Genomic DNA, 72,089 nt, shown 5'->3' on the forward strand with positions numbered 1-72,089 from the left:
AATTTTGGAATAGTTTCTTTTGCTACTACCTGAAATAGGTTGGTCTCCCTGAGAAGCAGATAGCGAGGTAGATTTTTGCAGGTAGGGAGATAATAGTGATATGACTTTCAGTATCTACAGCGGTGGAGGAAAGCACTCAGCGGGTGGACAGCGAAGCAGCAACAGTAAATGAATCAGTTGTTCCTACGTGGAAAAGGAAGCAGGGTTGGATCTTGAGATTTCTTAGAGATTAAGCAAATGGGTTTGGCGCATTGTTGTACCCGAAAATCCAAGGGATGGACAAAAATTGGAATAGGGAGCCCTCTTCTGATAAGGTTACATTTCAGAAAGAAGTCAAGACACTGTTACCCTGTAAAGTAGAGAGATGCTGTCATTCTTGTCCAGGACTATGTACATACACTGTAAGACAAGAACATCATTATGGTTTTCTTCCTAAATTCTTGAATTTGACATTATTTTTCATTTTACAACCTGAATCTTTTAGATGATGAAGTTGATCATTTGTTCAATTTACCGACCACTGAATATTGAAGTAATTTTTCAGTAGGCACAGAGGTTCAAGTTTATTTTCCTCGAGTATGAAATCACTCATGATGTGAAACCAGTGTGGAGCTTCTGCTGCTAACTTAGGGCTCTGGCCCCCTGGGAAATGTTGAACATAATTGCAATTATGTATAGATACTTGTAATTTGTGATGTGAAACCCAATGCTCAAGAAGAGGAATGTACTGATTATGTGTCTCATTGCATGACAAAGTGCCAGACAAAAGTAACATTAGGAAGGGTCTATTTTAGCTCGGATTTAAGGATGCACTTCATCATGGCCTGGTCTTGGAGCATCTGGTCACATTGCATCCACAGTGAACAAGCAGCGAGAGATGAAGGCTGGTACTCAGTCTGACCTTCTCATTTTTATTTACTCTATAATTCCTACCATTGGGATGGTCCTGCACATATTTAGCATGAGTTTTTTATGTCACCTAACCAAATCTAAATAATTGCTAAGAAATAAAGCCTCAGATTTGTTTCCATGGTGATTCTAAATCCCATCAAATTGACAAACAAAATTACATGTAACAAATTGTGTATGGTTTTTTAGGTCAGCAAAAATGACTCAAACTGTTTTTATTTATTTATGTTTCTAGTGTTCCTTCCTATTATATAGTCAGTTTCCTCCAAGAAGCTCTGTTTTTACACCACATGGTCTGAGTCCCTCAAACCCCTTTGTAGTCTTTCAGATATGGGATTCAATTATAACCCAAATCTAGACAATCATACTAACTGGCTCTTTTTGTCAAGGTTAATATCCCAGTTAGCTCTAATTGTCAGCGTGACATAGCCTAGAGGCATCTGAGAAGGGAGTCTAAGTTGAAGGACTGACCAGGTCAGATTGGCCTGAAGGCATATCTGTGAAGAATTGTCTTGGTCTGAGATTGCTGTAGTGAGCTCAGCCCACTGTAGGTAGTACTATCCCTTGGGTAGGTGGTTCTGGGCCGTAAAAGAAACCTAGTCAAGCATTAATCTGAGAGCAAATTGATAGGCCATGTTCCTCTATTGTTTCAGCCCCAGTTTCTGCTGAAGTTCCTGCCCTGAGTTACCACAATGTGACCTGGAAGTGAATGTCAAATAAACCCCTCGTCCATCTTGCTTTTGGTCAGAGTGCTTTGTCACAACTACACGAAGAAAACTGGAGCAGTTAGTTCATATTCTACACAGCAAATCAGTACTCTTCCCTGTAACTGTTGTTTGAGCTCTGAATGGCAGGCATTATTTTTACTGAATCAGGCAAAGCTGACCTGGGATGTCATAAATGTAGGGATATGAGTGGTCTTCATCCATGTGTCATGCTGGTACTACATGCCACAAAGGGGAGATCAACGGAGAACTAAAGTTTGAGCTGGGAGCAAAAGCATTTGAACATGTTACACATGAAATCACTCCTAAGTTTTATGAATATTCAGTTCAAGCACATTTTAAATGGTTTGTATAACTGTTTTTTTTAACTAGTCCTGAAAAGATCATCAATAGATCTCTGTTCACATGTATTTGCGGGTCTATGTGCACTTGAGTATGCATGTATATGGAGAAAAGAAGCTGATATCGGGGTCAAGTTATCTTTCCCATTGATTGACATAAGTTCTCACCCTGAACCTAGAGCTCACCTATTTGGCTACACTGGCTGGTTACTGAACTCTAAGACCCCTCCTGTCTTCCTCTCCAGTACTGGGCTTGCAAGTTTGTGCTACTATATCTGTATTTGTTGCTGGCTTGTTTGTCTGTTATTTTAACATAGGTCCTGAGGGGTAAACTAGGTCCTTATGCTTGAGTAGAAAGCACTTTACTGACTGAGCCATCTTCCAGCACTAGTAGGTGTTTTCTCTTCAGTCAATAACTTTATATCTGCTGTTGTTAGGTTAATTGTCCTTGGCATGTCCCCAGATTAACTGATCTCTCAGTTCTTGAAGTCCTTTCTGATTGGATGTGTTAATATCCACCTACTCTCCCTTTCTTGCTCTACAAGAATAAGAACAATCACAAGTTGGCTATACATTCACAGGGAAGTCACTTCATACAAACACACACACACACATACACACACACACACACACACGACTGTCTGTGTCTCTCTGTGTATGTGTCTGTGTGTGTGGGAGGGAAGCATGTGTGTGTTTTCATGCACTTGTACACAAGTGTGAATGCATGTAAACCGTGACACATTGAAGGAGCTCAGGACAGTTTGCAGTAGTCCAGACACTATATGGCTTCTGGAGATTGAATTCAGCTTCAGACTTAGTGGCAAGCACCTTTACCTGTTGAGTCATCTTGCCAGCTACTATTTTACTTTATTATATTTTTATTTCCCCATCCACAAAATAAAAATTGGAGGCAAAGTTACCCCTAAAGCACACCCCTCAACTGGAAATCTTGTGATTTTTATCAGGAGAGGAAACAGGGATGAGAAATTGCAGCCAGAAATGGCACAGTCTTCAGCATATGCGTGCTGCAAAGGCAAATGCATTCAGGCAAGATGATCTTTAATTTCCCCCTTTCCTCTTGGGTAAGGTCGTGATGCTCCACAGTAAGTGAGCCTTTATTTTCCAGAGAGAAAGGAGACCTTTTTCTTAAGAAGCAGCAAGCGTTCAATAATGCCTTGTTATTGTTGCCTGGATTCCAATTACTGGGAAAGCATCCTCCACCCTCCTGCTCTTCGCATTTTGACGTGCCGTCTCCTCTCAGTGGAACCAATTGCCTTAATGCCACCACGAAGCTACAGTTACCCTCGACTCATTGCCAAAAAGTGTAATCATAAAAGTGTTAAGTACACATATTCATTTTCCTCTCCTTCAACCAAGCAAGTGTACCTCATCAGTGCTCAGCGCTGAAGTGATGATTTGGTCTCTGCTGTGGAAGCCTTAATGGAAAAATTAGACATACAACACACTCCTGAGAAGCGAGAGCAAAACATCTGATCTCAGTACTTGGGAAAAGCTAATAGGCATCCTTTGTTTTTTGTTTTTGTTTTTGTTTTTGTTTTTTCATCCAGCACTGAAATTCTCTTTACTACTGAGGAAGTTGAGAAGAACACATCAGAAAAGGAAGGGGATTATTATTCAGATATTCTGACTAAAACCACAAAATATTTCAATTTGGTCACACATTTTATCTTATATTTAAAAATAATTTTGTCTCTTTATTTATTCTAAGCAATATTAAATCTGACTCCAAGCTATTTGTCAAAGTTAAAGAGTAACCAATTCCTTGTGTGTTGGAGAACTCTCACCTTCTCAGGGATCACTTCAGAATCCCGAAAGGCAGCCGTGTTCTGCAGCTTTCAGCCCAGGCTCTCTCGTCTTCTCCCCACAGTGGTCAGCAGTAGATCTGTCTAAATTAGAAGTTTCTCTAGGTAAGTAGCATTGTTATTTCTGTATCAAACTTGCACAGTGCAATTATGAATAAAGTTGGGAGATATACAGGCTTAAGTAGCCTTGCTCTATGAATGCTGACCTCTTCTCCAGGGTATAGAATAGAGAGTTGGACAAACGACCCTCTCACCTGTGGGCTCCCTCTCCTTAGAGCAGTTTTGAAAGTCTTGATATCAATTATCTATATCTATGCATAAATCTGTGTATCTCTATATGTATATATTATACATGATTATATATTTATATATTCATATATATATATGTTCATCAATCTACACAGCTCATTAAATATCTCTATATATGTATGAATCATCTTTATCATCTATCTATCTTATTATCTATTTTCAATCAATCAATCTATCTTATTATGTATTATCTATCTCCATTTATCATCTTTGTCTCTGTCTTTCATACCTCTCTCATCTCCATTTATTTACGTAACTTTGTCCATACTTAAGCTTTTAAGATTTCCGTCGCTGGAGTTTGATAGCAAAGAGCAGGGATGGCCCAGTTGGGAAACTACTGATTTGAGGCAAAATGTAAAGATCCATAACACCTTCAAAAAAGGCCTGGCATTCTGTAAGAAAAAAAAAAAAAACAGTTACCTGATACCATCTCATGCTGGTTAATGCAGTATAGCAGGCAAGGAATAAGGGCCCTTCACAGAGAACAGATTCTCACACCTTCTCTGTTCAGTTGTTAACTGAATTAACTTCTCTGGGTTAATTACTTACTCAGATTCTTTATGCATAGGCCCTTATTTTTAAACAAATACTGTATTAGCAACTAACTTACACGTTGCTGTGAAGGGCTAAATGAGTTATCATTTGAAGGGACTGAGAAAGGTGCCAGCTGTCGTGCTCTGTAGTAATGCTTCGTATTTATTAGTCATATTCTAACCTATCTTCAGAACTCAGCTCATTGTCTTGTGGAGAATCTAGGAATGTGGTCTTCAGATTCAGAGGCTCCAATCTTGACTCTGTCAACTGCTGGGCCATGAAGGAAGCCACATAACCTTTTTTCAGCTTTAGTGTCCTCATCTGAGGGACAGGATGGTGGATTGCAGGTGTTATACGGAACAAAGTCTCTGAATTCCTTAGGAAACTCTAAGCAGGTCTTAATCTTGATCAACAGAGTAAGGTCCGCTCCCTTCTCTCACTTCCTGCAGTTGATTCTATTATCACACTCTGGCCAATGAAAACCTTGTTTTATCATTTTTTCTGAATCTCTGATCACTCATTTTCCTTATGTCAAGGTACATGAATTTCTTCTCTAGGTACTGGAACAAAACATTCAACAAAAGAAACTTAAAGAATCAAGAAGTTTTATGTTAGCCCACAGTCTGAGTGTGCAGTCCATTGTGGGTGGAGAACTTGTGGCAGCAGGAGAGGGAACTGTCTGATCACACTGTGTCCACAGTCAAAAAGCGGAGAGGTGATTGCTGCTGGCCAGCTGCTGGAAAAGGAGCAGCGGGCTGCGTTCTGCCACCCAGATCCCCGGCTAGTTTACACCTGAAATAATTACACGGGAACTATATTCTTTTAAACACTGCCTGGCCCGTTATCTGTAGCCTCTTATTAGCTAACTCTCACATATTGATTTACCCCATTTCTAATAATCTGTATCTCACCACGAGGTCGTGGCTTACCAGGAAAGATTCAGCATGTCTGGCCTGGCAGCTTCATGGCTCTCTGCCTCTGCCACTTTCTCCCAGCGTTCTGTTCTGTCTACTTTGCCTATCTAAGCTGCTGTCCTATCAAAAGCCAAGGCAGTCTCTTTATTAACCAATGAAAATAACACATAGACAGATGACCCTCCTACATCAAGCTGCCTGTTTCCTTTTTATTTAATCTGGGTCTCCAGTCCATGGAATGAAACCACTCTCAGTTAGGGTGGAACTTCCCACTTCAGGTAGCACAGTCTAGAAACTTAACTGGATGTTTGTTTCCATGGTGATTCTAAATCTCATCAAGTTAATAATCAAGATTAGCCATCACACAAGGCTAGACACAAGGTAGACATATGACTGTGTACAAAACCTTGTTGAATTTAGTTAACTCAGAAACTGCTCTAGATTACCCTTCAAATAGCTTCCCCTATCATTAGAAGAAGTACACCATCTGTAGGCCAGATCTGGCTGCTGGACTCAGCCCCCGGCTACATTCATTTTTCATGAAATGAAGCCTCCCTAGGACATAGTACTTGCCATGATGCTCTGTTTCTAGCCAAGTGGCCAGGCTGTCTGAATAGAAGCAGATGCACTGTTCTTGGCCTAGAGGCATCATTAGAAAGGCCTCCAGGTTGCCTGGGAGGATGCATCTGGTGGTGCTGTTGGGCCAAATTTAACACATGGGCCCGTTAGCAATATTAATGACTGTCCTCAACTGGGCTCAGCCAAATGTCATTTCTATTCAGAGGTCTTCCAACTCACTCTGTGTGGCCAGGGTGAGTGGGACAAGTGAGTGATACACTCTTGATAGGTAAATTTACATGCTGTGATGGCACACAAGGGGCCCAGCTTACATCCATTGGGTTAAAATCTATCTATAAATCTATTTGTCGTATATTTATTTATCATTTATCCATATGTCATCTATCTGTATATATCCATCTATCAATCCACACGATAAATTATGTATCTATGCATCTATCAACATATTTTTGTGTCATCTATCTATCTATCTATCTATCTATCTATCTATCTATCTATCTATCATGTCTATCTATAATCTATCTGTCTGTCTGTCTGCCTGTCCTTCTTTTTATCATGCATTGTCTATCAGTTATCTTTTAAAAAGATGTTGTCATTTTTATCACTCTATCTATAAATTACTCCTATATATTTATCAATCTATCACCTGTCATCTACCTGTCTATCATCTATCTGTCTATCAGATTTAAGCCAGTTTTCAGCTGCCAAAGGTTTACAGTAGATGTGCTGTGTGCCTTGCCTTGGTCTAGCCACTTTGTAGACCACCATAGCGGAGAAGAACTGCTTCATCTGGTTCACAGGTTTAACAACACGATTTAATACATTGTTACTGAAGAGTGTGTTGAGTAACTATTTCTTCTAGTTAAGATAGTAGGGGGCCACCTCAGAAAACTCTGAAAGCCAAAGGAACTTAGGAAGTGGAGGAAGCTCAGGGAGCTACAGGAGTCACAAGATCCTCTGCTACTTTTGGGGCTCATTTAGTATGTCCACCTACAGGTTTTGCATGGAATTCCAGGGATGCAGCTCCGATGAGTTGCCTGTCATGCTGAGGTGGGCGTTCTGGAGATGCTATGCCTTTGTACCTGCACTCTTGTAAGTAACTCCAGCAAGCTCATCGGTTCACTACATAGTCTATATATACTAATAGAGTAAAATTCATATAGAATTTATAGAATTAAATAGAGTTTATATAGACCATGTGTATATTAATAGATTAGAAAGACGTTTGTTCATATTTCCCTAGGAAAAGTCACACAGCAGAGTAATTATGTCTTAACATTGACCTGTCAGTGGTCAGAGATGACCAGAAAGAGTTGTATGACATTTCCCAGATGAGGGCAGGTTGCAAAAGCTAAGTCCGTTTCTGATTTGACTCTTAACAGCCCACTGACACAAACACTCACAAACATCTGTATCCAGTGGATTTGGAACCCACTTCCTGGTTCAGTACTTCTCAGAATATCTACCACTCCATTTTGAATAGAAAAAGTATGTTTTCCAAACATGCTATTGTTTAGAGGTTGTGATGTTACTCAGGCTGTTGGTACATACTGGGTTCTGGTCCTCATCTTTCATCTTTCTGCATGCATAAAAGAACTGTAATTTATTCCCCATTTGACATGATGGCTAACCTTGTGTCTAGCATTGACAACTGACATTTTATTAGAAATGTATTGTGTGACCTCTAGATGGAAGCTTGAAAGCCAGTGTTTGATTCCCTATGATTCCTTCTCCTATTTCACACGGTAAGCTTCATTAGCCCGAAAGACTGCTCCAGGCTGATCTGTGCCAGCATTTGTGTGATGGAGAAATGCTTGCTTCATGGAGGATCTTATTGAATCTCAGGGGCTGCTTGTCACAGAGGCACAAACTGACCCATTCTGTCTGAATTTGGAAATGTAGTATGGATATCAGTTATGATAAGAACTAGCTTAATGAGGGACAAAATAAGTGGGTACTGACCCCCGTGTTTGAGGGAGTCTCAGAATCCACAATCACAAATGCTCCATCATTTCCCCTTCTGCTCCTCTTTAAAAGCATGCCCTGTCATATTGCAAATGGATCTCCTCCAGGTGCTCATTAGGTGGCCTCACTGGCTGCGCTTACCAGCAGTGTGTTTTTCTAGCCCAGTGGTTCTCATTCCCTGCTTTTGTTCAAGCCCAGTGGCCTCCTGCTCCAGTCATGAGCAATATGACTCAGCCTCTTTCCTCCCTCAGCTCTCTATGTGAAGATGTGGACGGGGCAACTGAAAATTTCCTTCATGAATTGTATTTAAATTTTCACCTGTTTTTGCTTATTACTAATAAAGTGGCAAATTCCATATATAATTGTTTTACTGCCTTTTCATGTGTATGTGCATGTATGTGTGTGTTCTCATGAGTGAGTGCAGGTGTATGCATGCCAGGGTATGAGTGTGGATGTCTGAAGACAACTTTGGGTGTGGCCCTCACTTTCTGCTTTGTTTGAAGGGTCTTTCTTGCTGTTCACCTCTGCGTGCAACAGGTTAACTGACCTTGAGCTTCCAGGAATTCTCCTGTCTTTGCTTGACAGCATGCCACAAAGAGTATACTACCATGCTGGACTTTTATGTTCATACCGGGAACTGTAACTTAGGTTCCCTTGCTTAATTAGCAAATACCTTATCCTCTGAAACATCTGCCTAGACCCTATATGTAATTCTTTTAAACACAGCTATTTACATCTGATAATTCTCATGGTGTCTCAGGAAGAACAGGGGAATATTTTGGCCTTTTGGACTTGATTAGGTGAGAGACATTTGGGATTAATCTTATTTCTGTTCCCTGGCTTAAGCACTTGCAAACTTAGCCATGCAAGTGTCCTGGAAAGAGGTTAAATATACAGTATTCAAATAGGGAATAAATCACCCTAAGAGACTACAGTACAGACTGTAACGAGCCCCTATCCAGTCTTCAAGAGTACATACGAGACTTCACTCTGCAGTTGTGAGACATAAAGTGGAAAAAGGAGAGGGACAGAAGGGGTGTGAGCATTCAACAGTTAAAGGAGTTTGAGACCTGGTTAAAGAGAAGTCATAGTGTGGTACAAAGAAAAGGAGGCTTGACTTGGTATCAGATGAGGATAAAGGTAAGCCGTGTCCACAGGCGTCCTTGTGCTATGGAGGATGAAGACTGTCTACATTCATCCAACTTTTCTATTTATCCTGGAAATTTAGAAAGAGAGAGACATGTCCTAGTAAACGTCACTCTTGCCATTCAGGGAATTTGTGTGAATCCCCATGCAGGTCCATGATGGTAAAGTTTGATAGCAAATTTCCCTCATCAGCTCATGTGTTGGAGCACTTGGCCCCCAACTGCTGGAACTGTTTCAGAAAGCTGGCGAACCTTTAAGAGGTGTCACCTTGTGGGAGGAAATGAGTCACTGGTGGTAGAGCATGTGGATAGAGTCCAGCCCCATCCTTGTGAATGTACTGCTTCCTGTCTACAGACATAATGTGAACAGCCGCCTCAAGCCCTGCGGCTGTGTTCTTTCCTGTGCTCGGCTATACTATTATACTGCTATTACACTGGGAGTCAACATAAACCCTTCCTCCTGTGAAGTTCTTCTGGTTAGGGATTTGGTCACAACAAGAAGCAACCTGTAGAGTCCTACCCTAACTTTGTGTATATAGCCTCTCATTTTTCTATTTACATCACACCACTATTCTCATTTCCTTTCTGTCATTGTGACAAACACTCTGATAAAAAGTAACACAGGAGAGGAAAGGGTTTATTTGGTTTCCTCGTCCATGTTACTGCTCATCACTGTGGCAAAGTTAATGCAGTAACTCAGACAGCTACTCACATCATATCAACATTCGGGAGCAGAGAGAAGGGAATGCACCCTTGAAACCACTTGCTTGTTTGCAGATAATTTTCTTCACTCTTACTCATCCCAGGGCCAGCTGCCCATGCAATGGTACTGCCCACCACGGGCTGAGGCTGCCTGCAGTAAGTAACAATCAAGACAATGTCCTTGCAGGGATTCCGACACTCTCTCCAGGTGATTCTAGGTTGTGTCAAGTTGACAGGTAAAGCTAAAGAGTACAGCTTCTAAGTGTGAAGGTAATATTACCATTTATTCCCCTAAGATTTGGTATAAATATATAATACAGTGATTATATATATATATATATATATATATATATATATATATATATATATATATTACATCATTCAAATCATCTATCACCCCCTCCTTGCTTAGGAATGGAAAAATTTATCACTGAACATTTGCTCCAAACTGACAAAATTCATTCTAAACAGCAAATATATTTTCATTTTTCATATTTATCTATGCTTGCTAATTAACTAGTCCTGTATCAACTGCACAGGGATTCTGATTGTTTTGATGATGTATTCAAACAAATTAACAGGAAACAAATGTGTGTTTGGGCCAAGTTTGCCAAGTTTCAAAACACGTCTGCATTGTGTAAGTCTGGGGGAGATTGGACCGGCTCTGTGAAAGGGGCCTAGTGGGAACCGCACAGTGTTGTATGCTGAGGCCTCGCTTCAAGTGCCAGTTTCCAGATTCATCCATGCTGAAGCTGTTTTGCCTCACATGACAATCCCATTGTCACAAAACACAAAAATGAGTTGGAGAAATCTGGATTTTATTGTTGTTAAAGCATTGACTGCCGCACAATTGTTTGCAAATGAAGATTCTGATTTTCTGGACTTTGTCCATTCTCAAATTAATTAGCCCTTTATGATAACCATAGCTGGCACATCTTGTATTTCAACAGACGGCAAGGACACATTTCTGCTAACACCCACGTTGGGATGGTATCTGCAGATCACATCCTTTTCCAAGAGGCTGGGCACCAGTTTGGGCAGTCTGCCATATAAACACACAAAGAAGGAAAATAAATCTCCCTCCCAACTCAGCACACAGCAAAAACTGGAAGCTGAGAATCGACCATGGAGGCAGGATTTACTTCATAGTACCCCACAACAGCTCTACGAAGTAGACCTTACAGACAGATCTCTATTAATCCCAGTTCACCCTGGTCTATATGGTGAGATCCAGGCCAACCAGGCTATGTAAGTAAATCTTTACATACACCCCACCCAAAGAAAGAGCAGGAAGAAGAGGTAGAAATGGACAAGCAAACTGCAAGGTTTGGGCATGAGGCAATTCAGGCATGTTCACCTGCAATAATAACCTCTACTGCCATTGTTGCTGTAAAGGAGAAGGTGCCAGAACTTCCCACCAAAAGCCTGACGATGACCCTTTCGCTCTTGCTGAAACTCTCTAGCAGAGTACCCCAGGTGTCTGAACCCCAGGAGTATGATAAGCACTCTAATTACCAGTTCCTGTCATGTTTACAGACCCAGGCGTCTGGTCTATGCGTGACCCTATGCGTGAAATGCCAAATATGCCCCTCCTACCCACTCCTCCCATCTTCTAACTCACGTAAAGCAAAATTATTTACTCTCTTCTTCAAAGAGGTCTCAGAGGACCTCACGCTACCTGCTTGCCATGGGCAGTACCTGTTAGTGGTCAGGCTATCACCAAATCTCAGGTGGTAGGTAGGGGATGGGGATGTTTGCATTTGGAGGAAAAGAGTAACCTGATTCTCCTGGATTTGGCTAGGCCAGGCCGGCAAGCCAGTCAGTTCCTGGATCTGCCTGTCTCCATCCCTTCTCCATCCCACAGGGCTTCCACACTTGACCTCTTGCATTATTTCTTGGGACTTGACCTCAGGCCCTGATGCTGTCCAGCTGCATTTTTACTCACTGAGCCATCTCCCCAGGCTCATCTCTCTCAATGGCGCCCTCCCACAGAAAAAATGCTTTTTCTCCCTCCCATTTTCACCATCATACAGCTACTACTTTTATCCCCATTTACAAACCAATCACTCCTGTATACAGTGTAAGATTAATATGCCCCCTTTATGTGTATTAGTTCAGTTGTCCTCTGACTCAATAAAAGTAAAGAAAGAAGCGGTTAGTCTTACAAACGAATCTCTTATGGAGAAAACAGAAAGGTTTTGTTTTTTGCAAGTGAAGTTGGCTTCTGCGTGGCTCTGATGCACCAGACGGGGGTGGGGTTGTTTTATTTTAATGTGTACCTATTCAGGTTTCCCAGTACATCACCATACATTACATCCCCAACCTTCCCTCCCACCGCAATTTAATTTGCAAAATGAAAAGATGCATGCTTCATCTGTGGGTGAGTGGATCTGTTTAATTGGCAAGTTGTCATGATTTTTAGTAATGATGGTTTTTTAACTATGTGAAAAAAAGACAAATGGTATATTATAGGAGCATCATTTGTCATTTGTGTAGTGACAGCCTCTGAATTCTAAGTGCTGTGTGCAGTAATGCATCTGTTATTCTCTGTGACAAATAGGACAATCAAAACCTCTCATAGATTACACTGGTTTTTTTTTCTTCCTGACAGGTTTATTTATTCTTTCTTCTGTGTTGAAGAAACCCACGCTTACTCATCGGCCTCAAGGCAGAGACAGGACAGAGCACAAGTCACACCTTGCTCTGAAAGCAGCTGTAACCATGAAGAGAGCATGGGTGTCTCTGCCAAAAGCTAGGGGACGACGTGAGAGTCGAACCTGCTATTGAGGCGAAAGCAGCTCTTCAGTAGCTGCTTTATTCTTCTCATTGTCTCAGAGAGAAGGTGGTTGTTGGAGGACGGTGCCCTGAGATTGGGTTTCAGATAGGGTTGCTAAATCGTCTACAGACACACTCTTTCATCTGGGTTAGTGAGATTAATTGAGCCAAATGAGGTGTGTGTGTGTGTGTGTGTGTCTGTCTGTCTGTCTGTCTGTCTGTCTGTGTCAATGTGTGAATGAAACACATTGATAGGCCTTATTTATTTATGAAAGTATCAAAATGAGTAAAGTGCTAGATTATAATAGTCACACAATTGCTTCTGATTGCAATGAAGGACACTTTAATTTACTATGTCCTGCATGTACCTTTAAAAAGGGAACTGGGATGATGGCTCCAAGGATAAAGTGCTTGACACTTTAACATTAGGATCTGAGTTCATAGCCCCATGATATGACACTGGGAGCCACAGCACTAGTCTGTAACTCAGGGCTGAATAGGACGGAGACGGGTAGATCCCTGCAGCTTGCTGCTGGTCACTCCAGCCTAAGGAGTGAGCTCAAGTTTCAGTGAGAGTGGAGAGTGACAGAGAGAAAAATGCTTAAACTCTGACCTCTGGCTTTTATATTAACTATCTGGACATACCTGCACATACTCCTCCCACAAACACACATACACACACACACTCACACTTGCACACATCACACAGACACCTTCATACACCACACACACACACACACACACACACAAACGAACAAACAAAGAAGCACAATACAAACAGCTTTAACACGAACGTTCTGCTGGAACAGAAGGGAAGCATGAAGAAGCGGTCTCTGGAAGAGGCCTGTCTGACTCATTCTCTATTACACTCTTCATTGTTCTCCCTTCTTTTCAGGAAATCTGGCACAAGGGTGAGCGTCTCCTTTAGTGACCTGGAATCACTAAAGTATTCTATCTTGTCTGTGAAAACCTCCTGGGATTTAACACAGGACAGCTCCATTCAAGACAAGAGAAAGACTGCAAGCAGCCCATCTAAAGACTGGCCACAGAAGAGAGATCACATATCTTAGTTGTGAGAATCTCAAGGAGGGGAAGTAGGCCAAAAGGTTTACTGTTAAGTTAAACATGAAATTAAACTTCTGCCATGGATAAACTTTCCATATGATGAACTGGCTTGGTGTTGGGATGGCTGTTCTTCAATGTCACCTTGATTTAATCTGGAATCAAGTAAGCAATGTGGGACTGTGGGGCATTTCCAAGGAGGAGTGACTATTTTCCATATTTTGACATGATTTACTTTTCCAGACATTATTATATTTTAAGGTATCCAGTTTCCATTTTCAAAGAGATAAATAATGCCTTAGAGAATTAAGAGACTAGATAGACTAATAGATTATTAATGAACTTGCAGCTTAGTAGAAAGGTAATGAATAGTTTATTCTGTGAAAGACCATGTTCAGGGCAGAAGCCTAGTGTGGGGCCTGTCTCAGCCCCTGATCATGAACAAAACCTTCCCTGAAGTCTAATTCCTTCTGGATACCAGAAAATACGGAGTGGAGCCACTGTCAAAGAGTACCTAGTCTCAGGGGAAGGGTGCTTTTAAGTCTGTCTTGCCGTATTTATACCCAAGTGTCAAAGGAAAACTAGTATAACATGCGGATTAATTTAGTTATATGCTTCAGGTAAAACATAACCTCCAGGAAGAACTCTGGCTGTTAAGATCTATCAAAGTGTCAGCATGGTGACCACACCTTTCCATCTGCCTGTAACATGACAAATGAACCCCTAAGATCAGGATACTTGCTTCAAATAGATGGGCCAGGCATGAAATAATCACAGGTTTGCTCCTTCTTTGAACTCTGCAACTAGGAATGCACAAAGGAAAGGTATTTTAATATGTGAAAATAGTAGCTTGCCCAGCAAGAAGAAGATAAATATATGGTGTAGGAAAAGACCTGTGTCTAGGTAGAGGCTGCTGTGACAGGTTGTGAAAAGGAGCTGCTGAGGGTTCTGTGTGCAGTCAAAATGTATGAAGGACCCGAGCAACGAGGGCCTGGGGCTTAGGGAAAGACAATGGGAGATGATAGAACTGTCAGGTGACAATCAAAGAGAGTGACAGATGTGGCATAGAGCTGGCCTGAGACTGAGAGAAGGCATGTGTTGTGCATGGGAGATGCAGAGAACTGGAGTTGCCTGAACACTTTTTAGCCTAGTAGATCATGAGTGAGAGAGTCCTGGACATTGTGCTACAGGATTTGATCCACTGTTGGAATTTTGCATTGCTTTGATCCAGCTATGACTGTGCTGTGGTTCTTCCTTTTTGGAACAAGAAAGTTTGGACTTTATTTTGGATTTTCAGGAGCCCACAGTTAAGATACTTTTGGATAATTTAAAAAGATTAAAAGTTTAAAGACTTTGAACTGGTTTTTGAAAAAAAGATTGTGGTACTTTAAAAATTACAGTCTATTTTGTATTGTATGACATCTTGGGGATCTAGGACTGTTATGGTTTAATGGTAATGTGTCTGTGTGTCAGTTTGACAAGGGATCAGTTGTGCTTAGGTTATTGTCAACTAGACATAAATTAGAATCACGAGGGAAGAGAGAATCTCAGCTAAAGGACTGTCCTCCCCAGACTGGCATGTGGTTATGTCTACAGGGCATTTCCTAGGTTAATAATTTAGGTGGAGAGACTCAGCCTAGTGTGGGCAGTGCCCATTCTGGGCAGATGGTCCTGGGATGAATAAGAAAGCAGACAGAGATTTTGGGGACAGCCATGGCTCTTACATACTACCCACAATTCCTTTTTCTTTCCCTCTTCTCCAGTATGGCATGATGTCCAAAGGAAAGAAGGTCAAGGGGAAGAAGGTCGTTCATGACTCTCCCATCGTGAAAAAATAGGAGGCCAAAAATGTGGTGAATTATCTGTTTGTTAAAAGGCATAACAACTTCAACACTGGACAGGACATCCAGTCCAAAAGGGACCTCACTTGCTTTGCCAAATGGTTCCACCCTATAGGGCTTCAGTGGCAAAGGGCCATCTTCTATAAGTGGCTCCAAGTACCCTCTTCCATTTACCAGTTCCCCCAGGTCCTGGACTAAGAAACAGTTACCCAGATGCCCAAGCTTGCCCACAAGTACAGGCCAGAGACACAGCTGCCCGCCCATGCTGAGAAAAGGGCCACTAGCAAAGGGGGCATCCTCACTAAGAGATCACCTAACTATCGAGCAGGGCCCAGTATGGTCACTACCCAGGGGAGAACAAGTAGGCTCAGCTGGTAGTAATCACCCACACGGTAGACCCCATTGAGCGAGTGTTCTTCCTGCACACTCTTTGTCACAAGCTGAGGTTGCCCTATTGCATCATCAAAAGGAAGGCCGGGCTGGGCAGCTGTCCACAGGAAGACATGCGCCACTCCTGCCTTCACTCAGGTTAACTAGGAAGACAAAGGTGCTCTGGCTAAGCTTGTGGAAGCAATCAGGACCAATTGCAACAACAGATACAAAGAGATCCACGTCAGTGAGAGGCAATGTCCTGGGTCAAAAATCTTTGACTTGTCTTGACAAGCTGGACAAGGCAAAGAACTTGTCACTGATCTGGGTTAAAGGTACACTTGTAAGTTTTCTGTACATGAATATAATTGTAAAATTGCCCCACCTCCAAAAAAAAGAAAGAAAGAAAACAAAATGAAAAGGAAGGAGGGAAAGAAGGAAGGAAGGAAGGAAGGAGGGAGGGAGGGAGGGAGGGAGGGAGGGAGGGAGGGAGGGAGGGAGGGAAGGCAGGAAGGAAGCAGGTTGAAGAAGCTGAGGAGCAAGCCAGTAGTTTTCCTCCATGGCCTGACTCTGCTCTTTCTTGAATTCTTGCCCTAACTTCCCTCAGTGCTGGGTTCTGATTGAGCCGTATAAACCAAATACACCTTCTCCCCTAGTAGTTTGGTTGGTGTTTTATCGCAGCAGCAGACAGCAAGGTGTGACACCTTTCTCTGGCAGTGAGCTGAGATGCTGAAGCCGAGCCCTACCCATCATCCTCCTCTCTGCAATTCTCAAGCATCATTCATTCCCTCTGTGCTTTTCCAGGTTCATCCTCTCCTTGGAATCAACTTGATTTTTGTTATCTTGAGAAGTGTTTCCCATAGGCTCAGGTATTCGAACACTCGGTACCTGGTTGGTAGCACTGCACGGGGAGGCTATGGAACCTTTAGGAGGTGGAGCCCTGCTGCTGGGGTAAGTTAGTCACCGAGGGCAGAGTTGGGACCTTCTAGCCTCTCCTCAGTTCCACTTTGCTCTCTGCTTTGTGTTTGCGGCTGACAATGTGGTCTTCAGCTGCCTGCTCCACCCACCGCACTTGCCGCTTGCTGCTGTGTCCCTCAGCCATGGCGGACTCTTACTCCTTTGGAGCAGTAAGCTTTAAATAATGGTTTCCATGAATGACTTTGGTCATGATGTTTTATCACAACATAATAATAATAAAGAGTAACTAACAGATCCATTGCCAGCTAACACAGAGGTGAGGCCTAGCTTGTCTTCTAACCCAGAAGTGTTCCTGTGCTTTCTATAGTATTTATTCTATCCATCCTCTATCCCCTTTCTCCAGCGTTTTAGATTTTTAGTTATGCGCATGCATGTGTGTGAGGGTAAGTGCATAGGAGTATGGGTGCCTGAAGGGTCAAGAAGATGGCATCCACACCCTGGAACTGGTGTTGCAGGAGGTTGTCAGCTGCCTAACATGTGTGGGTGAATGGACCCACATCCTCTGGAAGAGTCCTACATGTACTAAACTGCTGAACTGCCTCTCCAGCTCTGGATTCCTTTCTGCATGTCAATTTTAGCAGTTAAGATATCTTGATTTTTATATGCTGATCAATGTCTAAAAGCTTCTTGGTTTGACATCTATTAATTTCTAATTCTTTAAAAATATTTTTAATCACTGAAATATGATCTATAGGACTGATTTTTTAAAATTATTTTCTGTCTTTGTGTTCCTAGGTCTTCATATGTCTGTCTCTGTCTTTCTTTTTTAGTGTCTTATGAATTGGTAATCTCTCTCTCTCTCTCTCTCTCTCTCTCTCTCCACCCCCCCCCACTTCATCCCTCTCCCATCCTCCCTCTCTCTGTCTCCCTTCTGTTCCACCCCTCCCTTTGCCCCCCCCAATTTTTCTCCTGTTACTGTTTCTGGTGTCTTTTTTTTTCCATTCAAAAATTTCCCTTCCTCCCCTCCTCCCATTCATCTCCTGCTCCCTCCCTAGCCCTCTAGTCTTAGACGGTAGGGTACCCTGCCCTGTAGGAAGTCCAAGCCCCCACCCACATCCAGGTCTAGGAAGGTGTGCATCCAAACAGACTAGGGTCCCATAAAGCCAGTACATGCAGTAGAAACAAGTCCCAGTGCCATTATCAATGACTTCTCAGTCAGCCCCCATTGTCAGCAACATTCAGAGTTTGATCACATGCTCATTCAGTCCCAGTTCAGCTGAACTGGTGAGCTCTCATTAGATCAGGCACACTGTCTCAGTGGGTGGACCAACTCCTTGCGGTCCTGACTTCCTTGCTCATGTTCTCCCTCCTTCTGCTCTTCAAATGGACCTTGGGAGCTCAGTCCAGTGCTCTGATGTGGGTCTCTGTCTCTATCTCCATCCATCACGGGATGAAAGTTCTATGGTGATATTCAAAATATTCACTTTTCAGCTATGGATTTATCCTGTCTCTTACTAGGTATTGTAGTCACATTGTTTTGTTCTCTAATTTAAGGATTAATGATATCTTTCTTAATTTATTTTCTAATTTCTTTAAGTTTTTGCTTCAGGTTTATCAAGTTTCTTGAGACAAACACTTCTTCACTTATTCATTTAGATGCTTTCTGACAAACATGTTTAGTCTCACTGTTTCCCCTCTAAGTATGCATTCTAATGTTATAAGATTCAATGTCTATTGAGTCATCAAATACTCCGTACTGTTTACTTGATTTCACCCTTAGCTCTGTGATTAAGTAGCACCATGCTTTGACATTTTATAAACTTGAGAATGTTTAATGACATCTTCATTTTTTTTAATTAGGGAAGTTATAAATTATTTTAAAACTTCATCAATTTGGAAATATTTGTAATTCTATTATATATTCATTTAAAACTTTATTAGATTGTGGTCAAAGATAAGACTCATTCTGTTAAGAACATTGAGACACCCTCAGCAGTGTAGTCCACGGTTTCATAGACCTTGGCTAAAAATGACTGTTTTCATTGAAAATAGATTTTTTTCAAAGAACTTACTCTGAATACAGTTTCCCTCCCACACTCTTCCCAGATTATCCCCACCTCCCCACCCACTCAGATCTACACTCTTTCTTGTTCTCTTTCATTAGAAAACAATCAGCTGCCCAGGTCCCGAGTTCAGTTCCCGGCCACCGCAAGTAGTTCCATACCGTTTGTCAGCACCCTCTGCCGGCCTGCAGAATGACCCAGAGGCTTCCACTATCCATCGTAGATCCATGTAGAGTAGTAGGGAAAAAAAAAGAAAAAGAAAACAAACAGGAATCAATAACTAATAATAATAATGAACAAACATGAATAAGGCAGAACAAATAAACAGAAAAGTCAAAGAAAAAGCAGAAGAAACACATGCAGATTTATAGACATACATATTTGAATACACAGAAATTCCATAAAGACTACAAATCAGAAAACATATTAGCAAAAGACCCATGGAGGAAAGCAAACAAACAAACAAAACAAAGCATTATGAGTCCTCCCTCCCCCACCAAATAAAAACCTCCAGAAGGTAATATTGAGTTAGTTTTGTGTTGACCATCTATTGCTGAGTTTGTGGCCTGCAACTAAGTGTGCTTTGTATACACAGTGAGACGCCACTGGAGAAAACTAGTGTTTCCTTTGTGGACAGTCACCAATGGAGATCGGTTGGAGTCAGCGTCTAGGTTAGGAATGGGGAATTCTGTCCCCTTCCCTTCTCAGTGCTGGGACCCTGTCTAGCTTAGGCTCTGTAGACCATGTGCATGCCGTTACCGAGTTCACATGTGTGCTGGCTCTGTTATGTCTAGAGGGCCTTGTTTCCTTGGCATCTCCCAACCTCTGTAGCGCTTCCAATCTTTCTCTCTCCTAGCCTGCAAAGTCCCCTGAGCCCTGAGTGTCCCCAGGTCTCTATTCTCTGCCCTTGGGGATCTCTGTCTTTGTTCCAATCTCTTACAGGCTCCTAGTGACATTCTGCTATATGCATCGATCAGAGTCTTCCTCAGCCTTCACCAGAAAAATACAGCTTTAATAAATAGCACAAAAACTATAAACATATTCACTAGATTGTTCTACATAAATCATGTGTTCTGGTGTAATGTTGAGGACAAGATATTTTGTGATTTGTAGTATTGCATGTGTGGAAATTCCCACTGCTTCTATGAATTACATTACAGAATTTAGGTCTACGTGATGACACAGCACAGAGTCAGGTTATTACATCTGCTTGCTGTTGATTTTCCCTTAGTCAATTCTCTTTATTATCCTTCTTTTTCATTGTATTCTTTTTCAGTGCTGAGGGTTGAATCTAGGGTCTCATACATTAGGAGCACGATCTCATGATCTACCACTGAACAGTTATCTAAGCCCCATCAAGTTTCATTTAAAAACCATTTTCTCATAATCTGTATTAGATGTCAGTATTTTACCATTTCTGTTCACATTTTCCCCATTTCTTTGCTTTGGAATTATACCATTGATTCTAATATGTTAAAATGTAAGAAAATGTCTACCTTCTAACCAGTTAATTCATTTAATATTATGTCAAATAAAAATATACTTGCTTCTGCCATTTCCTACATACGTGATAACCACATTTTCTCTTTTACATCATTTCTTTTCTAGTCGTTATTTTGTAATTAATAGATTTTTATTTTTCTTATAAAAAGTACTAACCCCAACAAAACTCTAGTTTGCTGAGTTGGACTTTGTTCCTCTGTAAGTTTCTTTCCTAGGGTGAGAAGGCATTTGTTTTCATTTCCCCAGGAATAGTGTCACACAACAACATCACAACATGTTACTGCCAGTATTAATATTATGTTTTTTGAAATATAAGAAAACTCAGTTTTATCTGAACGATGAAAAGGAAGTTAGCTGTATCTGTGAGCAGGCTTTAGTTATCACACGCACAAGGCCCCATTTCCATCTCTATGGACAGACTTATGCTCAGACATTATAGTGACACAGCAGCTTTAACACTTCATCACTGGAGGCATTTGGAAATATGTCTGTCTCACAAATACTCAAAGAAATCTCAGCATTATAGGTCCCATGCCTATATAATATTTCTAGCTATAGTCTGAACATCGTAGGTTACTTACTTACACAGATCAATCAGTGTGGCCAGGGATGGATAAATGTTTCTTAATTCTCAAACACCACGTGTGAGTTTTACCAGTTTCAAAAGAAGTCCCAAGAACTGGGAATTTGGAAATGGTATGATGCTAGGTTGTGGTCAGCTGGTACTTGACAGCAGGATCAGAAGTTCAAAGTCTTCCTTGGCTAGCTTCATAGTGAACTTGAGGCCAGCCTGGGCTGTAACCCTGTCTCAGAATAAGTAAAATGGGAGAAACACACACAAAAATAAAACCATCAAAATCATTGAAGTGGTGTGTGTAGTTTTAAAATTGGGACCTATAGGCAGGGTTTTGAACAATTCCTTTATACTAGCTTAAGATAGCCAGGTACCTTCTAGCTTCGATGAATAACTATGTTAGAAACCTTGTCAATGTTAAAGCTTAGAATCTTGTGAGAGACATAAACTGTCAGTCATTTTTTGAAAATATGAAATATCTAAAATAAGCTATATAAGTCCTAAGAAAACTGGTAGAAAAATATATATAACTATATATAACTTAAGCAATTTCAATACTCAGGAAGGTTCCAGATACTTTTCACATGTATTTACAAATGGATGTTCATCAAAAACAAAACAAACAAAATAAGAAACAGGAAAATGTTCCAAAGAATAGAAAGTTAGAAAAAAATTCATAGTTCCACTACTCAAACAAAAGCACAATTGTATTTATATTAATAAATAAATATAAAAAAAACACAAATGAGACATTTACACACATGGAGAACAAGTTACTCTAAGAAATAGTTTTAAGACTTTAGACATGAGAAATAACATTTTCAAAAGAACAACTGAGTAGCAGTTGGCTACTTCTCAGCAAGCGGTATACAAATGTCTGGTGGCTTGTGATTTCTTCTGCAGCACATATGATCTCGGAAGACTAATGAATATATGTTGTTAATCATCCATGTATCTACTATTACCTGTCTGTCTACACATTCATCCATCTACCTATTCCTCCATGTGTCTATTCATTATATATCACCTATCTATCTGTCTGTTTATCTATAAATACTCAATATTTTAGTTACTTTTTGGTTTTCTGATAAAACAACATGACCAAAAGCAACTTATGGAAGAGTTTAAATTAACTTGTGTTTACAGAGGAAGTGTCCATAATGAAGGGAGAGCCATGGCAGCAAGCGGCTGGAGCAGGAAGATAGAAGACCATATCGCCAAATACTAACAGACCACAAACAAAAAACTGGAAGTGAAGTGAGACTATAAACTTTCAAAGCCTGCTCCCAGTTCTGTACTTCCTCCAACAAGGCTCCACTTCTTAAAGTTTACATGACCTCCAAACATCATTGCCAACTGGGAACCAAGTGTTTAAATATGTTAGCTAATAGTGGACAATTCAAATGAACAGAATATGGTATAAATGCAAGAGAGAGCTTGTAGAAGGTGAACTTTTTTATATTTCTAGACAGGGTGAACCAGTTGTTTCCACTGTTTTTCTTAATTCAGTTAAGTGTTCTTTTCTTTTTTCTTCTATCCAAAAATATCCAAAATCTCTTAACTGGTTTGGTCATGAGACCTCAGCCCGCATGAACTGATTTGGAAGCAAATACGATCTGAACAGATGTGAGGCTATATATTGACTCCAGCACAGTCACTGTGAATATTCATGTACTCCCTCAAGAAGAGTCATTGTGTTTCATCTTTCGATGCGGTCTTACACTAAGGACTTGGTGCTTCATACACTCATTACCTTTTCTTAAAACTGTAAAGTCTTGGGCTAAGAAGATGCATGAGTTGGCTAAGTGCTTCCTGAACAAACATGAGGAACAAAAATAAGACAAACAAAACCCACTGTAAAAAGCTGTGCATGGTTTGGACCTGCAGTGCCAGAACTGGGATGTTGACATAGGTATATCTTTGGGACTCCCTAGATAGATAGTCTAGCCAAATCGGTAAGCTTCCAAGTCAGCAAGATACCTTATTTAAAAAAATAAGGTGGGTGGATGAGGAGATGGCCCAGGGGCTAAGTGTTCTTGATGAGTAAACATGTAAATTCCCAGGACCCACTTAAAAATAGTTAGCATAGTTCAGTTGACTGAATACCCAACTGAAACCCCAGAACTGGGGAGAGGCAGAGCCAGGAATATCACTGAGGTTTGCTGGCTGCCAGTCTAGTTCCAGGTTCGATCAGAGGTCCTTCCTGAAGGACTCGAAACTGAGAATAATTTAACAGGACAATCAATGTCCTCCTCTACCCTGATCATACAGACTTGGGCACAGACATCACATAAACACACACTTGTGCACATATACTACATATGTGCAGATGTGCAATGCATAATCAAAGATGTGTATTCACATAATATTGAGAGCAATTGAAGACATCTAACATGTATGCACACAATTGCATGTGCATTTGCACATAGGTTCTCTCTCTCTCTCTCTCTCTCTCTCATACACACACACACACACACACACACACACACACACGTGTCCTGAGTTCTAAAATCAGCCAACTTTAAGGTTCAAATCAGAGAATGTAGCACACTAGTCTGCTTTGGCCTTGTCTCAGGCCATCAAGATTTTAGGACAAGAACTTCTATCTGCTCAACCATCTTGCAGGTTTGTCATTTTGTGTTGTCTTTTGTATTAGTTCTGAGCTCTGATTAGCAATTGTCCCAGTTATATCCTCCTGACTAACTTTTTAGAAGTAATGCTAATATTCATTTATTTGAGACCTATCCTTTACCAAATGCTAACTATTTGACAGATATTTTGTATTATGCTTCTTGAGCTAAATAGGCTGAATTATCTTTATCTTTTCCTGATTATGATATTTGGTTGATACTAGTCTGAATTAACTGTGCTTTTTCCCATTACCAAAGGCCATTATATTACTTTGAAATTTTATTTCAAACTCTAAATGATAACATATTGATTTGCTTCAATTTCAGTGAATGATTACTGATCTTCTGGAGTCGTAGTATCCATTATCACTACCTACAAAATTAGCAGGGAGAGGTTCTTGCCCTGAAATCCTGAAGGCCTGAGATGAGGCCAGACTAGTGCAGTCTACAGTCTCTGATGTGAACCTTGAACTTTGGTTGATTTTGGAACTCAGAATTGTGTGTGTGTGCTTGTATATATGTGTGTGTGTGTAACAGGTTACTCCTAGGCAGTAACCAGGATGGCTGGGAGGCAGGAACTCTCCTCCCAAACTAAGTCAGAAAAGTAAAGTATTGCCAAGAGACAGAAGCATCGGATTAACATATGAAAGCAGCTATTCAAACTTTTCTGCTGAGTCTTGGAGAATTTGAATGAGAAAATTCCTTGATCTCCAGATGGGGTGCAGGAGAGTGCTGTGTAAATTACCTGCAAAGGCTCACCATTCTCCTGGCTGAATAGTATTATAGCTTCCCATCTTTCCCAGTTCTAGGACCACGATCACACTTCAAAGTGCCTTTTTCTTCATAGCAAACTATCTTTAATTTTTATCGCTTTCCATGTGGCCCTAGTCTAAGTCATTGTTATGGGACCAAAGAGTCTAGAAACCTCATTGGGTGCTTTTCAAATCCCAGTCCACTCCCCCAATAGCAAGGCTGTATATACACTTGTATATGTTACCTCTTAGCTTCATATCTGTTAGAAGGTATGCTCACATTTACCTTAGGTTTCAAATGGATGGGTTGAAATGTAAATGTCCACAGAGTATTATTTTTAAATTTCTGATTTAGAATCTACCATTAAGAAGTTAATGACATTTCTCAGTCATAGTAGTAACAATGAGGAAACTGAGTCTAGGAAAAATTAGGGAACCTATCAGAGGTCATACATTTGGTAGTCAAAGAAGAAAATAAGTAGGAAGCAAGTGTTCAGTTCATAGTTTGGCTCTCTAGTTATTTCATTCTGAGTTTATTTGAACACCTGCATTTCCATTTAAATCTTTCCAAGATTGTATGAAATGAATCACACCACATTCTGAAAATGTATTTTTACTTTTTAACTATATGTATCTGAATATGGATATGCACATGTGTATAGGCACCCTGAAGGCCAGAAAAGGGTTTCAGCTGCCTCTGGAGCTGGAGGTATAGGTGTCTGTGAAGATGCTCAACATGGGTGCAGTAAACCGATTTTGTGTCCTCAGCAAAAGCAACATGTTCTCTTCAACACTGAGCTATCTCTCTCTCCAGCTTCATGTGTAGCTGGAGACTTCTCCTTCATTTCCTGATTGCCCAGACCTGAAATAATTACACAGAAACTATATTATTTAGAACAGTTTGGTCAATAGCTTAGACATAATTCTAACTCTTACATCTGAATTCACCATTTTTTTTTAAATCAATCTCTGTGTTGTCATGAGGCTGTGACCTACCAATGAGGTTCTGGCTGGTGGCTGGCATCTCTCTCCTTCGGCAGTTACATGGCGTCTCTTCTACTCTGCCTACTTTGTCTACATATCTGTTTGTATTTCCCACATGACTTTACTAAGCCACTGGCCAAAACAGCTTCTTTAATAGTAATAAAACATATTCATAGCATACAGTTGGGAATCCCATATCACCTGTGTCACATTCTGAAACTAGTGACAAGCATGACTATCTGGTATCTAGTTTGCTTTCATGTGTCTTCCTGTGAAAACACTCTAATGTTCAGTCACTTTTGAATGGGTTCATGGCTATGTATTTTCTTCTTCTTCTTTATTTTAATGTGAAAAGAATCAAAGTTTAATTACATAATCTATTGGCTAGGAGGCCGGAGGGGGGAAAAAAAACAAAATGAAAAAAAACACTCCTGGTGTCCCCCCCCTCCGCCCCGATCAGTTGGTCGTAGTTTAACAGTTAGTTATCCTATGCTGAAACCTTGACAGGAAAAGAAATATTCTAAAGAGAGAATATTGTACTCTGCCTGTTTTTCCCTAGTCAGGTTAGTGTATTTAACAGGAATGCAGGAATGGCAGCTGAGGTCAACCTCCAAAGATACAGCAGCTTCTGTTCTACATTTATCAAAGGAATGGACCTAAGAACATAGAACTCTGCCAGGCTCAGATTTAGATGTTGTGTTTAGAGTGTGTGTGTGTTGTGGAATAACCTTTTTGTACACTGTGAAGAAGTGTCACTTGGATTAGTTTAGCAAAGAGCTAAACAGTCAGCAGCTAGGCAGAATTTTCTGGCCAGAGAGAATGCTGAGAAGAGGGGACTGAAAGGAAGCAGCTTGGGCAGTACAGAGTAAAGTTAATAAAGACAAAAAATAGATTGATTAAATAGGTTAATTTAAGTTGTAAAAGTTAGTTGGTAACAAGCCTAAGCTATTGGTTGAGCTTTCATAATTAACAATAATTATGAAAGTCCCCATATAATGAGATTAGTATGCTGGTGGTCCAGATGAAAGTGTTCAACTACAGGGAAGGGTTGCATTCTGAAAAAATAAGCAATCAAAATCAGAGCCTCTTCAAAATCAGATGGTCTTCAAGCCCTCATTTTTTTTTTGAGCCTGGAATTGAATTAAAAAGCAAACACAACAATAACAACAGCAACAAAACTTCCCCTAATAGAGAGTAGAAGCAACCTGGTGACCAGGCCTCCCTTTCTTGCCAGAGAAATAACAATTAGCCTAGAAAGGAAGAATGGAAGAGCAAGAGGATGGGGAAGAGTGTTATGAAATGTTTTCTTGTGGGTAGGAGATTACACTTATACAACTGTGGTTATGTGCACACAACTGAGGCTCTAGAAGTTCAACATGGATTGAACGAAGAAGCTCCGAAGACTCCAGCTATGGCTGAGAAACTATTGCTGGTTGCTCGGGAAGGGAAGATCATCCATCTTTGGAAATGTCACCGTTGGCCGGCTGCATATGTTCTAGTGGATGACCCTAAATTCATGCACATGTGGATAGCAATATTTGAACTCAGTAGGTTGTGTACATAGAAAATAAAATACATAATTGTGTCATAGGAACTTAGGAACATGCTGTGGTATCTGAGAGAAATGGAGGGAGAAATGGGGAGTAGTTATGACTGCATTTATTTTACTATATACAAGTATGAAATTCTCAATAATAATATATATACATATATGTACACACACACCACTTAGCTTGATTCACTATTAAAATGTATTTTAAATATATTTTAAATATATTCTATCCTTCATTTTATAACTTTCTAAGATGGCCACAAGCAGGGTTTAATCCAAGTATCAATAAACCCATTTGCTTTCATAAATTTATGTTTCCCAGTGTCTTTTGGGATACAAGGAAACCAAGGCGGTGTGTTTAGGGACTTAAGTGCCCTGTAGTCCTTTGACAGGAGGGACGTGGCAGCTGGGGAGCGGGTGGGCAGTAAGAAGGGGGTTGCTTGTTCTGGTGCATACATCTTCACAGGCTGCTCTGGTTCAGTGGGAGCTAAGCTCTGTGCAGGGGATTGTATGCTCCAGATGCCAGTGACTGAAGGAAATGGCTTCTGTTCCATCTTAAACTCTGATTCTAAACCACGGGTGTCATTAGCAGAGTGTGTAGAGACTTTCCCTGGAGGAAAGCGTAAGAGCTCTGTAGGGCTTGGGGTGCACTCAGTGGTCAGGGTGCCTCCCTAGAATGTGTGAAGGCAGAGTTCCATCTCCAGCAGCAAGTGGACCAGGCCTGGTGGGACACGCTTGTGCTTCTATTGCGAGGGAGGCAGAGAGAAGGATGAGAAATTTAAGGTCATCCTCTGCTACCAAAGGGGTTCGAGGTTCAAGAGGTTCAAGGTCATCTCTAAAACTCAAGCAAAATAGTAAAAAGATTGCTATTTAAGAAATTTTCATCTAGGTATGTCTAGGCCTCAGCCAATTTCAAATTTAGCCACTGTGTTTTAATACTATTGTAGTATTGGGTTTTTTAATATTTTAATTTTTATTTCTTCATATGGTGTTTTTGGTGCATGTATGTCTGTGTGAGGGGGTCAGGTTCTCTGGAACTGGAATTACGGATAGTTATAGCTGCCATGTAAGTGTTTCAAATAGAATCCAGGTTTTCTGGAAGAACAGTCAGTGCTCTTAACAACTGAGCTATCTCTCCAGCCCCACAGTTCTTACTTGGTAATCACTCTGATCAATACAATGCCTATTTTTCTGATTAAGTCATTTCCTGCTTTGGTTACTCAGAAGCAATACTTACAGGATCTATTTTGATACACCATCCATTTTTCACCAAAGTCAAAGTCTGAGCTTGATTATTTGTGTTTAATTTTGTTTCTTGTGCTTGACAGTGAGGATCTGGAAATCCTGTGTTTGCTTTGAATTGCTATTAACAAGTATAGTATCGGTATAGAAAGGGCTTGGGGTTAAGCTTGCCATAAATTATGTTTTGTCTGAGTTTGTTTCATTTGGCTAGATATAAATAAATCTTTGATCCTTTGAAATAAACTGAAATGAGCTTGTTTTTCCAATTGTAGACACTTTTTTTTTGTGGTTTGAGTGTGAATTATCTCTTTGGCTTGTATGCTTGAATCTTTGGGCCCCAAGTAGTGGTGCTGGTTTGAAAGGCTGTAGAATCTCTTGGGGGTAGAGTTTTCCTGGAGGAAGTGATGGGTGTGTGTGTGTGTGTGTGTGTGTGTGTGTGTGTGTGTGTCCTGGGTGTGGCTATAATGTGAGTAGCTGCTGTATGTTCATGCTGCAATGCCCCCCCCACACACAATGGGATAAATTCCCTGAGACTGTGATCCATGATAGGTAATCCCTTTCTTCTTTAATTTGTTCCTTGTCAGTTAATTTTCACAGCAACAAGAAAAAAATACTGAATTTACTGGCCGACTTTTTCCCAATAATTTACATTTCTGCTTCTCTGTCTCTTAACTAGAAGAGACAATGGAGTAATGCTAAGATTGAATAAGAATATTATATAGTGCAGAACCTAAAACACATCAACAACTGGGTAATAGTAACCATTATTATCCTTGTGGGTATGCTCAAGATTATTTTTAAAGGTTATTTTATTAATTTTTAATGTTTGTGTGTGGGTCAGTACACTTAAATGCTGTGCTCGCAGAGGCCAGAAAAGGGCATCAGAGCTAGAGTTCTTGGTGGTTGTAAAGTGCCAGAGATCAAAGCTGGGAACAGAACTCAGACCCTCTGAGAAAGCAGCAGCTACTCCTAACCACTGAGCCATCCCTCCAGCCACACGCATGATTCTTCTGTTTAACATACTTTTCTGTAATCATTGATACAAAGACAGATTTGTTGGTGTTTCATAGATTTTCTCTTAGACTTCTTGCTTCTGTCGCCTCACTATCTTTTCATTCTCAAACTATACCATCACCCTCTCCTTCTCAAATGACTCCATCACCCTCTCATTCTAAAACTATACCGTTACCCTCTCCTTCTCAAACTACAACATCACCCTCTTCTCCTTCCCCCGCCCTTTTATTGCTTCACTCTTCCATGATGGTTGCTAGATTGATGGTCTAGTCAATAGCAATTCTTCAGGATATTTTTCTTATAAAATGCAGAGGATATCTTTGGTATACACTGTTTAGAAACACACAACTTATAGATGAGTAAAGACAGTTTTTCAATATCTGAACATGAGTGGAGTCTATTTTTCTGCACATTGGCCTTTGGACAACTAACCTGTTGGGAACACTAGCTATTAGATGGTTTGTATTCTGCAACATGACCAGAGGTAATGACTCAAATTCAATAGAGGTCACAAGTTATGAGAAGCTATGGTTCCTTGGCAGCTGCTCACTCAATATTAAGCTGCTTTTGTGAATCTCTCCTTTACTCTTGTGGCAAGATGCCACAAAGCATGGGGGGAAAAATAAAACAAAAACATCCTCTGTCTTCACACCTGCCACCTTGCTATCTGCCCTAATTGGAAGTCACAAAGAAAGGGATGTAAATGAACTGAGCAATCACCCTGAGCTCTTCTGGGTCGGCGGTAGGGTACATTGGCGTACCTATTGAGCTGGCTTTGCTGAGTGCCAGGACCATAAATTACCCCAGAGGAAATCCGTTCATTATTCATGACTTAAATGTTCCTGTTGCAAATGGTGATCTATGTCATGTACTGTTGCATTACGGATTCAATTATTCTTTTGTTATGCAAAATCCCTGATCTGTGGCAAGAGATGGGACAAGCCCTTTGAAGCTGGCAGTCTGGAAGGCGGTCCAGGAACCCTTTGTTCCTGATGCCACTCCTTGAGAATTTTATGGAATGCCCTTTAGGGAAGATGTCAGTCAAGGACAACAATGAATGAACACATTGTAAACATTAAGCAGCCTTTCACCAGTTGTAATTTGGCCATCTTTAACTTACCTTAATTAGCTGATGGCACTACATACATTTTGAAGTAAATTCAGAGCTATAAGCGAGAACAAAGCCTGCTTCTTAGCATCTACTACAGTTCTACCCATTTTCTATTGATTTTATATCTATATATTTACAGGGCACTGATGTCAACTGGGCATAAACCAATAGTTATGGTGTTTCTTAGCTATGAAAACATAATGGGAGCCTCAAGAAGAAGAATCTGACAAAATCGCCCTTCATAAGAGTATTATTTAGGACAGTTACAGGCTCATGAGCACAGGAAACGATGATGAATCCTGACATGGCAGAGCATTAGGGTGCTGCAGGCTCAATGCCATTGGCAACCAGGACATCAAACTGTAGGACGACAGAGCAGTGGGGTCTTGAAGGGATCAGAACTTTTGATTCCATAGGGCAAAGGGAGTTTCTGATTTATATAGATTTTCAGGAATAGGGCAAGCTCCATTCTATGCTACAAATTATAAGACCTAAATAAAACTAAAGTTATAATTCAAGGATGTCTTTAAGTTGCTCACATTTGTAAGGGGAAGGAAGACTCAGAGCTGTAGTCTGTTTTATCAATCTTCTGTCCAGGGAGAGAGAGCAGGCGTGTATTGGTGGGACATGTCTCAAAGGTAGAGAAAGGCAGCTAGAGGCTCGTGATGTAACATTTTTCAGGGTTTTTTTTCTAACATGAAGGAAATATCTTGAGGTTGATGGTCAACTTGACCAAAGTTGCCTCAGTCATTTCGATCTCATAGTGACAAGAACCCACTGATAAAGATACAATAAATTATATTAGTTTATTTTTGGACCTTATTCAATGGTGTGTTGCTGCATCAGGATGCAGACAACAGACTACTTTGAGTCCTCAGCTTCTCAATGGTTCTATATAGCTGTGAGTCAGAAAACTAGAGCTCATCTGAAAAATCTCTCTTCACCTCCCCCACTTTCTCTTTCCTTTCTGTCCTCCCAGTCTTTCTTTTTTCTTTTTCTTTTTCCTTTTCTTTCCCTTTCTTTTTCTTATTTATTCATTTATTTATTCATTTATTTATTTATGCTTTAGGGATATCCTTTTTTAGCTGCTTTAACAGGCATTTAGTTCATTGTTGTCCATCCTGGAAGCATGAAGATAAGTCACTGTCCTGTACCTGCAGTGACTATTCCCTCCCCTTATGTATGCAGTGTGTTCCTGTTCATGTGTGTGTACATGAGCACATGGAGGCTAGAAGTTGACTGTAGACATCATCACCCTAACACTGTCCAACTTATTTTTGGGCCAGATGCTGTGGAATGTTGTGAATCTCATCCTTTGGTCTACACTAGCATATAAGATGCCCTGGGTGTTCTCCTGTCTCTGTCTCTGACAATTCAGATTATGCCCAGCTTTGTACAGGAGTCTGGGAATCAAACTCAGGTCTCCAGGCTTATTTTACAAACTGAGCCATCTTCGTACGCTTCCCAGACATTTTGTATTAATCAGTCTCATAATCAGTGCTTGTCTCTTTAACTGGCAGATTGGAACACTATCCCAGAATATGGGGATACCTGAGCTGGGACGTTAAGTCCTGAAACTCCAGTTGTAGTTCTAGTTAACCAGCAAAGGAGATGGGGCTCCATTGCATTGTTCTCAAGTATAATATACAAACTGGAAAAGGGCCATGTGCTGTTTACATTCATTAAAAGTGGACTTTCGGGATCAGGTGGGCACTCTTGTTCCAGGTTTCAGAATGCTTATACTTTAAAAAACTATTTTTTTTCATTTTACATGCCAATCCCAATTCCCACATCCTTCCCCTATTCCCTCCTCCTATTCCCTCCAGCTGCCCTCCATCCCACCCCTCCATCCACTCCTCAGAGAGGGTAAGGCACATTGATTTGTGGAAGGTCTAAGGCCCTCCCTTCTTTATCTAGGCTGAGCAAGGTACACATCCAAAGAGAATAGGTTCCCAAAAAGCCAGTACAAGCAGTAGGGATAAATCCTGGTTCCACTGCCAGTGGCCTTTCAGTCTCCTCTAGTTATACAACTGTCACCCACTTTCAGAGGTCTAGTTTGGTCCTGGGCTGGTTTTTTCCCAGTCCGGCTGGAGTTGGTGAGCTCCCACTAGCTCAGGTAAACTGTTTCAGTGGGTGAACTCCTCATGGTTTTAACCTCTTTGCTCATAGTCTCACCTCTCCCATTCTTCAACTGGACTTTGGGAGCTCAGTCTAGTGCTCAGATGCAGGTCTCTGCCTGTTTCTATCAGTTGCTGGTTGAAGGTTCTATGGTGACATTTAAGATATTCATCAATCTGAATACAGGGCAAGGGCAGTTTGGGCACCCTCTCCTCTATGGATTAGGGTCTTAACTGGCGTCACCCTTGTGGATTCTTGGAATTTCTCTAGTGCCAGGCTTTTTGCTAGCCCCATAATGGCTCTCTCAATCAAAATATCTCTTTTCTTGCTCTCATCTTGCCCAACCTCCATCTTGACTATCCTGTTCCCTCTAGTTCTCTTCCCCACTCCCCTTTTCCACTCCTCTTCTCCTTCTGCCCTCCCTTTTACTCCCACCCCATGGTCCCAATTTTGTCAGGAAATATTGTCTATTTCTACTTCCAAGATGGATATATATATGTTTTTCTTAGGGTTCACCTTGTTACTTAGTTTATCTGGGGTCATGGACTATAGGATCATTATCTTTTGCTTTACTGCTAGTATCCACTTATGAGTGAACATACCCTGTTTATGTTTCTGGGACTGGGTTACCTCACTTAGGATTTTTTTTTTGTTCTATCCATTTGCATGAAAACCTCAAGATGTCTTTTTTTTTTAACCACTGAGTAGTACTCTATTGTGCAAATGTACCACATTTTCTTTATCCATTCTCTGGTTGAAGGGCATCTAGGTTGTTTCCAGGTTCTGGCTATTACAAATAATGCTGCTGTGAACATGGCTGAGCAAATGTCCTTGTAGTATGATTGAGCATCCTTTGGGTATATGCCCAAGAGTAATGTTGTTGAGTTCTGAGGTAGGTTGATTACCAATTTTCTGGGAAACCACTAGACTGATTTCCAGAGTGGCTGTACAAGTTTTCATTCCTACCATCAATGAAGAAGTGTTCCACATCCCCTCCAGCATAAGATATCATTGGTGTCTTTGATCTTAGCCATTCTGATTGGTATAAGATGGTATCGTAGAATCATTTTGATTTGCATTTCCCTGATGGATAAGAATGTTGAACATTTCCTTAAGTGTCTTTCAGCCGTTTGAAATTCTTCTGTTGAGAATTCACTGTTTAGGTCTATACCCAATTTTTAAATTGGATTATTTGGAATTTTGATGTCTAATTTCTTGAGTTCTTTATATATTTTGGAGATGAGTCCTCTCTCAGATGTGGGGTTCGTGAAGATCTTTTTCCACTCAGTAGGCTGCCTTTTTGTCTTATTGATGGTGTCATTTGCTTTACAGAAGCTTCTTGGTTTCAGGAGGTCCCATTTATTTATTATTGCCTTCAGTGTCTGTGCTACTGGTGTTATATGCAGAAGTGGTCTCCTGTGCCCATGTAATGCAGGCTACTTCCAACTTTCTCTTCTACCAGGTTCAGTGTGGTTGGATTTACATTGAGGTCTTTAATCCATTTGGAGTTATGTTTTGTGCATGGGGATAGATATGGATCTATTTGCATTCTTTTACATGTTAACATTCACTTATGCCAACAAAATTTGTTGAAGATGCTTTCTGTCTTCCATTATATAATTTTAGCTACTTTGTCAAAAATTAGGTATTTATAGGCGTGTAGATTAATATCCAAGTGTTTGATACAATCCCATTGATCAACCTGTCTGTTTTTATGCTGGTACCAAGCAGTTTTCATTATAGTAACTCTAAAATAGAGCTTAATGTCAGAGTTGGTGATGCCTCCAGAACTCTCTTTTTTGTACAGGATTGTTTTTGGCTATCCTGAGTTTGTTTTTGTTTTTCCACATGAAGTTGAGTATTATTCTTTCAAGGTCTGTGAAGAATTGCGTTGGATTTTGATGGAGATTGCATTGAATCTGCTTTTGGTAAAAAAGCAGATTTTTTTGGTAAAATGATTACTTCTGGTATGATTGCCATTTTTATTATATTGATCCTACCTATCCAAGAACATGGGAGATCTTTTAATTTTCTGGTATCTTCTTTAGTTTCTTTCTTTAAAGACTTAAAGTTCTTGTCAAACAGGTCCTTCACTTCTTTGATTAAAGTTACCCCAAGATATTTTATGCTATTTATGGCTATTGTGAAAGGTGATATTTCTCCGATTTCTTTCTCAGCTTCTTTATCTTTTGTATATAGGATGACTACTGATTTTTTTTTTGAGTTGATCTTGTATCCTGTCACATTACTGAAGGTATTTATCACCCGTAAGAGTTCACTTGTATAGTTTTGGGGTCACTTATGCATACCATCATATCATCTACAAATAACTAAGGATTGACTTTTTTTTTCCAATTTGTATCCCCTTCCTTGATCTCCTTTTGTTGTCTAATTACTATAGCCAGAACTTCAAGAACTATGTTGAAGAGATATGGAGAGAGTGGGCAGTCTTGTCTTGCTCCTGATATTAGTAGACTCAGTTTGAGTTTCTCTCCATTTAATATGATGTTAGCTGTCAACTTGCTATATATTGATTTTATTATGTTTAGATATGTTCATTGTATCCTTGATCTCTCCAAGACCTTTATCATGAAAGGGTTTAGGATTTTGTCAAATGCTTTTTCAGCATATAATACAATGATAATTGATTTTTTCTTTCAGTTTATTTATATGATGAATTGCATTGATAGATATTTTTGTATGTAGAACCATCCCTGCATCTCTAGGATGAAGACAGCTTGATCATAGTGGCTGATTTTTTTGATGTGTTCTCAGATTCAGTTTGACAGTATTTTTTTGAGTATTTCTGCATCTATATTCATGAGGAAAATTGCTTTCTAATTCTCTTTCTTGGTTAAATCTTTTATAGTTTTGGTATCAGGGTAACTGTAGCCTCATAAAAAGAACTTGGCTATGTTCTTTCTGTTTCTATTTTGTGGAACACTTGGAGGAGTATAGGTATTACCTCTTCTTTGAGGCTGTGGTAGAATTCTGCATTGAAACCATCTGGCCCTGGGCTTTTATTCGTTGGGAGTCAGTTGACGACTGTTTCTATTTCCTTGCAGGTTATATGTCTATTTAAGTTGTTTACCTGGTCTTGATTTAATTTTGGTATGTGGTACCTATCCACAAAAATTTCCATTTCTTTTACATTTCCCAATTTGTGTAATACATGTTTTCGTAGTGACCTACTGATTCTCTGGATTTCCTCAGTGTCTGTTATGTCCCCCTTTTCATTTCTGATTTTGTTAGTTTAAATGTTCTCTCTCTGCTTTTTGATTAGTTTGGATAAGGGTTGTCTAACTTGTTGATTTTCTCAAAGAACTAGCCCTTTGTTTCTTTGATTCTTTGTATTGTCTTCTTACTTTCTATTTCATTGATTTCAGCCCTCAATTTGGCTATTTCATGTCATCTACACCTTCTGAGTGAGTCTGCTTCTTTTTGTTCTAGAGCATTCAGGTGTGCTGTTAAGTCACTTGTGTGAGATTTCTCCACTTTGTTTATGTATGTACTTAGTGCTACAAATTTTCCTCTTAGTCCCTTAGGTATTGGTACATTGTGCTTTCATTTTCGTTGAATTCTAGGAAGCCTTTAATTTCTTTCTTTATTTTTTTCTTTACTCAGGGGTGGTTCAATTGAGCACTGTTCAATTTTCATGAGTTTGTAGGCTTTTTGCAATTAGTGTTGTTGTTAAATTCTAACTTTAAACCATGGTGAGTTGCTAAGATGCAGGAGGTTCAATATTTTGGATCTGTTGAGGTTTGCTTTGTTACCTTATATGAGATCAATTTTAGTGAAAATTCCATGAAGTGCTGGGAAGAAGGTATATTCTTTTGTGTTTGGCTAAAATGTTCTGTAGATGTCTGGTAAGCTTATTTGATTGATGACATTTGTTAGTTCTCTTATTTCTCTGTCAAGTTTTGGTCTGGTTGACCAGTCCCTTGGGGAGAGTGGGGTGCTGAAGTTTCCTGCTATTAGTGTGTGGGGTTTGATGTGTAATTTAAGCTTTAGTAGTGTTTCTTTTACATATTTGGGTACTCCTGTATTTGGGGCATAGATGTTCAGGATTGAGATTTCATTTTGGTGGATTGTTCCTGTTATGAGTATAAAGTTTCTTCTCCATTTCTTCTGATTAATTTTAGTTTGAAATTTATTTTATTAGGTAATAAGATAGCTTCACCCACTTGTTTCTTAGGTCCATTTGATTAGAAAATCTTTTCCCAACCCTTTACTATAAGATAATGTCTGTCTTTGAGGTTGTGGTGTGTTTCTTGTACACAGCTGAAGGATGGATCCTGCTTTTGTATCCTTTCTCTTACCCTGTGTCTTTTTATAGGTGAATTGAGTCCATTGATATTAAGTGATATTAAAGTCCAGTGGCTGTTATTTTTTGTTATTTTTCAGCTGTAGTGTTTGCCTTTTTTCCCTATTTGGTGTTTGTTAGTATAAACTTATCTATTGCCTGGGTTTTTGTGGGTACAGTTAGCTTCCTTTGGTTGGAGTTTTCCTTCTAGTACTTTTTGTATGGCTGAATTTGTGGATACGTATTGTTTAAATCTAGTCTTGTCATTGAATGTCTTGTTTTCTCCATCGATGGTGAATGAAAACTTTGTAGGTTATAAGAGTCTGGGCTTGCATCTGTGGTCTCTTAGTGTCTGCACCACATCTGTCCAGAACCTTCTGCCTTTCATGGATTTCACTGAGAAGTTGGGTTTAATTATGCTAGGTCTGCTTTTATATGTTATTTGGCATTTTTCCTCTGCAGCTTTTAATATTCTTTCTTTAGTCTGTATGTTTTGCTTTTTGATTATTATATGGTAAGGGGACTTTTTTTTTTTGTCCAGTCTATTTGGTGTTCTGAACTTATACCTTCTTTAGGTTGGGAAATTTTTCTTCTGTGATTTTGTTGAATATATTTTCTGTGCCTTTGAGCTAGAGTTCTTCTAACCTTATTATTCTTATGTTTGGTCTTTTTATGGTGTACCAGATTTCCTGGATGTTTTGTGTTAAGAATTTGTTGGATTTAATGTTTTCTTTGATTGATGAATCTATTTGCTCCAGAGTATCTTCAACACCTGAGATTGTCTCTTTCATCTCTTGAACTCTGTTGGTTATGCTTGCCTCTGCAGTTCCCATTCATTTACCCAGATTTTCCATTTCCAGAATTCTGTTGGTTTGTGTTTTCTTCATTGCCTTTATTTCAGTCTTCAAGTCTTGAACTGTTTGCTTCACCTGTTTTATTTCTTCTTTTTCTTGATTTTCTTAGGTTTCTTTGAGAGATTTATTGATTTCTTCCAAGTTTTTGTTTGTCTTTTTCTTCATTTCTTTAAGTGGACTTTTCATTTCCTCTTTAAAGGTCTCTATCATCCTCATAAAATTACATTTAAAATCGTTTTCTTATGCTTCTTATGGGTTAGGATGATCAAGTCTTCCTGTTGTATGACTACTGGGTTCTGGTGTTATCATGTTGTTTTTTAAGTTGTTTAGTGAATTTCTGCATTGGCTTCTACCCACCATTTGCTCCAATTGGTGCCAGTAGGGTCTCTGCCTCTTGTTCCAGTCCTTGCAGTGGCTGTCTGTGTCTTTGGGAATTATTCTTGGTCTGCTCTGTACTGTTGTTGTCTTTGTCTCAGATCTCAGAGCCATTGGGGTCTCTTTTGATTCCGTTTCTTGGCCCGCTGTCTTGATCTGCTCTCTTGGTTTGCTCTCTTGGTTGACTCTGTGCAGCAGTCGCAGCCTGTGCTTCAGAGTTCCTCTCTTTTGCTCCTCTCTTTTGCTCCTCTCTTTTGGTCCTCTCTGTGTAGTAGTAGGCTGTGTTTCAAAGTTCCACTGAGGTCATTGTATGTATATATATGTGTGTGTGTGTGTGTATGTGTGTGTATGAAAGAGAGAGAAAGAGAGAGAGAGATAGAGAGAGTTGGTTCTGACAACAGCAGTTACTCATGCTTTTGGTGGTAAAGAAAGATAGTAGCCAGGAACTGATGGTGGTGGTAGGTGTGTTGTGGTGATGGTTAATGATAATTGTTAATTTAATAAAATCTAGAATGTAAGAGATATGTCTGTGAGGGATTATCTTGATTAAATTAGTTGATGTGACATGATCTATGTTAATTGTAGCTGGAGACTATCCTCTGGGCAAAGAATCCTAGACAGTATAAAACATAAAAATCCAGTTGGACCCTAGTCTGCTGACTATGGACGTGGAGGGATCAGTTCCTTCAAGCTCCTAATGCTTTTATTCTCTGTCATGACGCACTGCATCCATGAACAGTGAGTGGAAATAAAGTCTTTCTCCTTTAAGCTGCTTTTACAGGCGCAACATGAAGAGACACTAAGTCCACGTGATTCCTGGACTTTTCTTCTCCTGGAGTGTCCATTTCTTAAATATCTCTTTTAATGGATCTAAGAGCTTTGGCAGAAGCAGATTAAGTAAGAGCAAGTCAACTTAGTTCTACAGGGGACTGACTTCTTTTTATCCAATGTTGGATCATGTTTGTGGTTGGGGAAACAGATAGTCAGAGATATCCATAATGATCCATGTGTTTCCAAAAGGCCTTTTTAAAGACCCAAGCAGCTTATAATTCTACATACTGTTTATCCTTCAAATACATGTCCAGTCTATGATTAATATAAGGATGAATCCAGATTTTATGAGACTTGAAAAATGTATACAAAGATTAGAGACTGAAATTAAGTTTAATATTAGGTGTTCCTGGAGTTGTAGTGTATAGTCTGGACTCTGAGTTCCAATAGACCACAGCAGTCAGTTACTTCCAAAAGATCAAACAATTCATCCTGTTGCGAAGTGTGAAAGGAATTTGTTCAGTATGCCTCAACTGGGAAAGAATCAAGAAACCATCATCCTTAGATTTATTTTCCAGGTGCCCCTGTGCCATGGTCCAGCCTTGGCTCAGGTTCAGGTCCTGAGATGGGGAAGGGGTGTCAGCACAAGAAAAAAAAATCTGACAACCATGTGCATTGCACTCAAATGGGCCTGAATAGCTCAAACCATATATACTTGTACTAAAACAGAGATTGTTCTACCAGGCTTACAAGATCATCTTTATTATTGTTTCCTGTTATTGACTTTTAAGAAATGCATCATTGCTATTATAAAAGTCCCCATTGTTCCCCTTTGTACTTCCCCAAATACACTTTCGCACCCCACATATAACCAAATTCTAGACACAGGATTCAGTGGTTTTGCAAACTTAACTAAATATTGCAGCATTTATGTCAGCTGGCAGACACTCATGCTTACAAAGTTCAAAAATAATAGACATCGGTGTATTGCTTTAAGGATAAGAGTATTCAAACCCAAACAGTTCTTTCATGTCTGCAATATATGCTTTTACACAGTTCCCCTTTCTTCAAGAGGGTCCCCTGTCTCAATCTCTCTATTAAAGGCAGTTTTGATAAGGCTCTCTTTTCCCATCCCACCATACCATACTTCTTCCACCAATATGAGCTCCTGTGTATGGTAAAGATAGATCTAACATCCCATATTTTGCATTGCATTTATTATCACTGAATAATACAAGAACTACCATTGATTCTTTATGCTTGGTGCCCAGGGAACTTAATCTCAACAGTTGGAACTATGTATATTTCTGAGGCTTTTCCCCTATTCCATCTATACATTCCTTACTCTTCTTTTCAGAACATGGTTAATGTTCCAAGTGCTGTTTTCTCATATGGACTTATTATTTCCTGCCAACACCACTCTAGGAGTCTCTTTCTCTACTAGGTGGTTCTATCCATCGTTTCCTTAGGACAATTATAAAAGCAAGACTCATTAATTTTAATTGCCTCTCTTGAGTCAGAAAAGTTCCCAGGATTAGGAGTTGTAGTTAGTAATTCCAGATAAGAAATTTGGGAAGCATTAACTCCTTGCTGATTCTTAGGGGATAATATTCATAAAGGAGCAGAACTTCCAGATAAAATGGCAGCTGACACATGTGTAATTGACAAGTGAAACTAAAACCCTCCAAAGATATCAACAATATAATGAGAGAAAAGATCCTATAAGCTTCATGATTCAACAAAGTCCTGCACTGCCTAGTGGTCCACTGGTTCTTGCCAAGTGAGATACTATCTCCATGGTTTTGCAGCATGGAGACCCACTGGACAGGAATTCATACACTGACCCAGGACCAGGCTGCATGGCTCCTGACACTTCCGATAGTTCCAGGTTACACCAGGAAGAAATGAAAGCCAGGGCATGGGCTTACATAGCAGATCCTGCTGCAAATGTGGTCTGGTTTTACATCATAATGATATTTACCAATTCTTTTTGTTAAATTTATTTATTCATTTATTAAAAATTTCCACCTCCTCCCTGCCTTCCTTTTCCCTCCCCCTCCCCACTTCCCCCTCCTTCTCTAGTCCTAAGACCAGTCAGGTTTCCATGCCCCTTGGGAAGTTCAAGGTCTTTCCCCCTCCATCCAGGTCTATAAAGGTAAGCATCTAAACAAACCAGGTTTCCACAAAGTCAGTCCATGCAGTAGAATCGAAACCCAGTGCCATTGTCCTTGGCTTCTCAGTCAGCCTTCAATGTCAGCCACATTCAGTATCCATTTTGATCACATGCTCCACCACTCCCAGTCCGGCTGGCCTAGGTGAGATTTCATTAGATCCGTCTCAGTGTCTCAGTGGGTTGACGCACCCCTCGTGGTCCTGAATTCCTTGCTCATGTTTTCCCTCCTTCTGCTCCTCATTTGGACCTTGGGAGCTAAGTCCAGTGCTCCAATGTGGGTCTCCTTCTCTATCTCCATCCATCGCCAGATGAAGGTTCTACGGTGATAAGCAAGATATTCATCAGTGTGGGTATGGGACAAGGCCAGTTTAGGCACCCTCTCCTCTGCTGCCCAAGGAACAGTCTGGGAACCTCTCCTTGGACCTGGGAACCCCTCTAGAGGGAAGTCCCTAGCAAACCCTAAAATGGCTCCCTTAATTAAGATATTTACTTCCCTACTCCTATATTTACCCTTCCTCCATCCCACCCATCCCATTTCCCCAAGCTTTCCCCAATCCTCCCCTTCTCCCCTCTCTCTACCCATCTCCCCTTACATCCACACCCCCCTTGCACCCAAGTTTTGCCTGGAAATCTTGTCTACTTCCAATATCCAGGAGGATAATTATATGATTTTCTTTAGGTTTACCTTCTTATTTAGCTTCTCTAGGATCATGAATTATAGGCTAGAAGTTCTTTAATAATGGCTAGAATCCACTTATGAGTGAGTACATACCATATTCCTATTTTTGGGTCTAGGTTACCTCACTCAGTAAGGCATTTTCTAGTTCCATCCATTTGCATGCAAAATTCAAGATGTCATTGTTTTAACCACTGAGTAAAACACTAATGTGTATATGTTCCACACCTTCTTTAACCATTCTTCTATTGAGGGGCACCTAGGTTGTTTCCAGGTTCTGGCTATTACAAATAGTGCTGCTATGAACATAGTTAAACAAATGCTTTTGTAGTATGATAGGGCATCTCTTGGGTATATTCCCAAGAGTGGAATTGCTGAGTCCTGAGGGAGGTTGACTTCCAGTTTCCTGAGAAACCGCCACAATGATTTCCACAGTGGCTGCACAAGATTGCATTCCCACCAGCAATGGATGAGTGTTCCCCTCACTCCACATCCTCTCCAGCATAGGCTATCATTGGTGTTTTTGATTTTAGCTATTCTGACAGGTGTAAGATGGTATCTCAAAATTGTTTTGATTTGCATTTCCCTGATCGCTAAGGAGGTTGAGTATGACCTTAAGTGTCTTTTGGCCATTCGAAGTTCTTCTGTTGAGAATACTCTGTTCAGTTCCATACCCCATTTTTTAATTGGGTTAATTAGAGTTTTAGTGTCTACTTTCTCGAGTTGTTTGTATACTTTGGAGATCAGACCTTTGTCTGATGAGGGGTTGGTGAAGATCTTCTCCCAGTCAGAAGGTATCCTTTTTGTCTTACTGATAGTGTCCTTTGTTTTACAGAAGCTTCTCAGTTTCAGGAGGTCCCATTTATTCATTGTTTCTCTTATTGTCTGTGCTACTAGGGTTCTACCTAGGAAGTGGTCTCCTGTGCCCATGTCTTGTAGACTACTTCCCACTTTCTCTTCTATCAGGTTCAATGTGGTCAGATTAATATTGAGGTCTTTAATCCATTTGGACTTGAGTTTTGTGCATGGTGATAGATATGGATCTACTTTCATTCTTCTTCAGGTTGACATCCAGTTATGCCAGCACCATTTGTTAAAGATGCTATCTTTCTTTCATTGTATACTTTTAGCTCCTTTGTCGAAAATCAAGTGTTCATAGGTTTGTGGGTTTATATCCGGGTCTTATATTTGATTCCATAGGTCGACCTCTCTGTTTTTATGCCAATACCAAGCTGTTTTCAATACTGTAGCTCTGTAATAGAGTTTGAAGTCAGGGATGGTAATGCCTCCAGAAGTTCCTTTATTGTATAAGATTGTTTTGGCTATCCTGGTTTTTTTGTTTTGCCATATACTGTTCTCTCAAGGTCCGTGAAGAATTTTGATGGGATTTTGATGGGGATTGCATTGACTCTATAGATCGCTTTTGGTAGAATTGCCATTTTTACTATGTTGATCCTCCCAATCCAAGAGCAGGGGAGATCCCTACATTTTCTGGTATCCTCTTCAATTTCTTTCTTCAAAGACTTAAAGTTCTTGTCAAATAGGTCTTTCACTTCCTTGGTTAGAGTTACCCCAAGATATTTTATGCTATTTGTGGCTATCATGAAAGGTGATGCTTCTCTGATATCCCTCTCTCTATCTTTGTTCTTTGTGTATAGGAGGGCAACTGATTTTTTGGAGTTGATCTTGTATTCTGCCATATTACTAAAGGTGTTTATCAGCTGTAGGAGTTCTTTGGTAGAGTTTTTGGGGTTGCTTATGTACACTATCATATCATCTGCAAATAACGAAAGTTTAACTTCATCCTTTCCAATTCAAATCCCCTTAATCCCCTTATGTTGTCTTATTGCTATTGCTAGAACTTCAAGCACTATATTGAAGAGGTATGGAGAGAGTGGACAGCCTTGTCGTCTTCCTGATTTTAGTGGGATGGCTTTGAGTTTCTCTCCATTTAATTTGATGTTAGCTGTCGGCTTGCTTTAAATAGCTTTTATTATATTTAGGTATGATCCTTATATCCCTAATCTCTCCAACACCTTTATCATAAAGGGGAGTTGAATTTTGTCAAATGCTTTTTCAGCATCTAATGAAACAATCATATGTTTTTTTTCCTTCAGTTTATTTATATGATGGATTACATTGATAGATTTGCATATGTTGAACCAGCCCTGTATCTCTGGGATGAAGCTTACTTGATCATAATGGATAATTTTTCTAATGTGTTCTTGGATTCAGTTTGCCAATATTTTATTGACAATTTTTGTGTCGATGTTCATGAGTGAGATTGGCCTGTAATTCTCTTTCTTGGTTGTGTCTTTGTGTGGTTTTGGTATCACGGTAACTGTAGCTTCATAAAAAGAATTTGGCAGTGCCTCTTCTATTTTTATATTGTGAAATACTTTAAGGAGTATAGGTATTAACTCTTTTTGGAAGTTCTGATAGAATTCTGCATTGAAACCATCTGGTCCTGGGCTTTTTTTGGTAGGGAGGTTTTTGCAAACAGTTTCTAATTCTTCACGACTAACAGGTCTATTTAGATTGCTCACCTGGTCTTGGTTCAACTTTAGTATATTGTACTTATCTAAAAAATGTCCATTTCTTTTACATTTTCCAATTTTGTGGCACACAGGCTTTTGTAGTAAGATCTAATGATTCTCTGAATTTCCTTTGTGTCTGTGGTTATGTCCCCCTTTTCATTTCTGATCTTATTAATTTGCATGTTCTCTCTCTGCCGTTTGATTAGTTTGGATTGAGGTTTGTCGATCTTGTTGATTTTCTCCAAAAACCAGCTTTTTGTTTCATTGATTTTTTGGACTGTTTTCTGTGTTTCTATTTTGTTGATTTCAGCCCTCAGTTTGATTATTTCCAGCTTTCTACTCCTCCAGGGTGAGTCTGCTTCCTTTTTTTTTTCTAGAGCTTTCAGGTGTGCTGTTAAGTCTCCAATGTGTGCTTTCTCCATTTTCTTTAATTGGGCACTTAGTGCTATGAACTTTCCTCTTAGCACTGCTTTGAGAAAAAGAGAGAGAGAGAGAGAGAGAGAGAGAGAGAGAGAGAGAGAGAGAGAATACAGCTAGGGGTACACTGTTGGGGGATATTAGATTACACTGTGAACCCTGAGTTTGCATTTGTGTTAATTAAATAAAATCAACCTTGGGTCAGGAGGCAGAATTAGCAGCTAGTTGACAGAAAGTCATCATAGAGCATTAGAGGGCATCTGGAATAGACAGAGAGCTGCACCAGAAGTAATAGAGAGAGATTTGGGGAGGCATGGCTTTGTTTTTTCCTTAGCAGAGCAGAAGTGCTTCCATTTTGTGGAGGCACCAGCAAAGACAAAAGGTTTGTCAGTTGCAACTCAACCTCTCTGAGCTAGCAGGTTTTCACCCCAACCTTTGAATCTCAAATCTTATTTATAATTAGAATGATGGAGAGTTAGGTAAAGCTACCTTGAGCAGCAGCAGCAACAGCAATAGCAGCAGCAGCAGCAGCCGCAGAGCTGTTGGGTGTGGCCTGAGCAGCTGGATCACTACCAGAGGAGGCTGATAGTTGAACTGTGGCATCACAGTTGCTGGCTGAATTAGCAGTAGATTAAGGCACAGTCACTGTGCTGAAGATAAAAAACAATAGGGCCTTGTGATGGTTCCCATGCTGGGACAGCAGCAGGTACTGCCATTGCGTAAGTCTCATTTAGGTGATCATATTGTTAAGGTTTCATGTTTGCAGCTCCTGTTACACATAGCAGAGACTATTGCACCATAGGTGTCCTGGTCCTTTGGTTGTTAGAATTTCCCACCCCTGTTCCTTGGTGTTCCCTGAGCCTTAGGAACAGAGTTGGTGTTGCAGATGGATCAGTTGTGATTCAGCACTCCCTTGTCCGTTGCTCTCTTCATGTTGATCTGTTGGAGATTTCTGCAATATTCCCCATCTACTGCAGCAATAAGGTTCTTTGCTGAGGGTTTAGAGCTACACTTATCTGTGGAAATAAAGATTTATTTTAGAATACAGTTGGAAATTATACTGGTTTAGGAATGTGGCAGCAATGGGCTTTCTTATAGTGTTCATGACCTCACTAACCACTAGTCCTTGGCTAGTATGAGGCAGGGATTCCTGGGGTGGACCTTAGGAACAATTAGATGGTTGTTGATTTTTGTCTCCAGAAATAAGTGCTACTATTGAGCCTTTGAAGATAATCTTGTTGTTCTGCCCATTGGTTTGATTCATAGAATTTATAGCTGAGTAAGAATATTGCTTGGTTTTTCTACCTTGGCACCTTCTGTAGTATCTTCTGATACTGTGACAGCCTGTCTTCAGGGAGGATGCTTCTAAGTCAGTTCCAGCTCACTTCTTACAAGTTCTCAGCCTTAAGTATGTGGTTCTTCAGCAAGTAGGTCTCATTTTTAGGTTCTGGAAAGCAAACAAGGGCAACAAGAATAGCCTGCATTTTTTAGGAGTTTCTTGAACTTCCTTACCAACACCTGGAAGGTATCTTATCCTAGCGCTGGGTTTTGTCAGTCTATTGCACTTGCTGGAGCATTATCACCCTAGGTGGCACAAATCCTTTTTTTCAAATAAAGTATTTGCTTTTATTTTATATAAATTGGTGTTTTGCCGGCAGGTATATCTGTATGAAGGTGGCAGATCCCTTGGAACAAGAGTCACAGACCGTTGTGAAATGCCATATGAGTGCTGGGAATTGAAACTGGGTCCTCTGGAAGAGCAGCAATGCTCTGAACTTCTGGTATGTCTTTCCAGCCCTGGCATAACATCACTTAAAGTGAGTGTGTGTGTGTGTGTGTGTGTGTTTAGATATACAAGTTATATATGTCCTTCTAAGTAAATATAAACAATGTTTTCCCAAGGCTGCTTCTCAACCATTCTTTGTCTTCTGCACCCTTCATTGCACTCCTCAGTTAAAGCAGTTGGGGAGAGTAAGACAGGTCCTATGAAGGGGAAATGGGAAGTGGTTCTCATTTTGTCTGAGGTTTGTTAGAGAGATCCAGTACATTATGAACGATGTTTGAACTATTTCTTGGTCCCCAGTGGCTCCAGACAGTGCACAGAGGCAGCACAACAAGTGCTCTAGAAGCAGTCTGGCTTTTGGAAACAAGTTAATGATCCTAACGAGCCGTGTTCAGCAGCTATTTGTGCTATGAGGAAGTGATAGCCTTCATTCAATGGGTAGATTGTTCAGTGGGCAAACTGCAAACATGAAGACCTGACTTTTGATCCCCAGCGCCTAAAAAAACCAAGACATTGCAATGCATGCCTACAACCTCAGCACTGGGACTGCAGGGGAACAGAGACAGGCATAATCCTAGATCTTTCAGGTCATCCTGCTTTGCTGAATCTGGAAACTCCAGAACCTGTCTCAAAAATAAAGAGAGGGGGTGGGGGATAAGATGCATTGTATTGAACTCTGGTCTCCAAACACACTTGATGCATAAGTGCATGAATTGCACACTCAAAGGCACACACACAAACATATAAACATATGCACACCACATATGTATATATACTATATATACAGAGAAAGAGAAGAAAGTGATAGTCATATCAATATGTATACACACATATTGAAGTATTAATCAGGATTATAAGTCATGAATACTTCAGAAATGGCCAGAGCAAAGTAGATTGTCTCAGAAATTAATTAGACATGATAGAGTTGAACTAAAAGTTTATTTTTAAAAAAGTTGAAATGAAATGTATCTCTTCTGATGCAGGAGTCATTTAAATGAACAGGTAAATTGTTTTTAGAAAAACTCTTTCCCTCCAATCAAAAAATAATAATTCACTCAATTTTAACCACCTAGAACACTTGCCCTTGGTCCTGGAGATTACAGAAGAATGCAGAATAGATTTGAGGAGTAAAAGGTTCCCCAGGATAGTTGAATTAGCACAATAACAACAATAACAACAAAAAGATAAAAACGATGTTGAAAGACAACAAATGATGGGTAAATTATTGCATTTTAACCTTTAATGTTTTATGGGTCAAAAGGCAATAATGAAAGCATATAATAAAATGTGAACTGTTTCAATTTGTATATTAATTAGGCAATAATTTATAAGATGTTTGTCAGTTTCTGGTTACTCTGCTAGATGTGGGCAATACAGAGACCCAATCTCTGGTCTAGGCTCTCATAAAGCTGATCACTCAGTTAGGGGTGGCTAAGAAACAAGCTACTGAAGTGCAGTGTGCAGAACCCTTAAGAAGATGCTCATACAGCTCACGAGAAACCGTCCACCAACTTTACTCTGAATCCTTATGATAACCTTATAGATTCATTTCTTGATGAATTCCTATACTTCTGCAAGGGTTAGCCTTCCTGAAAGAAAGGCACATTGAAATCATAGGACACCATGGAAGGTGGAATTTTTCTCCAGAGAAATGTAGACACTTACTCTCTGGAAGAATCCTGGGGAAGTGAAGTTAAATTGGGTGCCAGGATCTGAACTCAGGTCCTCATGCTTGCATAGCAAGTGCTGTGACTTACTGAGCCATCTTCACAGCTCTTAAAATTAATTTTTAATACCAGATAATAAAAATCCTTCTATATGAAGTACCCAGGGTTGGTTAAATCAGAACTAATATCTCTCCTGACATTACTCTCTTCTGTCATTAAAGGATTTGCTTGCTCTCAGACTGCTTCTATTAGAGTTGCAATATGGCTACAAAGAGTCATGGTTTTACAAATACATTCAGCAACGTTCAGTGGGGCATAAGAAGGCATTCCTCCTGAAGTCTTGGTTAAAGAAAGCAGAAACACTTTCTCGGAAGCCTTCCAGTGGCCTTTGCTGGTCTTGGCGTTTACCTTCAGTGTTTTGTATACCTGTGCCTAAATCAAATGAACTGGAAACAGCTTATCCTGAAGCATAGACATGGGCAGGTGTCTGAATAAACGCTAGTCTTTGTTGGTGAATAAAATGACGCCAGGCAGATACAGGAAAAGAACAACAGTAGGCCCAGTCATGATGAAGGTATCTCAAAATGGCACACTTTTTCGTCAGCTCGCTTTCAAACACTGGAGGTGAGCTACTGCTGATCACAGAGCGCTGGACTTCTCGCGAGTGTGTGCAAATAGTTAGATCCTGGTCCCAATTTTTAGCCAATAGTTTTGGACCATCATTGGTCATAGGTATAAGAAACTGAAAAGCAAAGGTGTAGATAAGGAAGTGCAACTGCTGCTTTGTCAGGAATGCATTGCTAGCAGCCATGAACCAGTACAGCTGTGTCGCACCGAGGATGGGTTTCAAGGCACCACGCTTGGCAGTGCCTCTCAGCTTAGCACTTGGCAAGCTGACTAGACTCTGTAAACAGCTAAGTCTTCCTTAATTCCGAATCACCAGAAACAGTCAACAAAGCATCGAATTTGGTTGTCCATGGGGCTCAGCAGAGTTTCATATCATCCCTAACTGATTGTTAGAAGCTGAGTAGTGTATTTGGCTCTACTCACTAGATACCAGTTGCAATCACTGTTGTAAGAATCAGAACTCTTTCCAGTCATTACAAAACACCTCTTAGGATCATGCACAGATGAGGACCACTACATAAGCTCACCTGCAGGCTTTTTCCCTAGTTGAGGTTCTGACCCCTTGAGGAAGGCATGACACAGGGGAGTTGGTTTTTTTTTCAGTGAAATGTGAACAAAGTAGTGGGGTGACTTCCTTGATAAGCCAGTGTATTAGTCACTTGTCTTGTTGAGAATAAATACTTGACAAAAGCAGCATAAAGAAGGGTCTGTTTTGGCTCAGGGTTCCAGGGGATTTGTTGCATCAAGGGAGGAATGACGTAGCTGTAGGAAGATGGGGCAGCTGGTCACACTGCTGACATCTGCAGTCAGGAAGCAGAAAGAGATGGATGGTGGTGCTCAGTTCACTTTCCCTTTGTGTTCAGTCCAGGGCAGCATCCCATGGCTTGGTGCTGCCCACAGCCAGGGTGGCTCTTTCTACCTCAGTTAGCCTAATATAAATAATTCCTCACAGATCTGCTAGTCTCTCTGGCAATTCTTAGTCCCATTAACTAAGGTTAGTGGTGAGAGGCCATATAAAACTCTTCACTCTCTCTCTATCTGTATTACATAGAGTTTTTATGCACATGTGGATACAGAGCAAACATGAACTCCAAGCTATGAAAATTCTTCGGCTGGCGACAGCTACCTGGGCAATGACACATGACAGATGCATATTTTTTGTTGTATGTTATTCAAATTTAGGCATTCTTTATTAGTTTATCAAAAGCCTGTCTTAGTAGAAAGGGAGAGTCATTTCTAGAGTTCACACTGACACTGGTTTAGATTGCTGTAACCATCTCCAGATTGGCCTTCCATGATGTACATTCTCCCTGAGTGTATAGATATTCAGGGAAAAGGACACGGCTCTGTGTAAATCGATTGCTGTGCAAGCACGAAGACGTGAGCTTAAATCTCCAAAGCCCCTGTAAAGCCAGGCAAAGGCATATATATCTGTAATTCCAGTCTTCCCAGAGATGAGAGGTAGAGGCAGGAAAATTCCCAAAGGCTTCAGGGCTTTGGTTAACAGGAATAAAAATGAGCTTCTCTCAAATAAGGAGGAAGGCAAGAACCAACACCCAATGTTGTCTGATGACAACCGCTTAAGCTCTGTGGTACACAAACACACGCATTCACACACATATCACACACAAATATGCACATGCATACACACACCACAATGTAAATCTGATCACTCTATTCCTTAGTTAATGGCATCTCACTTCCCTCAGTCATGTACAGCTGAGTTCAGGATTAAGCTTACATCGATAGGTCTCCAGCTTTGCCTCTAGCATCATTATATACATTAGCCTTTGTCTCCATTCCACATATACTGAGCTTCCAGTTCCTGGGAAAGTCATGCCCCTACTTGTTCCCTAAGCTAGGCACATGCTCTGCCCTTCCCCACAGAGAGCCTGCTTAGCCTTAGGTCTGGTTATAGGTGTAGAGATAACTACTGGTGGGCCCTGAGGGACTTCAGTGTTGTCTTGCTTGGATCTCCTTCAAAGAAAGTCACTGACATTTTAGCAGACAATGAAGGGTTAATTTCCCCAGTCACAGACAGAATGGGTAACATTTCAGGATGTGGAACTGGGAGGACATCTTCTGCTGAGGGTTGGAAGACTACTTCCTCAGGTGAGATAAAAAGTCTTGAGAATCCCAGGGTTCAAAGTTTTCAGCTCCACAGGGAGCAGTGTCCTCCCACACATCACCACCCATAGATACAGGACCCTCTGTTATGATCTGCTGGCCTGGTCTGTCACCTGGGTACCCTGGCCTTTTAAGAGACCAGCCCCGCCCTCTCCCAACCCCACCTCTGATGTAGGAGGGTCTTCTATCTATCTGCTGCTTTCATTGGTTAATTAATAAAGAAAACTGCTTGGCCTGATAGGTCAGAACATAGGTAGGCAGGGAAGACAGAACAGAATTGTGGGAGAAAGTAAGCAGAGGCAGACAGCCCAAGATGGATGCAGGTTAGAATCTTCCTGGTAAGCCACCACCTCACGGTGCTACACACATTAATAGAAATGGGTTAATCAAGATGTGAGAATTAGCCAGTAAGAGGCTAGAGCTAATGGGCCACACAGTGTTTAAATGAATACAATTTATTATTTCAGGTGTAAAGCTAGCCGTGTGGGAGCAGGGCAGGATGAAAAGCAAGCCTGCCGGCCCCTCATCACTACACACCCCTTCTGTTGATGGAAGTGCATAAGATATCCCACCTGCCTCCTCCAGCCTGCACACTCTCTCTTTCTGCCTCTTTCCTGAAGTGGTAACTTCTGCTCTTTCTCCCTCCTATTCTCTCTTCTCCTGCCCAGTCCTCTCTCTCTGTGCCTCTCTCTTTTTTCCCACTTCTCCCCTTCTCCCCCTTTCCCTTTCCCCTCCATAATCTACTAAATAAACTCTATATCCAAACTCTTTCTGCATGATGTTCTGTCTGTCTCTCACCCTTCATGATCTCGGTCTCCCATCCACCGAGGTGACCTGCCAAGACCTCAGGGGACTCGCCTAGGCCTCAGGTCACCCGCGGCTACCCCTCATGGAACCAGCCTTCCCCCTTATATCTTAAAAAGAATAACACCCCCCCCCACCACCACACACACAATACACTAAAAAAATAATAATTATTGTCCTTAGTTAACTGCCAACATCCTCTGAGGGTAGAAATTGATTATAGTTCAGCCATACTTTATCATGAAGACTTTAGCTTGATTTTCTGCAGCTTGAGCTCTGTGGCTGCTGGACAGAATACTCTCTTCTGAGGCACACTGAGAAGCCTTAAGACTGTTTATGTGCATCTGGATCCGGTCAGTTTCTCCACTGAGTTCACTGCTGTTCTTCACCATTTTCTGAGATGTTAGAAGTTGTTAGTTTTATCATGAAGCTCATTCTTCCCCTTTGTCAATTTATCCAGAGATGCTAGAAACAACCAACCAGTATCACTTTCCTTAGACCCCACACATCAAATGTTTTACATACAGAATCACTAAATCTGTTGTCTTTGACAATTGATGAATCAGTGTACTCAAAGACATTTGTCACCTTATGTTTGTAATATAGTTCACACCGTGGTCTTTCAATACTCTCCTAGCTTCCAGGAGAGGTTTCAATGGCTATAGATGCTTGAAAATTGGAATTCCTATTTCAGATCCTTACAAAAAAATGTATCCTATACTCTGTTGCTTTAGAGCCACTTCTTGTACCAAAATCTGTGTTAGTCAAAGTTCTAAAGAGGAACAGAACTTATAGAATGATTATATATATTATATAATATATATTATATTCTTTGTATATAAGATATTCATAGTATATATACATACATTCATATATTCATGTACATACACATGCAGACACACATATACGCATATCGTATATATACCCCAGGGAGTTACTTGTCTCTTCCTCCTAAGAGCAGTTTCTTGTTTCTGCCTCCTAAGAGGATAAGTAGGTGCCCCTATTATTGTGTCCAGCTTTATGTTGGTTGTAGTGATTGGACTCAGATCTCATATGACAAGTGCTTTGCTCAGTGAGCCATCTCCCCAGCACAACTGCAGACATTTAATAAGACCTCACCTGGAATAATTGACTGGAACAATGAAATTCATTTATTTACAACAAATGAATTGTGACTTTATTCTTAACCTATAGTCTATTATAATTAGAATAAAGAATATTGCAGATGGGCATTGTTAGGTTGGGAGCATAGACCCCACCCACTCACATCTATCGCAGCCCCCAGGCCTGAGAGTTGTATTGGTCTGGACTCCAAATCCCAGGATGCCCGGGAGGGGTCAGAACCACTCCCACAGGGTATTTAAATGAACTCCCAAAAGAGGAACACGTGATCCCTTTTTCTTCCTCCTGGTGGTTGCATTAGCCACCTCCTTGTTCCCCCTCGGGACCACTTAAGAGTGCAGGAATTCCATTAAACCTGGATATTTCTTAATTTGGCTGCCTCTCTGAGAGAGAGACAGAAAAGAGAGAGAACTCAAGCCAGAAGCTGAAGATCAGCCTGCCTCAGCAGATGGAGGAGGGAGGGAGTGGGCATGGCTTGTCTCTTAAAGAGACAGAACAATAATTACAGGCATATCCTTAATAATCATTACATAAGTTGGAAAGCAGAGGTCAGAAATAAATGACCAAGTCTTTTGTCTTTGCTCATTTATTTTACTGAAGATCAATACCTCAGATTAGTGTAACTCCTTTAAATTATAAAATCACTTTAATTGCAGCTGAGCTTCAGAATGGCCCCCATGGAGTTAGGGCAAGAGGTGTGTCTCCATTGCCCCTAAGAAATGATGTTAGCTGAGGTCTTAGTGATTTACCTAGTTCAGCAGTCTGAACAGTAGAGATAGCCCAAGATTCCTGAACCACACCCTTGGCTGTTAAGGCCACTCACTTGTTGACAATTCTCTGTGGAAAGAAAAGTTCATGGTTGACAGAGGAGATAGGTGAAGGATGTTGGAGATGGATTCATGCATATCCTGTGTGGTGCTTAGTGTTATCGATAGACAAAATGACAAAGTGAAGAGGCAAGTCTCTAGGCATGGCTGAGTATATAAGTCAGAGTTCTCTAGAGGAGCAGAGCCCAAGCGATATACACATGTAATAAATAAACAGTATGTACATGTATATATATACATATACATACACATATATATGTGTGTATGTGTGTGTATATTTATGGTCAGTTTACCTTAAAATGTCTCAGTCTGGCATCCAAAACCCGAAAGGTTCCTAAAGAGGCATAGGTTCTTGGCCACAATGGAAGCCTGGAAATTCTGAATCTAACCCGTAAAGGAAAAAGCAGTAACAGCAGCAGAGGATGCTGTCCATGACTGGGGCGGGGTTGCTCTCATACATTAAGGCAATCTGGACGGTTCTTCATCTGAGGCTCCCTACTCAGATGATTCTAATTAATGGCAAGTTGACACTCAAACCAACTACAATGGTGAGAAAGTTTAGAGCCTGGGTTAATATAGGAAGACTTCTCTGAATTGTGGAAGTATCATCTAATGGCCTGGTGTCTAGAATTATTAAAAAGAAGAAAGGGAACTGAAACCTGGCATTCCTCACTCTCTGCTTCCTGATTGTGGATGCCATGAGACCCACTGCCTCACACTCCTGCCACCATGCCAACACACCTTCCCCACCATGATGTACTGCACCATTAAATACTTTCTTTTGAAATGGCTTTTTTCAAGTATTTTATCATAGTAATGAGAATGGTAACTAATATACAATGAAATTTATTTACAGCTTTCATTTCCCAAGACAAAACATTGTGTTTTGTAAAATTATTTCATATTACTTCAGTATAAGTAATGTTTACACCACAGTTGATTCACATTTAGCAAGTATTCATTATCTATTAATTTAGATATTGTGGTGGTTTGAATAAAATGCCCCCCAAAGGCTCATAAGGGAGTGGCACCGTTAGGAGGTGGGGTCTTGATGCAGTAGGTGTGGCCTGAGGAAAGGTGTCAGTGGGGTTGAACTCTGAGGTTTCACAAGCTCAAGCCAGGCCCAGTGGCTTAGCCTCTCAGCCTACTGCCTGTGGTTCAGGATGTAGAACTATTAACTCCTTCTCCAGCATCATGTCTGTCTATGTAGCAACATGCTTCCCTTCATGATGACAGTAAACTGAACTTCTGAACTGTAAGCAATTCCCAATTAAATGCTTTCCTTTCTAAGAGTTACAATGGTCATGGTGTCTCTTCACAGCAATGAAACTCTAACTAAGATAGACACTATCAATATCATAATTTCTTACTAAGAATTAAGTCAAAGAAATACTTTGAGGTGATATCTACTACTGTTTGAGTTATATTCACTTGTAATAATTTTTCTTTGATTACTTGAAGAGTGTGATAGAGTAAAAAGAATAGCTTTCTGACAGTTACTGGTAGATTAGGCAGATTAGTCTATTACTAAGTCCTATTGCTTTGTGGAAGTGGAAACCCAGAGGTAGTCCTCTCTAAAGAAAAGACCAACCTTATAGTGTTTACTCAATGAAATTTTAGGATGGTTGGTTTTATAAAAAATTAATATAAGCTCTGACATGGAAAAGAGCTAACTGGAAGTAAAACATTGCAAATTTCAAGAAAGGGCACCTTGGTCTGAGATTGGAGCCTTATTCATTCTCTCTTTCTCTTTCTCTCTTTCCTTCACTCTCTCCTCTCCCTCTCCCTTTCTATGTTATTTTATTTTATTTATTAGTGCTATTGTTTTTCAAGACAGAGGCTCTCACTGCCCCTAGAATGTGTCAGTATGTTAGGTTGCCTAGTCACCACACCAGAGTGATCCTCCTTTCTAGTCCCCATTGCTGGGATTATAGGTCCACATCACACTTGTTTTTACATGGGTTCCTGGAGACTAAACTCCAATCCTTATGCTTATATAGAAAACACTTTATTGACTGAGTCATCTCCTACCTTCAAGGAGAACTGAATTCAATTCAATGTCTTACAATAATACTATTGGTTATATTCAGGTGAACCCCCTGAGGTGTTTGTGACTCTAGGATTTCATATACAAAGGAAGCAACATTGAGGTCAAGTGTAATGTAAAGAATATTTATATACGGTGCTAGTGCTCTGCCTGGTGGGTATCCACTTCTCTTCTCACTACTATCTCACACCACTGCAGTGACCTTAGAGACTATGCCGAAAGAAGGATGGATGATCAGAGCATCCTGCATCCTCTGAAATATCTGCTACCAGGGGTCTCTCAAAGCTCATGCTGACAGAATGCGCAAATAGTCACTTATCTCCAGTATAAGACAGGGAACCTCTTCAATGGTTTCCTATCCTACTTTTTACCTGACAGAATGTCACATGGCAAGGTATAAAAGTATACAAAGCAGATATACAAATCAAGCAATTTAATCTATGATAAAGCATGTGTGTGTATCTGTATCTCCCTCTCATCTCACCTCTCTCTCTCTCTCTCTCTCTCTCTCTCTCTATATATATATATATATATATATATATATATATATATATATATACTGTTCATAAAAAGCCATTAAAGACAAATAAAACATGTACTAATGAGATAAGTGCCTTTTCATTTTCGCATGTAGAACTAAATCTTGACCGATATTTGATACTGCCAGATGGAGCATCTTCAATGGTCTTCAAAGTTGACTAATATTTTAATTTTGTGATTGTCAGTGATGAGAAGAACATGACCTTCCATAAGCATGCTTATAAAACTGTGAAGGTATATTTAGGGCCATTTCAGAAATTATTGGAAATTATTTACTGACAATAAGTCAAAATGAATTCGTCAATTTTATGAAACTTAAGATAGGAACCCAGATAGCAAATTTTAAAGATAAATGTTAACTCAACAGAAGCCAAAGCTAGAATAATTTGATGCTTCTATGCTAGGAGGGCAAATATTAAAACTCTGTGCTTTTCATTATTAAATAATTATGTGTTCTTTAGAGTAGACAACTTGATATGCCAATAAAAATACTATAATTTGGGTCTGGTGAGTTGGGTCAGTGTTTCAGAGAACATAGTGGTTCTGCACAGGGCCTGAGTTCAGATCTTATCCCAAGTTCAATAGATTACAGTCATCTGCACTCCAGTTCCAGGGGATTTGATACCATATTCTGGGTTCCCAGACACCTGCACTCATGAAATATACCCCCAGACACTTGCACTCATGCACACACACACACACACACACACACACACACACACACACACACACATACACACACACAGGCACCTGCACCCATGAACACATACACCCCCAGGCACCTGCACTCATGTACACATACACCCCCAGACACCTGAACTCATGTACACATACACCCCCAGACACCTGCACTCATGTACACACACCCCCAGATACCTGCACTCATGCACACACACACCCAGACACCTGCACTCATGAAATATACCTCCAGACACCTGTACTCATGTACACACACCTCCAGGCACCTGCACTCATGCACATACACACCCAGGCAGCTGCACTCATGCACATATACCCCCACACACAGTCACAGATACAGACACAATTAAAACTAAAAATACTGTGATTTGAAACACATAATAGTCTCAGATTCCAGCCAAGGTGTTTCAGACAGTGCTGATAGTGTTGCCCTGTGATTCAGAATGCACAGTGCAGTGCATTGTATGTTCAGACAGAGCCAATAGCCTTATCAGTGCAATGTATGAATTGTTGTTTATTCAGTTTCAAGACTGCAGTATCAAATCACAGGATGTAACATGCATGAGAAAGGGGGGTGCGAGGAGATCATGCAGAATTCACTATGTGTTTATTTATGAATTATATTTTGATGGTTTCTTGTCAAGAAAGCTTGTCTTCTTAGTGGTATCACGTCCAGCCTTCGCATAGGTCCTGGTGTCCCTCTCATATTCCCATACTTTCGTAGACAGGATTTCCCTGCTGAGACATGCCTCCAGCCCAATTAGCTTCATATTAAACTTGTCAATGGAAAGTTTTATGTTCTGTCTTTGTTCAACCATTTCTGTTTTATCATTTGTTTATTTTTTATCAAATGACTTTTGACATGGTCTTAGAAGGCTTGTTTATATTTGGGGTCCATGACAGTGAGTCAAATATGCTGCCATGCTCTGAAGCTGTCTAAGGTGAACATAAAGGATATGTCCTTAATGCTTAACCTTTCTAGGAAACTGTTGACATTAAAGAGTTCAAATCTTTAAGGAAGCATTTCCTCTGGGTAGGAAAATTATGAATATTCTTTTCATGTAAACCTAGCAGGCCAGTTGAACCACAGAGGTCTCTATCTATTGGCTGATGTTGTACCCAAAGACATGTTATGAGAAACAAATTACAACAGTTGAAAGTAATTTATTTTTAATTATGCTTGGGTTTTTTTTCTTCCTCCTTCTCTTCCTCCTCCTCCTCCTCCTTTTTCTTCTTCTTCTTTTTTTGTTTTTTCAATACAGGGTTTATCTGTGTAACAGACCTGATTGTCCCGGAACTACCTTTGTAGACTAGGGTGGCCTCAAACTCATGAAGGTTTGCCTGACTCTTCCTCTCAAATGCTGGGATTAAAGGCATGTGCCACTACCACCCTGCTCCTTTTTAATATTTTACATGTGTATGTGTGTGTGTATACATGTGTGCTCATTCTATATGCACAGAAGTCAGAAGATAACTTCCAGTGTCAGTCCTTACCTTCCACTTTGTTTGAGGTAGGGTTTCTTTGTTTTTTATTTTCAGTGTACTCTAGACGAGTTAGCTTCTGACCATCCTCCTGTCTCTACCTCACATCCCCCCATAGGATTGCAGATGTTCTGTATTACTGGTCTGACTTTGATTGTCACAACTGTGTGGTACTTTCACCCACTGTATCATCACCCTATCCCCAGCATTGTTTTTTTAGACAGTCTCTTAAGCATCCCAGGCAGCTCTCAAACTCGGTATGTAACTGTAGATGACTTTATACTGCTGATTATCCTGCTTCTATCCCCGGGTTTAAAGATACACACCACTACATCTACTTTAGGTGATTCTGGGGATCCAACCACGGGTTTCCTGTATCCTACATCTTTCCAACTGAGCCATGTCCCTAGCCCATTGTGTTCTCATTCCTAATTTCTGTCACAAGGTTCATGTAACTCATCCCACATAATGAGCATGACAGTGGCACGTGAATCTTAGAATCCCTTTGTACAGAAAAGAAAACAAGATAAAACTGAGGTGGATATTAGTTTAGTTTATATAATTATAATTTTTAATGAAAATTAAGATTTTAGATTTTATTTCTGAAAAGTTTTTTTTTCTCTTTTTTTTTGTAATTTTATTAAATTATAAAAAGTTTCCATTTACGCCCCTCCTCCCAACGCCCTCCCACTCCCCCCCTCCCTCTCCTCCTCCCTCTTTGTCCCCTAGGGAAGTCAGGGTCTCCTGCCCTGTGGGAAGTCCAAGTTCCTCCCCCCTCACTCCAGGTCCAGGAAGGTGAGCATCCAAACAGACTGGATCCCAAAAATCCAGTATATGCAGAGGAAACCAGTCCCAGTGTCATTGTCAATGGCTTCTCGGAAAGACTGCAGGCCAGCCACATTCAGAAAATCCGGCCACATTCAGAGAATCTGGTTGGATCACATGCTCGTTCAGTCACGGTCCATCTGGCCTTGGTAAACTCTCATTAGATCCGACCCCTTGTATCAGTGGGTGATAGTATCCCTCGCAGTCCTTCGTCATTTTCTTCCTCCTTTTGCTCCTCGTTTGGATCTTGGGGGGCTCAGTTCGGTGCTCCTAACCATAATTAAAGGTCTTTGAGCCTATTATTCGTGATCCTAGAGAAGCTAAATAAGAAGACGAACCTGATGAAGATTATTTACCTATCCGCCAGGAGATCCCTCATCTGGCGTTGTCTGAAAAGTTTTTATGGCTCAATAAACCTCTCCACGGATGCAATAATCCAAATCAAACCGAATAAGAAAGAGGCCCAAGTTTAATGAATTCCAGTGCTCCCAAGTGGCCTTCCAGGCCCACAGAGAGGAGATGGGGAAGGAAGACCAGGAAACCATGTGTTTGTTCTCTGAGGGGCAGTTTAAATACCCTGTGGGAGTGATCTTCAGTCTTTCTGGGAGGGCTCACCATTTGGCGGGCTTTCTCTGAGGTGGAGTTCAGACTGAGGTAACTCCCAGAGGAGGGGGTTTGGAGATGGAACTTTGCACCCAAATATTCCAGACTTTTTGGATATATGGATGCCAGGGGCTGAGGTCAAGCCTTACCTAAACAATTTTCTTTAATCATCTCACAAAGCTGTGGCAGTTGGTGAGACAGTTCAGCAAGTAAAAGCACTTCCCATAGCAATGCGATGATCTGAGTTCAATCACAGACATTGTGTAAAAGTCTGTGTGGTTGGTGGAATCTATAATCCCAGCAGATTACAGGGGACGTGGAGACAGGGGAATCCATTCAAAGGGCATAGATGAAGTTCAGCTGCAGAAGCAATGAGAGACCCTGCCTCAGAGACATAAGAGGAAGGAAAGGTCACTGAAATAAGTTGTTTTGTAACCTCCACATGTGTACCAGAACATCCATGCACCCAAATTCTCCTCATAAAATAAATAAACCATTTAAAAATAACTAAAAGTTAAAAGATGCTGTTGGTTTTGATTCCAGTCTTAATCAACTTTGATTTTATTGGTGTGTGTATGTGTGTGTGTGTTTAATATACACAGTAGAAGTGAAAAGTTATTTATATACACAATGGACTTTTCCATATATAAACAAAAATTAAGGGGGTATGTCAATGTCATCTGGTTTTCTTGTCTTTTAGGTCTTAACTAGGAAACCATATTGAGATCTCAGGGCTACACCTTCCCTGTCATATACAGGAGACACTATCTTAGGGCTCTTTCCAATACCTCTCCCATGGTGTTCCCCGTCTCTGAAGCTGGGCTTGTGTTGTAGATTATCAACTGGAGTTGGGTACCCCGTAGTCAGTTGTGCTCTGCAGTTTGACTAGCTGAGGCTTTTTGCGATGGTCTCTTTTGGGGGAATCTCACAAAGCCCCACTCCTCAATGCAGAGTTATAGATAATTAGTGACTGTTGAGAGAAGAAGAATCAGTATGTGCCAGGCATGAGCCTCCTGGTAGACGATGCAATCCAAATTGGCCAATCCCAAGCACTAAAGGAACTCACTGTTGTTTTTGTAAATGCACATGCGTATATGTAGCAATAATAAAGAATCAGAGGCTGCGAATTTGAGGAGTAGAGAGTGGGACATGGGAGAATTTGGAAAGAGGAGAGGAGATCAGGGAAATGATGAAACATAATACTCACATATGAAATTCTAAAAAAATAAGGAAAATATTTTTAAAAAGAAAAAAGAAGTTTTAGGATGTTGTATACAACTGGAGATCATCATATTAAGCAAATGAAGCCAATTGCAGATGTTTCTCTCTCTTGTTTGCAGTTCTAAGATTTTATATAGGTACATAAAGTCTCTCTCTCTCTCTCTCTCTCTCTCTCTCTCTCACACACACACACACACACACACACACACACACACACACCTGCAAAACTCCAATATTCTAAAACTGTGTAGGTGGGAATGGAGATCGACAGAGAGGAGAACGTGGTAGGAAAAGACGGTGGGAGGTATGAGGGGAAAATATCATCAACACATAATAAACACTGTGTGCAAAAGCTTGAAAACATCCTTTTTATTTATTGTAGGCCTTGGTTAGAGCAAACCAGAACATTTTATTTAAAACTTAATTAACACATATATTTATTTTATATCACCTGAAAACAACATTTCCACATTAAAACAGACCTTATCTATCATTTAATTCAGACTTCCAGAAATCCTTCACACAATTCTATTCTGTAGCAGCCAGATGCTGCCCAATCACTTCTGGAGACTGGCAAACATCACTGGAAGAGACAGCTCAGAGATATTACCTTACTGTGATGGCCGGTTTTGTGTGTGTGTGTGTGTGTGTGTGTGTGTGTGTGTGTGTATTCATGCATGTGTGAGTTAGAAGGCCAGATGTTAATGTCAGATGCTATCTCACTACCGACCTTAATTTTTGGGTTATCTCTCTGAACCACTTTAGGTAGACTTGCTGACCAGTGAGCCCCAGAGATCCTCCGGTTGCCACTTTCCTTACGGTGGGATTACTAGTGTGTACTATCATGCTTTTTTTTTTCTGGGGTACTATGTAGTTGAACTCTGGTCCTCATTCTTGCTTCGCAAGCACTTTATTCAGACCATTTCCCCATGCCCCAGTGGTAGGCCACTGTCAACTTCCAGGTGTGGACTGATATAGCAATGTCCTCTTTCCAGGGCTGCCAAAGTGAGAAATCTTACTCCTATTGAAGTAACTCCGCTAGCTCAAAACTGCACAGTCTAACTCATAGCACTTCCTGTTCAATTGCCTGGAGTTCTGATCAGGGCAGGGGTCGGAAAGCACAGAGCACAGGTTCATACATTCAGTCTTGCTGTCTCTAAGTTTTATTATGCTTATTAGTTTCATAGTGACTTCTTCCCCATTTTCTTTAATCTCTTGTCATTGTTTTGCTGACTTTAAATTTGAATTTCCAAGGAGAAGCAGACTTTTGTACACAGTGGAGCAAGGTGCTTAGGAGATACCCTCGAGAACTCTGTCTGCCTGGATAGAGACTAAGACAGAGATTCCTGGGCTTCCTGTTAACATCAGGAAAGAAAAGAATTTGAGAAACGAAGGAGGGTCAAATCTTCCAACTGGATCCAGAGACTCTCCTTAGAGAAATTCTCCCCAGTGCAGCAGAAATTAAAACTCTAACCCAGGAAACAGGCAAAAACAGCCATAATCCTCAGAGGGAAGCCAGACTGGAGTCACAAATCAAAGAGCAGTATCAGGAAATGCTTCAATAATGAGAAAGAAATGGAGCAAGACAGGGGAAGGGGGCCAAGGGATGCTGTGTTTTTCTTTTGCTTGAACATGCAAGCTGTGGAGTGTGTGTCTTGAAACTTCCCGAGAGATCAAACAAGAAATTATAGCCTGCAGAGCAATTGCTTGGGAAGGAACAACGAGGGTTGAGATACACAGCAGAGGCTCTTGGGGTTGGATTTCAGTTTTAGCCCTGTTGTGCCTACATCTGACAGCATCCTTCTGCAGTACAACCAACAATACAGTTCTTCCACAGTCTACTCACGGCAGTGCCCTGCCTAATAAGTGCTGTTCTGATTGTCTAGACAATGATACTGCGAGGAGAGCAGTGGTAGCCCAGGAAGCAGAAGGAAGAACGGCACCAAGTGAAGACTCTTACCTCTCCAAATACACACGGGAGATCTTAGTCTTCTTCTTCTGTCTATTTTTGTCTTTTTATCTTTTTTTTTTACTTTAACTAAAAAGTGATTAGTGCACATTTGACTTTCCTTATCCGTGGGCCTCATACCCGTGAGTTTCAACAACCACAGATCGAAACTGCTTTTTTAAAAAAAAAAACACAACTTATACATACTATTTAGTACTTGCAGTGGCTGTGTCTGGACAGAGAATGTAAGGATATTTCTCAGGTCATTATTTTCTAAGCAATTCAGAATAGCATTTACATTGTATTAGGCATCACAAGTTATTTAGAGATGAGCTAACATGCACGGGAGTGTGATCCTATGCACAGAGTAAATGAGTCTATATAAGAAACTTGAGGATCAATGAATTTTTTTATTTTGTAGATTTAGAAGACAATTATATATATATATGTGTGTGTGTGTGTGTGTATACGTCTGTTATAGCTAGTATATAAGTACGTATTATATATAACATATATACATGTATAATACTATATATCATAATAATATATCTGTGTAATTATACATGGTATATATTCATATGTATACACACATATAGTATGTGTATGCTTATGTACGTACTTTGTGACATGTTAGAGAAGTCTTTGGCCTTTTTTCCCGCTTTTGTTAAGGAGGCTGAGAGTCACTGCTCTGTGGGTAGGACCGTATGATCTGTGGGTAAGACCTTGTGATCTATGTGTAGGACCTTCCCATATACACATTGACATATCAACTGGCATTGATGTGTATATATTGTTTAGGTAACCATTTTGAGATTTTAAATGGTCAGTTTCTGTTGTGAGCCTCCCTTTTTGGGGTGACTCCTGCTGCAGTCCAGTCACAGTGGGTTCGTACATTCCAAGGTAGAGGCGTGAGGATTAGAAATGTTGGATAAGAAAAACAGAGATAAGGAAGAAACACAGAGACATGGGATAGTACTGGGAGGGCAACTCAGCAAACACTGAATGTCGAAGTCACCTGTGTTTATTTTCCATACACTTTTATACCTGAATGCAAAAGCGAGAAGGCAAAAGACCTCTCTAACATGTCACAAAGGATAGTCAGAACAGTTTGTTGTTTAATACGTGAGACATCAAGCCATTAATTTCGGAGTAAGAGTACTTGATAAGTATTTGATGTTTGGGGCAGTGAACACACCATAGACCAAGTATCCTGCAGGCAGTAACTCCCTGTGTCAAACCTTCTCTTTTAAAAGTAGGAGCAGAAATATGTTTGAATTCTCCAACTTTGGCCAGGATGGAGGAGATCTACCTCTATGGGTCATCTTAATGTCCAAAGCATCAAGTAGTCACACCCTACATCAGGATATCTTGTTTTGTAGCCACACCTGTTGTCAACAGCTTTGAAAGAGCAAAAATAAGCTCAAACTCTCTGACCTTCAGACAAAGTGGAATAAGTTCACAGTTTTGGATTCCCACAGGTTTTTTTGTCATACACAAAAGACACTATCTTATAACAGATGTTATGGTCTTAAGATTCTCATAACCTTTCTGCTCTGCCTTCCAAGCTAGTCCCTGAACCTGTGGTGCAGGGATTGTGTTTTAGGTGTATCGGCTGTAGTTGGACACCCAACAGTGCAGAGATTGTGTTTTAGGTGAATCGGCTGTAGTTGGACACCCAACAGTCAGTTGCTCTCTGCATTTTGACAAGTTGTGAATTTCTGTAATGCACTCAGCTACAAAAAGAAACTTCTTTGATAAGGGTGAGAGCTACAGTTATCTGTGGGTTTGAGGATAAGTTTCTAGACTATAAGTATAAATTATACTATTTTAAGAAAATGGCAATATTAGGTTATCTTCTAGGGTCAGTGACCTCACTAACAATGGGTAGTTAGCTAGGTTTCCAGCACTCAGCACAAATCTCATTCTACTGAGTGGTCCTTAGTTCAGTTAGATAGCTATTGGTTTCCCCCTAGATATAGGAAGGAGGTTTCTAGTTCAGTTTAAGCTCAATCGTGACAAGTTCTATGTCCAATGTATGTAATGCCTTGAGCAAGTTCTGGGAGTCAATCAAGGAAAACAAAAGTACTTATGTACAAAAGTACATAGATGAGAGAATGTGTCCTGGGACTCACTGTGTAAACCAGGCTATACTGGAACTCACAGAGATCCACATGTCTTTAATGGCCACATGCTGGTATTAAAGACCTACCTATATTTTTCTGGAGACTCTGAGAATCCTGTTCAGTGATCCAAAGGGAGGTTTCCATTGGTTTTTTTCCTCTTTTTTAAAAAAAGACTGGCCACAGCTCTTTTTGGCACATCACTACCACAAACGATGCAACTAAATTCAAAGAATGAAGAATACTTGTTTGATTAACACAAAAACTTCTTCAATGAACCATTTTAATCAGTGTTTCATATTTCTATTTCAGCTTCCTCTACTACATTTTGATGGGTGCTCAAAGAGTGTGGGACTTTTTTGATTCAGCTATCAGAGGTTGAGCCAGAAACATACCTAGTTTCTGATCAATTTGTCATTCAGTGGACTGCAGGAGTGGCTTCTGGAAGCCGTTTGCCATGTAAAACTACCAGCATCAAGAAAAAAGATTAGAAAGAGTCCATGGGGGATGTGATACATTAAGGGAGGGATAATGTTGATCATAGGCAGAAAGAAAATAAGAAGCGGAATACTGGGTGTCTTAGAGCTTTTATTGCTGTGACAAGGCACCACGATCACAGCAACTCTTATAAAGGAAAATGTTTAATTGGGGTGGTTTACAGTTCCAGAACTTGAGTCTATTTTTATCATGGTGGCACCCAGTGGCATGCAGGTAGACAGGATGCTTGAGAAGGAACTGAGAGTTCTCTTGATCCATGGGCAGCAGGAAGTAAACTGAGAAACATTTCCTTTAACAATGCCACACTTACTCCAACAAGGCCACACTTCCTAATATGTCACTCCCCATGAGCCAGTGGGGAGGGAGCAATTACATCCAAACTGCCACATTCTACTCCCTGGCCCCTATAGGCTTGTAACTATATCATAATGCAAAATGCATCAATCCAAGCTCAAAAGTCACCGTAGTCTATAAAAGTGTCAAACTTGTTTAAAAGTCCAAAGTATCTTCTGAAACTCATGTAATCTCCTAGCTGTAATCCCCTGTAAAATTAAAATAAAAAAATCAGATTGTTTACTTCCAACATATAATACCACAGGCTAGACATTACTTTTCTTAAAGGAAGAGAAGGGATTACAGTAAGGAAATATTGAACCAAAAGAAGACTGAAAACCAGCTGAGAAAACTCCAAACTCTGCATCTCCATGTCTGATGTCAAAGCTCTCTTCAGATCTTCAGATCTCCAACTCCTTTCAGCTCTGTTGACTGCAACACACTTCTATCTCTGGGGCTGATTCCACTCCCCATCTGCAGCTTTCCTCCCCAGGAATTCCATGGCTCTGGCACCTCTGACATCTTGGGGTCTCTGAGACAATCCAGGTTTCACCTTCACGGCTTCATGAAACGAGCTCTCTGGGTCTCCATGTAGGTTCACCCCTGCCACACATCTGGTCTCAGCAGATTTCCTTAGTCACAGAAGGAGATTCCATAGATCCTCTCTTCTATCCTTCACTCGAAAGCCAGAACCATATGGTGAAAGCTGCCAAGCTCTGTTGCTGACTGGGGCTAGAACATGACCCGACCCTCTTGTTCAATTGTATCATCCCCAGCTTTCTGTTTTCAGTTGTTTCCTACGCTTGCCTGTCCTATAACTACTTGCTCTGCAGACCAGGCCGGTCTCAAATTTAAAGATCCATTTGCCTCTGTCTCCTGAGTGCTTGAATTAAAGGCTTGTACCACTATGCCTGAACCTAAACTGTTCTTTAATTCCTTTTCACAAGTTAGAAGCTTAACTGGGTACGGTCTTGCCCTGAGGTCACCACTCCCTTTATTCCATTTCTTAATCTGTTTATCTTCTTGAATGCAGGGTTTAGCTCCATTCTACTTCCTGGTGCCCTTTCCCCCCTCAATCTCTACATTTTATATTTTTACTTGCTCAGCTTGCTCCTTTTCATTATTAATTTTCATTAGCGTTAACACTAAAAATCACATGACAGAGTCTATACCAGGCTGTTTTAAGATTTCCTTTGCCAATGCAATTAATCCAAAGCTCTTCACTTTAGTTTCGGGCAGACTTTTTGGACAAAGACAAAAAGCAGCCACATTCTTCACCCTAATATCCCTAAAATGATCTTTAGCAACATACTAACATGCTTCTCCTCTGAAACCTCTCGAGCCAGTCAGTCTCCCACAGTTCAATCACCCTCAGCACCATTATCTTCCATGTTCCTACTGGTTTGGCCCATTAAGTATCACTAAAGCATTCATTTCCCTGTTAAATTGGGCGCGAAGCCTCCAACCCCTGACCTGGGAGTTGCATTGCTCTGGACTCCAAATCCCAGCATGCCAGGTCAGGACCACTCCCACAGGGTATTTATGTAAACTCCCAAAGGAGAAACACGTGATTTGGGGGTCTGCATGGGCTCCCTGCTGTCCTGTCTCCCTGCCATACACTCAGCCACCGGAGAGCATCTTTCTTAATAAAACGATGGGCATTTTGATTTGGTTTTATTCTACCTAATTGGATTTCTTGCACTGCCGGGGCTGCTCTTATTCTTATCACTCCCAACGTCCAAATTCATTAAAACAAAAGCATTGTCAGGACTTTCACAGAATATCCCACTCGTGATAACAGTTTCTGACCTGGGGTTTCTATTGCTGTGAAGAGACACTAAGACCAAGGCAACACTCATAAGGGAAAACATTTAATTTGGGCTGGCACTATCATCATACTATGAAACGGTGTTGTGCAGGCACACATGGGACTGGAGGAGATGACGGTTCTACCTCTTGACCCACAGGCAACATGAAGTGAACTGAAACACACTTCCTCTAACAAGGTCACATATACTCCAACAAAGGCCATCCCTCATGATAGTATCACTCCCTATTAGCCTAAGGGGGACAATTCAGACTACCACACTGTGTGTGGAAATGCTTAATTAAGGAGGGACACAAAATAGGGGAAGTCAAAGTTTCAAGAAAGGATTAACCCAAAGGAAAGGTGTATGAAAGGAGAAAATCTATAATAATAACATTAATAATAATAGCAATAACAATAATAAAACAGAAAGTCACAGCATCCAAGGAATGGTACCAAGTATGGTATTATTGAGTGTCAGAAAAGAAGTGTATGTATAGCTAGGAAGAAACAAGGTATTATACATCTTGAGATGGTGGTTAATCTAAGGAACGTCTTTTAATTATAATGGTAATCCAGGGCTAGAGAGAGGCTAAGTGGTTACATTATTTGCCATGGAAGCAAAAAGACCACTGGAGTTTGGAACACCAGTATTTATGTAAATGTCACGTGGGTAATAGCAGATTATTTGTAATTCTAGTCTCTGCAGGTAGAGCTTGGAGATCCCCAAGGAGAAAGCACATCTACGGAGTAACTGGTTGATAAGACTAGCCATACTAGCAGTCTTTGGCTTTGACTAGGAACTCCTGCCTCAAAAAAAAATAGAAAAAAAGAAAGTTGGGAGTGTTTAAAGAACACTAAATCAATCTCAAGCCTCCACATGCAACATTTATCTGCACAGCCCCTTCCCCACATCCACAAGTACTTAAAGACGCATGAATCCACACATGTTTGCAGCACACACATAAATGCATGAAAAGAAAATGAAAAATAGCCCTAATTATTAGAATAAATGTTTGCCTATGATGCCCAAACTTGAAAGTAATATAAAAATTGTATCTGTTTACACCAATAGCAACTGTAGAGTTAAAATGAACTTTGGAGGAGGAGGAATGAACATGATCAAAAATGCTATAGGAAACATTTAAACATTTGCTACATTAAAAATGAAAAGAAAGAAAAGTAACTTGACTTAAACTGCTAAAAACAATGCTGAATGGTGTTTGGGTTTTATTATAGGTGATGATACTGTAGAAGCCAGCCATGATAAGCCAAATATGAACAGATCGTCCAAAGGAAGTTATTTATTTCCAACTGTTATCACCTGCCAGAGTAGGACTCAGCCATTGCTAAGTTTAATGAAGGCCTGAGTCTCAGTAGTTTACCCTGAAGCAATACCTAGTTGCAGGAAGGACCATAAACTAAGATTACCTGAACACCATCTAGGAACAGACCATCCAAAAGAAATGCCTAAAGTTCCAACCACAGCCAATCAAGGGTCCTGAACCTCAGAAACCCCTCACCCCGCCTTTACTACTATAAAATTCCTACTCTAACTGAGCTCAGGGCTTTCCATTTATTTCAATACCTCGGGCATGCAGAAAGACCGAGTTTGCGAACTTGCATAAAAATCAAGGCTCTTTGCTTTTACGTACAGTACTTGGTCTCCTTGTGGGCTTTGGGGGACTTCATGGATTTGGGCATAACAGATACTCCAAAATTGATAGCATAAAAGATGTCAAGGAATTTGACTTTATACAAGAAAAAGAATATCTATTGAAGATATTGGAAAGACATGTCACTCAATCAGCAAAACAGTGTGCATGACCTTTCCCTGGGGTTTACGGTGAAGACATTGTTCATTTTTAGATAATCCTACTTTGCCAAGTTCTCAGCCACTGCTTTTGCTGCCTTTCACTGGATTACATGTCTCTGTCTCCTTCGTGGCAAGGGCAAAATCTAATTGTTTCTTATATCCCCAGCACCTAATGCAATAAGACCTAGCAGGTTTTCAATACATTGTTGACTGAAAATCTAATTGATAGTCATGGCATAGAAAGTGGAGAAGGGCCACACTACACCTCACATAAGATCACCAAAGCTACATCAAAGTGTTTTCCTCCCTTGAGATCTTAGACCACTGAAGACCCCAACATTCTTTTATTTCATGGCAGGAAAGGAGAGCCAGCATATCTGACTTTTGAGTGAGAGAAAGCGCACCAGAGTCTTGTATTAGCTTCCTGTTGCTGTGATAAAACACACTGGAAAAAGCAGCTTAAGAAAGGAAGGATTTTAGACTCGCCGGCCGTTCAAGAATGCAGTTTGACTTGTTGAAGAAGGCATGGCAATAGGGATATGAGGCAGCTGCTTCAATGTTTTCCTACAGTCAGAAAGAGAAAGAGGAAATGCTAGCAGTACTCAGTTCTTTTTCTCCTCTTTGTGCAATGCTGGGGCTGGGTGGCAGGGGAATGAGGCTTCCAAGGACAGGCAGGCATTCTCATTGAAATTAGCACCATTTGCAGGGCGCAATGTCCAGATGAATGGTCTCTTGAGGTAGAAAAGCCCTCTTTCCTTAAACTGATTTAAGATGTCTTTTTAAGTCTCTTGCAACCTGAAGAACTTTTCACATGGCAAATATTTTTGCCTCATTTTACAAGTAAGAACCCAAGTTCTGGAAGGCTAAGTAATTCAAGGGTAGTAGTGTGGGAGTCAGCCTCTGCTTGACTGCTACCTAGATGTACAATAATAAATATCTTTGGCCCCTTGTTTAAGAGACACAGCCTATGAAAGTGGTTGATGGGAGATATAGGACATAACCACAACCAGTAAATCTAAGTGAGTATTAGATATTAAGCCAGGAGTGGAGAGACACAATGAGAGGGTGAGTCTATATACACAAGAAGACAAGAAGCTGTGGAAAAGAAGTAAAAGCTTGTGGATGAATGGGAACACCATACCACAGAGAAACATAGTTTTGTCACAAGTTTAGAGTGGAAGAGATGCAGAAGATGTTACAGGGAGGGATGCTGAGGAAGGTCAAACAGATGGCAAAGACCATTAAAGGGTGAACAGTCATCCCTCTGCCTTCCCTAAGAAGTGGTTCAATAACAACTTGCAGATACCAAAATCTGATAATGTTACAGTTCCTGTGCAAAATGGTGCAGGACTTGCTTATGATCCATATGCATCATCTATGCTTTATAACTGAATTGCTATAATACCTATTACAGTGTAAGTTGATATTATATCTCTTGTTTAATAAATAATGGGAAGAAAAACAACATATATTTACAACATTTCACAAATGTTTTGATCTATGGTTGGGTATCTGATTGTATTTGATAGCAACATATATAATAAAAATGTAAGGTATAAAACTCACATAAAGGTGGGTGCGTGTGTCATGGTGTCCAAGTGGAAGACAGAGGACAGTTCTGTGGGTTAGTCTCTCTTCCCAACTTCATGTGGGCTCCAGGCAGAGCACCCCGTGTTTCCAGCAAGAATTTCACCTGTTGAGCTGTCTCACTGGGCCCAGAAAATTATTAGTTTCAGATCTTTGCATTTTGTTACGTTACTTGTTGTCAAATGCAGACAGCGAAAACATAATGCATAATTAAAATAACTTCCCTTCCCCCAGAGGAGAGGGATAGATTTTTAGGGGGTTGTGGATGAGTCTCCCTGCGTGTATAGCTTAAAACTGAACACACTCCAGACGGTTAACAAGCACTTTGCTTCCCTACCCCACAAGTGTCTCTTGAAGAACATAGTTTTGCACAAGAAGCAAAAGAGAGCAGCAGTCCTGGAAGGTAAATGGTGTGCTGTTTTAAGCTACTGTGTACATTGCAGAAGTTTGCAAATATGTGTATATATATGCGTTCTCCAAGCGTGGGTGGTAATGACTGAGCTGACTGTGTGCACTGAAGTGGGCAGGCTGGGAACGAGGGCTTCAAAAAGAGGAACAAGTCAGCCATGGCACAGAACTCCCTTTGCCTTTAAGTAATATCATTTCCCCGGTTACCATGATTTGCGGCCACCCCATCTAGGGACAACATGAGCTATTTGGCTCCATCTCCACATGCTCATTTCAAATGCGGATCTTTAATGTGCAGCCACTAATTGTAAGGTACCTTACTGGATTTTGCTTTGAGCAGGCAACTCTTTTTACCCATAATTCCTTCCCTTTAAGAGTAGCAGCTCACCCACTTACTAGCATTATGACAATTTTCTCTTCACTTGAAATCTCCCCTAAGTGTCTATTCCTGATGCTCTTTACTTGATGTGGCTGACATGAAAATGCGAATTCTCTGCCGCAGTGAGATTTGAAAGTTGGTTAAAATATGAGAGAAGTTGGTGCAGGAGCACCCTGTGTTCCAAAGCCTACTGTGGAACAACGCATGGATGACAAAGGATTCAGAGCAAAATTGAAAAGGATTTGAATGAAAGTCTTAC

The sequence above is a fragment of the Myodes glareolus genome, chromosome 5 (assembly GCF_982192425.1).
Source record: "Myodes glareolus chromosome 5, mMyoGla1.1, whole genome shotgun sequence".
NCBI classification, from domain to species: Eukaryota; Metazoa; Chordata; class Mammalia; order Rodentia; family Cricetidae; genus Myodes; species Myodes glareolus.